Below are 72,089 nucleotides of genomic sequence, written 5' to 3'. Positions count from 1 at the left end.
ACCTACAGTTGTCCAAAATGTCTAATCACTGTTCCTGTGGAGTGATAAAAAATATCATATCGTGCTGTTGAACCTACAGTTGTCCAAAATGTCTAATCACTGTTCCTGTGGATAACAAAATATCATATCGTGCTGTTGATAAGTTGTCCAAAAAATTATATCGTGCTGTTGAACCTACAGTTGTCCAAAATGTCTAATCACTGTTCCTGTGGAGTGATAACAAAATATCATATCGTGCTGTTGAACCTACAGTTGTCCAAAATGTCTAATCACTGTTCCTGTGGAGTGATAACAAAATATCATATCGTGCTGTTGAACCTACAGTTGTCCAAAATGTCTAATCACTGTTCCTGTGGAGTGATAACAAAATATCATATCGTGCTGTTGAACCTACAGTTGTCCAAAATGTCTAATCACTGTTCCTGTGGAGTGATAACAAAATATCATATCGTGCTGTTGAACCTACAGTTGTTCAAAATGCCTAATCACTGTTCCCGTGGAGAGATAAAAAAATATCATATCGTGCTGTTGAACCTACAGTTGTCCAAAATCTTTAATCACCGTTCCTGTGGAGTGATAAAAAAATTATATCGTGCTGTTGAACCTACAGTTGTCCAAAATGTCTAATCACCGTTCCTGTGGAGTGATAAGAAAATTATATCGTGCTGTTGAACCTACAGTTGTCCAAAATGTCTAATCACCGTTCCTGTGGAGTGATAACAAAATATCATATCGTGCTGTTGAACCTACAGTTGTCCAAAATGTCTAATCACTGTTCCTGTGGAGTGATAACAAAATATCATATCGTGCTGTTGAACCTACAGTTGTCCAAAATGTCTAATCACTGTTCCTGTGGAGTGATAACAAAATATCATATCGTGCTGTTGAACCTACAGTTGTCCAAAATGTCTAATCACTGTTCCCGTGGAGAGATAAAAAAATATCATATCGTGCTGTTGAACCTACAGTTGTCCAAAATGTCTAATCACTGTTCCTGTGGAGTGATAACAAAATATCATATCGTGCTGTTGAACCTACAGTTGTCCAAAATGTCTAATCACTGTTCCTGTGGAGTGATAAGAAAATTATATCGTGCTGTTGAACCTACAGTTGTCCGAAATGTCTAATCACTGTTCCTGTGGAGTGATAACAAAATATCATATCGTGCTGTTGAACCTACAGTTGTCCAAAATGTCTAATCACCGTTCCTGTGGGATGATAAGAAAATTATATCGTGCTGTTGAACCTACAGTTGTCCAAAATGTCTAATCACTGTTCCTGTGGAGTGATAACAAAATATCATATCGTGCTGTTGAACCTACAGTTGTCCAAAATGTCTAATCACTGTTCCTGTGGAGTGATAACAAAATATCATATCGTGCTGTTGAACCTACAGTTGTCCAAAATGTCTAATCACTGTTCCTGTGGAGTGATAACAAAATATCATATCGTGCTGTTGAACCTACAGTTGTTCAAAATGCCTAATTACTGTTCCCGTGGAGAGATAAAAAAATATCATATCGTGCTGTTGAACCTACAGTTGTCCAAAATCTTTAATCACCGTTCCTGTGGAGTGATAAGAAAATTATATCGTGCTATTGAACCTACAGTTGTCCAAAATGTCTAATCACCGTTCCTGTGGAGTGATAAGAAAATTATATCGTGCTGTTTAACCTACAGTTGTCCAAAATGTCTAATCACCGTTCCTGTGGAGTGATAACAAAATATCATATCGTGCTGTTGAACCTACAGTTGTCCAAAATGTCTAATCCTGTTCCTGTGGAGTGATAACAAAATATCATATCGTGCTGTTGAACCTACAGTTGTCCAAAATGTCTAATCACTGTTCCTGTGGAGTGATAACAAAATATCATATCGTGCTGTTGAACCTACAGTTGTCCAAAATGTCTAATCACTGTTCCCGTGGAGAGATAAAAAAATATCATATCGTGCTGTTGAACCTACAGTTGTCCAAAATGTCTAATCACTGTTCCTGTGGAGTGATAACAAAATATCATATCGTGCTGTTGAACCTACAGTTGTCCAAAATGTCTAATCACTGTTCCTGTGGAGTGATAAGAAAATTATATCGTGCTGTTGAACCTACAGTTGTCCGAAATGTCTAATCACTGTTCCTGTGGAGTGATAACAAAATATCATATCGTGCTGTTGAACCTACAGTTGTCCAAAATGTCTAATCACCGTTCCTGTGGAGTGATAAGAAAATTATATCGTGCTGTTGAACCTACAGTTGTCCAAAATGTCTAATCACTGTTCCTGTGGAGTGATAACAAAATATCATATCGTGCTGTTGAACCTACAGTTGTCCAAAATGTCTAATCACCGTTTCTGTGGGATGATAAGAAAATTATATCGTGCTGTTGAACCTACAGTTGTCCAAAATGTCTAATCATATTTCCTGTGGAGTGATAAGAAAATATCATATCGTGCTGTTGAACCTATAGTTGTTCAAAATGTCTAATCACCGTTCCTGTGGAGTGATAACAAAATATCATATCTTGCTGTTGAACCTACAGTTGTCCAAAATGTCTAATCACCGTTCCTGTGGGATGATAAGAAAATTATATCGTGCTGTTGAACCTGCTGTTCCAGTGGAGTTGTTAGAAAAACCAACATATCTCATCTAACTGTATCACATGTGAGAAACTAGTGTAAACTCAAACATACTTAAATGAGGCAGGAAAACACGTATATTCCTGTGGTGTAGTTTTAAATACATGTATCCCCGTATGCATCTGTATATATATACATATCTGTTTCTATTATCACAGATCAAGTCTGTAATGAAATTTCGAGAAGTCGTAACTTGAAACGAACTCAAGTAGGTTTAACATTTTGTGAAATGAAATACACTTGGTGTTACGTCAATTTTTTATTCATATTACGTCAGTATGAAAAGAATTATTTCGAATAAATTATAATATTGGTGATATCTTGTGTGTGGCTGATGTGTTATAAGATACAGTATGAACAACAGTTATTGACTTACATGGCTGATGTGTTATAAGATACAGTATGAACAACAGTTATTGACTTACATGGCTGATGTGTTATAAAATACAGTACAAACAACAGTTATTGACTTACAAGCGATATGGTAGGTTTATAAATAATTGATAGAAATGAGTTTATTAAAGCTGGGTAGCTTTGATTGATCATTATTGAGATATGGATAAGTTTATGATTGATCATTATTGAGATATGGATAAGTTTATGATTGATCATTATTGAGATATGGATAAGTTTATGATTGATCATTATTGAGATATGGATAAGTTTATGATTGATCATTATTGAGATATGGATAAGTTTATGATTGATCATTATTGAGATATGGATAAGTTTATGCCTTTTTAATGTTTTATTGCTTCTGATATTTTTTTATCGGCGTTATTCATTTCTAATTTTAGCTGATAATATGAAGAAATCACCACCGATAACTTTCTGGCTACTGTAATGGAAGAACTGGACTTTTACTGCACGAGTGGGCAAGAAAGAGTCCGACTGAAAAATAGTTTCTTCCAGTTAGGCCTCCTTTGGTTTTGAAATAACTCACAGTTTCTGTTTTTATTATTGAAAGTTTTATGTGATTCTCTTCTGACTGAATAAACTAGCCTAATAAATGGTGACAAACATGTAAATATATATCAATTTGTTTTCTGTACAGAAGATTTGTTATTCAAATAATCCCCTCTCTAATGAGGTCTCACGTTTTAACTACGAATAACAGTAAAAAAAAATCTAACTTTTATTAATTAAATTTGTTTTCATTTGTCTAATTCAGTTAAGATGGCGGAAATCAATAAATAAAACCACCATTTATTAAGACTTGTTTGTAAGTTTTATTTTATTTTATACTGAACAATAAACCAGATATTTTATGAATGAAAAACGAAACCAAAACCTTTTTGTAAATCCCTCGTAAATTGCTCTGTTCTTTATTAGTATTGACCAATAACTGAGCAGAAACCTTCGAGTTAAATATCCTTCATCAAAAGTGATGTTAACTATCGACATACATTTCAAAATGAAACAATAAATATATTTTAAATTATCTCTCTTCCTATTATTGACAAGACTCTCTATTCTTTCATTTAGCTATCTATCTAATAGACAGAATCTGTGATAGAACCAAATGCAAGGTCTTGTTACATTCTGAGGCCTCATAGATCGGTTTCTAATTCATGAACTTATTGCCTTAGAGACTGAAGACACTTTGTTGAAGTTCGACATCACGGTTGCTATTAGAAATCACTCTCGAAGAAGTACATTTCCTTGGAAAAATTAGAGTATATTTATAATTCACTTTTTACTGCAATATATTCAAGTACTTCGAAACTTAATCCTCGTACATTGGAAAACAAAATATTCAATCCATAGTAATGGAAGAAACATTATTTAATAGTAATTTAAAGAGGCACGGCATGGATGGGCGCGTTAGGGCGTTCGACTCGTAATCCGAATCCCGGTCGCACCAACCATGCTCGCTCTTTCAGCTGTGGGGGCGTTATAATGTGACTGTCAATCCCACTATTCGTTGGTAAAAGAGTAGCCCAAGAATTGGCAGTGGGTGATGATAACTAGCTGTCATCCCTCTAGTCTTACACTGCTAAGTTAGGGACGGCCAGCGCAGATAGCCCTCGTGTAGCTTTGCACACAATTCAGAACAAATATTTAATTTTTGTGGATAAAACCATTTTGTCTTCAGGTTTTACTTCCTACCGTTGAATGAATTCTTTATCTAGTTCGTTATAACATTAATTATAACAATGCTTTACCAATGTGGAACAGACATGTGGGCACAACAATTGTTATTATATATGCTATTGAAAAAAATCTCCATAAACTACGAATTGTTAGATTCAGTGTGAAACCTCATAACAAAGTACTTCACATGGTCCGAAAGAGTTCAGATAGCAAGCGTATCTAACATCAGCCTTTTGGGCAAGCCATGGGGAGGTAATATTTTATTTGAATCAAAATATTCTATTTACATTGTTAAACTCTTCTGGTTTGGTTTGTTTTAAATTTCGCGCAAAGCTACACGAGGGCTATCTGCGCTACTGTCCCCAATTTAGCAGTGTAAGACTAGAGGGAAGGCAGCTAGTCATCACCACCCACCGCCAACTCTTGGGCTACTCTTTAACCAACGAATAATGGGATTGATCGCAACTTTATAACGTCACCACGGCTGAAAGAGTGAGCATGTTTGGTGTGACGTGGATTCGAATTCACGACCTTATTCACCTGACCATGACAAGCATAAACTGTTCTGTTAAGTGGCTTCTCTTCGGGTCGAATGTAACACAGTAAAAAATCGTACTGATTAATGTGTAAACCAGTTAAAGGTCATTTACTGAGGTTCTAGATCTCCGACACCCAGGGAGAATGACTAACATTCATGTTTTCATGGTTAGTAGCCTATATAAAATCTTACTTATATTAAATTATTTTGGCAATAAATTTGAAGAAGATAATAAGACTCTTATTAATAATTTTAAATAATAATTTGTTCTTGCGGACTCATCAGGGCTGCGTAATAAATAAATAAAACTTGTTATATTATTCAACGTTTCGCCACTGTAGCTTCATCAAGACTAGATAAGAAATAAAAAGACTTTCGTCGTTATCCAAAGAGTGAAAGTTGAGTTTACTTTCCTAGTTTCATTGTCACAATGTCTCATCCCTCCAGTATAAACAATAACATTTCGAGAAAGGAATAAGCTTAATTATTGTTTTTGTTCAGCTATTGTCTACATCTGTTGAATGATTTCTGTCTTCAGGGAACTCCTGGGGGTGACTCTACATGGTTAGAGGAACTGGTCTTCCGGAATTTCAGTTTATCAGTAAAGTACACTCACCAGGAACGTGCCCTCACCTAAAACTATTTTTAGATTAAAAGAAGAGAGAAATTATTTGACATTCTATTTTGACTCAGACGGCAATGTTGGGTGTATATTGATTCGTACTATTTGATAAGATGAATTTCCTTTAATTAAATTTCGAATCTTTTGGCTGATTTAATGAGATGAGATCAGTTCTTTTATTACGTTAGAAAATTCTCGGTTGATTCATCGTTGATTAAGTTTTAATTTAACTCAAAAAGCTTGAGGGCACGAGCGGCCAGGAAAGAGTCCGACTGAAACATAGTTTTTTCTAGTTTAGCCTCCTTTGATTTTGAAATAACTTACAATTTCTGTTTTTTTTCTTGTTGAAAGTTTTATGTGATTCTCTTCTGACTGAATAAACTAGCCTAATAAATGGTGACAAACATGTAAATATATATCAATTTGTTTTCTGTACAGAAGGTTTGTTATTCAAATAATCCCATCTCTGATAAGGTATCACGTTTGTTTGTTTGTTTTTTGAATTTCGCACAAAGCTACTCGAGAGCTATCTGTGCTAGCCGTCCCTAATTAGTAGTGTAAGACTAGAGGGAAGGCAGCTAGTCATCACCACCCACCGCCAACTCTAGGGCTACTCTTTTACCAACAAATAGTGGGATTGAACGTCACATTATAATGACCTCACAGCTGAAAGGGCGAGCATGTTTGGCGCGACGGGGATGCGAACCCGCGACCCTCAGATTACGAGTCGCACGCCTTAACACGCTTGGCCATGCCGGGCCTATCTCACGTTTTAACTACGTATAACAGTAAAAAAATAATTTCTAACTTTTATTAATTAAGTTTGTTTTTCATTTGTAAACCAAAACCTTTTGTAAATCCCTCGTAAACTGCCCTGTTCTTTATTAATATTGACTAATAACTAAGGAGAAACCTTCGGGTTAAATATCCTTCATCAAAAGTGATTTGTTTTTCTACGAAATTAATTTTTCATCTCTTAGAATTTTTTTGGTTATTTAGTGAGATCCCCCGTCTTCGAATGCATTGCGAGAAATGGCAGTACATGAATAAATTATAATCGATCTAAAAAATCGATATTACTCGTCTTGAAACGCTTGTGATACGTTGTTGTATTCGCTTTTCTTAGTGTTATAAACTATGTTAATACCAAAACTCGCCGTAAGGCGTGCGACTCGTAATCCGAGGGTCGCGAGTTCGCGCCCGCGTCGCGCTAAACATGCTCGCCCTCCCAGCCGTGGGGGCGTTATAATGTGACGGTCAATCCCACTATTCGTTGGTAAAAGAGTAGCCCAAGAGTTGGCGGTGGGTGGTGATGACTAGCTGCCTTCCCTCTAGTCTTACACTGCTAAATTAGGGACGGCTAGCACAGATAGCCCTCGAGTAGCTTTGTGCGAAATTCCAAAAACAAAACAAACCAAAACTCGCTCGTGCTCCGTAATCTCACTCTTGGCAGAACCAGATTATAGTTATTGTAATTTAATACAGTGTATGAAGAACGCACACATTGCACAGTGTATACTTCCGCGTGGCCAGTTTATAACACCCTTTCACACTATATTAAATAATCAGTTATTCTAGTCCCTAAAACTGAAGAGACACTTCAGCCATTTTGACAGAAACGTGTGACGTTTTACCTTGTTATGAGACAACTGTAGGTATAACCGAAAATATTTAATAACAAAAGAAAATAATCCAAAGTGTTCATTTAACATCCAATGGCCCATAAATATAAATCAACGGAGGTTCCGACAGGTCAAGATATTCAGCAATTGTAATTAACTCGTCTACACCTAATCAGATTTTATTAACCAATATTTTACTTGTCACGAAACAAAAGCTGGTTAAAATGACCAAACTCGGTTTTGTGAAAATAAATTGAACCGTTTGTGTTTCTTCTTATACGTTATGTATTTACTTTTATCGGACATCTTTTAAAGTTCTTGTCTTAGAATGAAACTTCATTTTTCGATGTTTTATATGAGTCTATATATTAAACACGATCTGAAAGGCCGGTCCCATATTGACAAACAGATCTCGCGAAATATCGTGAACACTTTCATTATCGTAAAACGTTATTCAATTTCTCTGATAACTAAACGCAGAAAGACTTTAACGCCACAACAAAAATTCTTCTCTGGATTTATAAGTGTCTATACTTTTAGTGTTAGCTAATTTCACCTCCTGTATACGACACTAGATATAAACTAATTTGACTCGACCTTTTAAGCATAGATCTGGTTTTAACCAATAGATAATGGAAGTGTTTGATTCTTTGTTGTTAAACGCTAAGTTAAAGAACAAGCTATCTGATTCTGCTCACGGCAGGTATCTAAACCCAATTTTTAGCTTCATATGTATGTCAATGTTTGACGACGATTAACCGTGATATCTCACAAATAGTACGAATATTGAACATTGTTGGGGGTCAGTTTGGATCTTCAGAAAGCAAAAATACGATCGCTAAAAAGTAAAACAGAACTATTTTGTCGCCATGTTTTAGGAAGTCATGTGGAAAACATGACTGAAACCTTAAGTTTGTTTCTTTACATTTTTACTATTACACTTTCACTTTAAGCTACCTATCTTTCTAATAATCAGGTTTTTAAATTAATAATTTTAATAATACTGTTTCTTTAGTTTTCATATCCGTCATAGAGATAAACGTGTGTGATAATGACATTTTCCTATTTGAAACAGTTTAATGAAGTACATAGGTGGTGTAAGATGCTATCTCTGGAAACAATAACAGCCTCTTAACTGGCTTCAAGTAGGTTCGATATTTACCATTCCTTGAGTCATTGACAGCGGTATTGTGTGTTATGTATATGTTATGTAGATATATGGACAGTCTGTAAACACTGGATTGCTTGGACTACTGACCTATACTGGAATGTTGCATTGGTTGGGTTTTGTAACCAAATGAGTGTTATACATTCATGTTGACTGTTATTTATATATATATATATATGTATATATACATGTAGGCTTTTTTTAAAGTTGTAAAGCCGAATATATATATAAATAGTCATATGCTTTTTCCAATTTCATTGATACATGGATATGCATATTTGTGCAAGTATAATAGCATATGCACAGTAATAAGTATCTTAAATATTCATTAAACTTCATGATGACAAAAAACCCACTTGAAGTGAAAACGTATCTCAAGAGACACTTTGACACTGACCGTTGCTCTCTTTGTTAACCTGAAGGTGACCTAAGAAGGTCGAAACGTTGTTTTCTGCTTTATTAGTAAAAGTGTTAAAGCTGTTATGTTTCTTTCTCTTCACTGACCATCATAAGGCTGGTCATGGTTTTGTTACAGCTCACCAGATGTCCTCTTGCAGTACCACTTTGTACACTGTGCTAACTAACAATTATGAATTGATTATATTAATAAACCCCCCTCTCCATTCTGATGGAGTTTGGGTCGTGACACTCGTGCTACTGTGACGACCCTAAAATACGCTAGGGTCGCTGCTGCATACTTTGTCTGGACTTTCCTTTTTTCTTTTCTTTGTTTGGAGTTCAGCACAAAGCTACACAATCAGATATCTGTGCTCTGCCAACTACGGGTATCGAAACCCGGTTTCTAGCGTTTTAAGTCCTCCGACATACCGCTGTGACACTGGGGGGGGGGGAAGGCTCCAACATACCGCTGTAATACGGGGGGAGGCTTATCTGAAACTAACTAAAATATATAGCGATATTTTCCCTCATTTTACCTAGAATCGCCATCTCCTTCCTGCCTTTTCTTACGGTCAGCTTTAAAGATGGCTAATGTAGCTGCAGTGTCTACACAGGTCACAATCACGCAGTGCTGCTCACAATTCAACACTTACCATCACCATCACCATGGCTACCGATCCCTTTGTACAAAGTTTTAGATATTTGTGTAATATAGTCGAAATCAATCATGCAGTGGTAAACAAAATCTAAAAACTGAGATCCGGTCAGCACCGTCACGTTCAAAACCTTATACATAAAAAAATGATACGTGACAACAATAAGTTAATAACAAATGTAGCACATGTATCATGCCTGTATAAACAGTAAATTACATCTACGACCTGCTATATACGTATTCATGTAGTAGATCAGCGGTACCCAACCTTTTTATGCCCCACACCCCTAAAAAAAATTTAATATGTTCTCGCACCCCTCACAGTCATTATTTATTTAAGAATATAGGTGAAGATGGCCAAAACAAATTTTTATAATTAGTTTTAATGATATATAAACAAAAAACGAAACATTTGGAAAAGAAAAAATATTACAACAAAAACTAAAGTTACATAAACCCTACATGGCCTACAAAAAAATAAATTTTCCTCCATGCATGAAATGACATTTCTTTGAATTTGAAATGTTCAAATGTTCATAATCCAATTTAAATTTAATGACTCTTTTGTTCCTGTTTATTTATTACAAATTTTTCAAAGCGTGGCACTTTGTTGTTGATAGCAATCTGCAAGTCTGCATGTGCACCCAAGAGATTTCTAGATTTTGTCTTGATTGACAAAAGGACACTAAACCCAAACTCACATACGTATGTCGTCGCGAATGGGATGAGCACATTTAATGGATTTTCACAAAGTCTTGGAAACAAGTCCATTGCCGAACACCAATATTGTTCCAAAGTTTTGCTTTCAAACTGCATTTCAAGAACTCGATATGTGCACAGTTCAATAAGATCTTCCTTCAGTTCATCATCATCCGACATACTATCCAAATTGAAGGAGTATGGATTCATAATCCATTCTTCAGAAGTTTTCAGTTCGCCTCCAAAATATCCATCAAAAATCCTGATTTATTTCCTGGTATAGCAGGGTCACCGTCGGTACACAAAGAACCAATAATTTGGATATCTAAATCATATTTAACAGAGATGTCCTTCACACACTGGAAGACATCTTTCCATTTTGTGGTTGTTTTCAGATCTTTACAGAACAGGAAATCTTCCATTATGGCACCATCATGGACATACCTTACTAGTGCAATGAATTGACTGCAAGTTGCAACATCAGTTGTTTCGTCCAATTGGGAGAGAGATTTTTCAAGGGACTAGCCCTGATATCTGCGATAACTTGGTCCAAAATGTCCGAACTCAAATCACCAATTCGGTTTTGAATGACGTTATTTGATAACGGCACTAATTTAAGCTTGTTTGAGGTTTCTTTTCCCAGAACAATTGGTGCCATTTCTAACGCACACGGTTTTATCACCTCTTCTGTAATTGTATGGGGCTTCTTTGATTTTGCCACTTTATACGCCATGTGGTATGAAGCCATCAGCAGTAGTTTGTCAGCAGATATAAAACCTAAATTTGGAAGGGTTGCTCGAGAATCAAAGCGGGCCCTTCTACCTTTAAACGATTCAACATTATGGCCTGCAACAGCTGCTCCACCATGCCAGTTGTTGAAATGTTCCTGCAGCTTAGATGGCTTCAAATTTGCGTTTGAAAGGACAGCAAAGGACAAAGCATGCACTGGGGTTTTTGCAGATCCTCAGTTGTTCCGATGCAAGTGAAACCAATCATCATTCCATTTCCTTTTCTTTGACATAATGAAGTTTTTTTTTAAAGGAACATAGAATCAACAATGCACTGACTACCATAGCATCACGCATGGGTTTATATACTCTGCAAAACTTTATAGAATATTCTGAAATATACGTCACATTACGTCATCGATTAATTCTGGATACTTCTGGAAGTTTCTCGAGTCACGATCAGGTGAATACATAACATAAATAAATAATAGACACTTTAAGATGGCGTTCACAAACGTAACCTAATTAGTTGTGCAGGGTATTTAGATCACGTTTACGTTTCGTGTGTTGTTTGTTTACAGTTGTACATTAAGATTTCGATCGGTGACGGTTGAAACGATAGTTTATCGTTTAACAAGGTAAAGAGCTACGTCTGTAGCAAGAAAAATAAGAAATAAAAATCGAACGTAATTTTTGAATATATATTGGACAGTATCCTTAATATATACTAATAATAAACTGAAATGTTATCTCGCACCCCAAGGGGTGCGAGTACCCCTGGTTGGGAACCATTGTAGTAGATTATGAGGCTCCATATAAACGACAGACTATATTAAAATTATTGGGTGTCATTGGTTATACAGCCGCTTTTATGAGCTAAGTAGTAAAATAAACTTGAAACTACTCTATACCATGCACAATGATGAGTTTAGTAATGTTGTCCAGATTTTATTAAAAACTCACAGCCACTTGTGCTGTGGGCTAACGGAACAAACTATAGTAATGAAATGCTGTGTCTATAGGTCTGTGTATCTTTGTGTAACCACCATAATTCGAATATGAAAGAAGTTAAACAACTGCAATTTTGCACACATACTAAGTGGACCTTGAGAGTGTACATCTAAGTATCATTACTTAGCCACTATGTGTGTGCATCTTTTCATGAGGTAAGCAAACGAAAATCTATGTAATCACCATAGTTCCAAGAGCAAAAATCCTAGAAGCCTGAAAAGTTCCATCCAAACTAAGTGGACACTGAGAGTGTGCACCCGCGTATTATTACTTATCTACGTGTGTGCGTATCTTTTTTATGCTAAAAACATATATAAATGAAGTGGTTTCTTACATAATTAAAAGTATAACCTGATATTGTTGTTCATATGCTATATGATGAAAGTATAAAATGAAATTATGAATTACAAAATTGAAATATATAGATATATTTTTCTTTCCAAAATAAAGGCTCCATTAATCAAAGAGGTTTGTTTTATTATTTGTTATTATTGACATTTAAAATTGTAGGACAAGTCAGACGGAGGGTTATCTTTATAAATAGGTCACATCCCTTAAGGAAGCAACAAAAATATATAGGTTATAATTTTATGCTAAAATGGGTTCAGAATACACACACTGACCTAGTCATGTAGAATAAATCAGCTTAATAACCCGAGTGAAGCCGGGTACTTTCGCTTGTATTAAATAATAATAAAGAACAACAAATAGGCGATCTCTATTATGAAACACTACTGCTGTTCATGATACTGTACCAAGGGTACAAAAAAGCAGCTACAAACTACTTGTTCTTGAAGTTAAAAACTTATTTTTAACAAAAATATTCATCCATATGGTAGATAATTAGATGATACCAAGTAAATTATAAACAACAAACTGCTAGTCCCTTAAACATGAAAACAAAAATCTATAACTTTGAATCGTAATGTTAATTAACTTATTATAAAACAACCCATAATATATGAAATCGCATTAAAAAACACTTGCAGGAAAAAAGACGAAAAACAAACTAAACTACTTATTAGTTACCTGAAGAAATATACAATGGAATAAAACATGTTTTTGAAGCACAATTTTAAATCGTATAGTCGTCATTATATTACTACTTTGTAAAGACGAAGAGCTACAGAGGTGGCGCCACTTTCTTTTCAGTGCGAGAGCTGAAATGGATTCTTACAGCTTTTAGTAGTTAGGAGGTAAACCGATTTAACATTGAGCACTTTGTGTTGGGCGTGGGGACTACAAGGAAGACTAAGGCACATTAGTGGTAACTATCTCTGAAAGGATGTCATTAAGGCTTAGCTATAAACAAAGAAACCAATAAAGTCTCTTTGGTTCGTAACGTTCTACTAAAAAAGAAAGAATTCTCAATTCTTTTTCACAAGGTGTTACGTTGCTGAAGTGCATCTGAATTGGCTGATTTGTAATTTGAAATGGTCGTTGTGCTTTCGGTTCGATTCGCTGTGCGAAATCAATATAAACTTGTTTACAGTAAGCACGTGTATATTTGTAAATAACGTACGACCGTCTTAGTGTTGAAATAAAACCCTTGAATTTAAAAGAATAAAGAAGTTCTAATTCGCAACTGCTTGTCTGTCTGTTTTTTGAAATTCGAGCAAAGCTACACGAGGGCTACCTGCGTACCTTACTGAATAAGGGCGTTCGACTTATAGTCTCAGAGTCGGGAGTTCTAATATCCGTCAAACCGAACATGCTCGCCCTTTCAGCCGTGGGGGCGTTATAAGTGATGGTCAATCCCACTATTTGTTGATTAAAGGGTAGCCCAAGAGTTGGCGGTGGGTGGTGATGACTAGCTGCCTTCCCTCTAGTCTTACACTGCTAAATTAGAAACGGCTAGCGCAGATGGCCCTCGAGTAATTTTGTGCGAAATTCAAAAACAAACAAAAACACTTATGTTTCAGGGCAGACTGCCACATTCCGAAGGCGTTTCTCTATTATGTTACAAATTATTTTTTTCACTTATTTTTGGTATACTTCTTGATGCTATCAAGTTCTAGTTTCGGACTTATTATTTTAAAAGTTCTACAAACTAACACAAAAATCAAATTCTTCAAATAGCAGGTGTGAAATTTCACTTATAAAATATAAACCTAAAAAAGTTTATTTATTATAATAAGACACAATTATCTTGTTTATAAATGGTAATATAGGTGAAAGTTCTTACATGTCTAATATTAAAATCTCCATTGTAAACCATTATTCAACATATTCAAATTCTAAACATTTCGAGTTTAAGAAACTTTTATTGAAAGAAAACCCCATTTATACCCCTTGGATTTTTCCAATATTCCTAGAATTGTAGGTATTATTTTAACATCGAAAAAACATGAACATCTGAGATTAATGTGAAAGTAATACACGCTGCTATTATTATTATTTTAAATTTGTTAACGCTTGTTTTGTTTTTGAATTTCGCGCAAAGCTACTCGAGGGCTATCTGCGCTAGCCGTCCCAAATTGTGCAGTGTAAGACTAGAGGGAAGGCAGCTAGTCATCACCACCCACTGCAAACTCTTAGGCGACTCTTTTACCAACGAGTAGTGGGATTGACCATCACAATATAACGTCCCAACGGCTGAAAAGGCGAAGATGTTTTGTGCGACGAAGATTCGAACCCACGACCCTCAGATTATGAGTCGCACGCCTTAATCCACCTGGTCATGCCGGGCCTTTGTAAATGCAAATAAATCATTGACGTGATGTTCGTGCCCTTTCGGACTAGCCCCATTTGTCGGTTAACTTTGCAAAACCCCTGCATTTCATATGCAAGAAATAATTTTGTATTTTCTGAAAAAGCCCCCGCTAGTACAGCGGTATGCCTCCGGATTTACAACGCTAAAATCAGCGGTTCGATTCCCCTCGGTGGGCTCAGCAGATAGCCCGATGTGGCTTTGCTCTAAGAAAACACACACATTTCCTGAAAAAAAAAAACAACAGCCATGCATGTTAAAATATCTCTTTGAAAACTTTAATACTTTAGCGAATTAAAAGAAAACAACATAAAATTCAAGTAACATAATGAAGTTATGGAGATTCCAGATGGTAAGAATAAAATCCTAAAAAAGAAAACAAAAGTGTAATATACTGAACAAAATAAGGACATGTATAAATTAGAGAAAACCTCCAATATCCTAGGAAGTTGGAATTAATCTGTAGAGTAAGTTCATCTACGAGATATTGTCTCCTTTTCATTAGCTCTATTTTTTACGTCAAAAATATCAAGCATAGAGTGAGCGTGTACCCAATTCAACTGTAGGATCTCTGCAAGCCTTCCATAAAATGGATATGTGTGTGTGTGTTTTTCTTATAAAAAAGCCACATCGGGCTATTTGCTGAGTCCACCGAGGATAATCAAACTCTTTATTTTAGCGTTGTAAATCCTCAAGTGAAATTTTTTTTAGATAGGATTAGAATAATTATTAATATATGAGATGTTGGACTCGATTAATTACATCAATCAAAGAGGTTTAACGTCCTGAATTTAAAACCATAATTATATCTCAAATTGGACAAAAGATAACAGAAGTATGAGTTAAATTTGTACTTGGGAAAAAACCCCAACAAAAACAAGTCGCAGCTAAAAAATATAATAGAAATCTTGACAAATTAATTTTCCAAGTCAGAGTTCCACAATACACAAAGTTATGTTTTTTCTTTTTGAATTTTGCACAAAGCTACGCGAGGGCTATCTGTGCTAGCGGTCCCTAGTTTAGCAGTGTAAGATTAGAAGGACGGCAGCTAGTCATCACCACTCACCGCCAACTCTTGGGCTACTCTTTTACCAAAAAATAGTGGGATTGACCGTCTCATTATCGACTCGTCTTGTAATTTCAGCGACATAGGGTTACCGCTTCAGCAAGCTCATTTCTCTTAGTATTCGGGTTATGCGCTTTTCATAACTCGTTCTTAGGTAAGTGTCATGGCAAACGTACGTTTCAATATATTTTTTTTGTGCGTTCTTGGACCAGTACAATACTTTCCTCACAGCATTCTGTGTTTTTCATTTTCAGATCCTGTTTTTTTCACCCATCGTTATGGCTGCTTTTAAAAGATGAAAAGTGGACTCTGAGTGTCGTGAAGAATGGGGAGAAAAGTACTTCTTTGTGGAAACCAGAAATCTACAGAAAGGCATCGAAAGTGTTGCCATTTTAAAAGAGTACAATCTTCGGCGTCACTATGAAACAAAACATCTATCAACATATTTGAAATTTTCAGGAAGGTTCCGTTCTGAGAAATTTGAATCCATGTAACGTGTTTTTGAATCTCAAAAGAATCTCTTCACGAGAAAGTTTGCTGAAAATGAATCTGTCACTCGTACAAGTTACAAAATAGTGCATAGGATGGCAGAGCGAGGAAAACCTTTTACTGATGGCAACTTCATCAAAGAGGGTATGATGGAAGCAGCAAATGAGCTGTGTCCTGCAAAAGCCAATTTCTTTGAAAGTATCGGCCTTTCAGCAACTTCAGTTGTACGGAGAGCAGAAGAACTTGGAGAGAACATCGCATTACAGATACGCCAAAAAGGTAAAAACTTCCTATGGTATTCTCTGGCACTGGATGAGTCTACTGATCTCTCGAGTACGTCACAACTTTTGGTGTTCATTCGTGGAGTTAATTTGGACTTTCAGATCACAGAAGAGTTGGCATTAGTTTGCGGCATGCACGGAAGAACAACTGGAAAAGACATTTTTATGGAAGCTGGAGGTTATCGATTTGTAAGGAAATGACTTGTTGAAAGCAAAACACAGAGAAGGGCAACTTATTGAATTTTACAGCTGCATACCTGAAGATGATTTTCCAAAGCTGAAGCAGTTCGCATCTGGTTGACATCAGTGTTCGGAACAACTTATGTCTGTGAACAAGCATTTTCAAAAATGAAGTATGTGAAGTCGGTACATCGATCAAGGTTGACTGATGAACAGTTGAAAGCAATTCTAATGATTGGATGCAGCAATTCAAAACTGAACATTGAAAATATTTTGAAAGCCAAACACCAATTTCATAAATCTCACTAACTTTTTTGCGGCTTAGTGAAATTCAGATACGAGTATGTACTCACTATGTGCGATGTGACAATTGTTTTTGCTAATGTCACCTTCCTTGATAACCTTTTGGTAAATAAAAATGTTAGTTGTATTTCTGTTTGTTTTTTATTATATGTGTGTATTGCATGCTACTTCCGCATGGCTAATGTGGCATCCTAAACTTAGTGTTAAGTTTTTACAGAGAGCTTACGTTCTAGTTTATGAGTATTGAACATAATGATCATGTGGCCCGCACTTCTCATTCCCAAGTAATCTGGCCCCCTGTGGAAACAGTTTGGTGACCCCTGATTTAAGTAAACACATTTTTAATAGACGAAATAGGTTTTAATTTTTTTAAAGAGTCCTCAAAGTAAATTTTAAAATCGTTTAAAATCTTTATGGGCAGGGTTAGGGGGCTCACCAATGTTGGTCAAGTTGTAAGTATGGTGGTCAGTGTTACTGGTCCTGTTGCCGTAAAAATAATGAAAAACGAATAAAATCAAAATGGTTGATTGTTTGTTTGGTTTGGTGTTTTATGGCGCAAAGCAACTAGGCTGTCTGCGCCAAAATCAAAATAAAATTTCGCACTGGGCTGTAGATGTATAGTTATAGTAATGATCAATTTCTGCTGTTCATTTGAGGTAACTGAAAAGTTGGCGATGAGTGTTGTTGACTAGCGGCTTTTCCCTTATCAGTTTAAAATTATAAAATTGCTATCCGTGACATTGCTTGTGTAGCTTTGAGTGATCACCTGAAGTAAGAAATATTAGAAAAAAAAGAAACATCATAATTTACTTTTCCTATATTTATTTGTGCAACATTTTATATCCCTTAGAAACCAATATAAAAGTTTGTCGAATTTGTAATTGCAAAGTTAACCACTAGTAACATAGTAATGATAATAGCTGTTTTTCAAGTTAAGATTTTTTGGTCGATCATATTATTTTGAGTTGGTAAATATTTAGTATTTTTATTTATTTGTTTTTATTTTTAGGTGTTAAGCTAATTATTCTGACGTTTTGCTAATTACATCCATTTTTTACGTAGTTTCTAAAACATTAAATGCCAAAAAAAGTCAATATATATGATATATCTTGCAACTACAGTAGCGAATCTCTGTTTGAGTAGTTTAAGTTTTAGGCTTAACCCGTAATAAGGTAGGCTAGGAGTAACTTTAATTATCACAATTCATAATACATGCGTAAGTTTTTTAAATGTTACATTCTGGTCCTACAAACTTAGAGTATGTGAACGATAATTAATTAAAGAACAAGTAATTTACTGTTAGTGTTACTTACGATATGTTGTCATATAACGTTAGGCCCAGTGAAACTAAAACTTAAAACGTCCGCCTTAATTTTTGGTTATAATGTACCTGCTTTTGTTTTAATTTTAAATTACATGTAATTTATGTACATATGTCATCACATAGCGATTTATTTGATCAAGTAGGCTAAATGAAAATAGATTTAGAACCTGAACTGTGGACTAAACTTACTGTATCATCAGTGTATAATGTTACATTACTACCATTACGAATACTTTGCACTTGGCTTCAAATTAAGAAGTTCAGTTTAAACCACAAACATTTTGTTTTTAGTTCTGTTAATGTTATTCTGTGATTCATTCTTTTGGTTAGCTCCAAAGGTAAATCCAGGCCTTATATCTGGTTTTAAAGGTTTATAAACATTTTTATACTGCTAAGTAATTTTGAAAATTGATAAAAATGAATAATTTTAGGTCATGGATTAATTCGTCATGTTTAAGTTTCTAAATATTTTAAAAACTAGAAATAAGTTTTGTATCTCAGTATTTGAAACAAGTATCAATTTGTAATGTCTGCACAATTTGGTTATATTACAGTCAGCTTTGATTTATGATTCTGAGTAAAAAGCAACAGAAACTGATAGGCCAAGAAAGATGTAATATTAGTCAATGTTGTAGGGAAATAGAAAATACTATATGTATTAATTTTATTAGAGATTCACTCTTATAGAATAACCCAGTCAATTCTTGTCTTTATATGTTATATACACACACGAGGAAAAATATATTTTAGTTATAATCAAAATGAAAAAAATATGCAAAGTACTTTAAAAATATTTTTAAAAACTTTATTTCTTACTGTTAATTTAAAAGAAATTAATAAAACCACAAATATGTAGAAACAAAAAGTACTGGTTTAATGTGTTTGTTAGCAGATAGTGGGCTTTATTTACATTTCTAACATGAGATTTATGTAAATGTATTCTCAGATGTAAATTTTGTTTCTCCAACAGATATTTGCTCACAACAAATATAAGATAATACATAAATAACGTGTGAATTATATCTACTTTATAATAAATATTGTCTTTCCATTATGGCCTGTAATGTATTTAGTGTATGTAATATATGTAATTTTTCCCACAAATATAACAGTTTATTGTATGATTAAAAATATCTTCTTTTTTTTCCCTTCAGTTTTGTAGTTTATGCATTTAATGTTATATTTTCAGCACATGGCCTCTTAAAAACAATGTTATACTTTATTTCCATGTTTTAATATATACATTTCTAGGTTATTTTTTGTGATAAAATTATTTGTTTATTCTTGTACTTAGCTTTGGAAATTTCATTTGAAATGTATTTAATTTTTTTCAGGTATGGTTAATTATGACACCATGGTACTGCATTATAACAAAACAAAGAATTTCTTTTATATTCTTATTAGTTTTCTTTTTAACCTCAGCTAACTTAAATCATCACTTTCTGAATAATGAAACAATATTCTGATTCTATCAGTCTGTTGTTGTTGAACTTTGAAGTTAGAAAAAATATAAAAAAATGTTGAGCTAAGCAAACTGGAATATTTAATTTAGTATATGGGATGATGTATGTAAACATTTAAATACTGGTGTGAATTAGTGGGTTTGTAATACGACTCTCTTTGAAACTAACTACCTTCCTTTTGTATAATCTATATATCTAAAAAGGATAACTTACTCATTTCATTTATGTATACCAGGTCTTGAAATACATTTTTATTTCATAAATTTTTAAAGTGACAAAAAGAATGACCCTTCTATCTCCTAACTATAACAACCCATTACTGCTGATGTATACACCCAGTATTTTCTTAAACTCAGTTAGATTTTCTGCCTTCACCACCCTTGAAGGTTGTGCATTACAAAAGTCAAACACCCTGTTTGAAAAGTAATACTGTCTAAACTGCAGATGACACCTATGCTGCCAAAATTTAAAATCTTGACCCCTTGTCATATTGTTGTCACTGCTAAACACAGAGTTTGATAGGTCTGTATTATTAATACTCTTTAAGCACTCAGATTTTCTCTGACCTTCTATCCAGAGAAGACAAGTTTAGAGATTTTATTCTCTCCTCAAGAGGACAATTCCATCATCCTAGTAGCTCTTCTATGAACCTTCTCTAACAAATCAATGTCCTTCTTGAAGAAGAGAGACCAAAACTGTACACAGCACTTTAAATGAGGCCTTACAAGTGAATTATACAATGAAACAATAATATCTGTTGTTGTGTATTCACTATTTCTATAGATGCTAGACATAATCCTATTGTTAGCTACAATACAATGTTTAGATGACATAAGTGACTTTTTTATCATAACACCAAGATGTTTTTCAACAACAGTATGTAGTGTATCCACTTGTGGAGAAAATTATATATGTAAAATGGCTGGTGTGTGTAGAGCAAGCACTATGAAGAGGAGCAAACAAGGTTTAAACGTTCTTCAGTCATTGTCAGGTTCACAAAGAGGTAGTGTCTCTACAATCCTACACTAAATTACACAACTTCCTTCAAACATGTGGTCAGCTATCCTCTATATTGTACTTTCTCTACCCATACCAGCTGTTTTATGTATATAATTAGTGTGTTCCTGTTTAAATTCTAACAATAATTTGAAATGTGAAAACCTACGTTACATCGTGGATAGTTAAACATCATCTGTCATATATTGACCCAATACAATCGAATAATCTAAATCTCGGTGTAAGTCTGTAGCATCTTTGATACAGTTGGTCACTCCAATAATCTGGAAACTTTAATATTTTGTTTGTTATACCAGAGTCAATATCATTAAACCACAAACACCAGAGGATCCAGTACACAGCCCTGAGACACATCACTTGTAACTGTGATCCAGTCAGATTTAACTCCATTCATTAGTACTCTCTAGCAAATTTAATAAACTTCCCTCCACACCCAGAGATTTAAGTTTTGTAACAAGTCTTTTGTAAGACACCTTATCAAATTATTTCTGAATACCCAAGTAAACTGAATCCACAATATTTCCTTCATCAGCTGTTTCAGTTACATCCTCAAATGTCAGGATATTTATTAAACAAGACTTTCAGTAAAATCACACTGGCTCTTTGACATGATATCAAACAGTTTGAGTGACTGAATAATACATTTTTAATCACACTCTCTAAAACCTTTCCAACTGTTGATATAAGACAAACTGGCCTATAATTACCAGGACAGTGTTTAAATATTGGACTAACGTTAACCAATCTTGTAATACTCTTCCACTGCTTAGTGATATATAAAAATATTAACTAAGTTCCTTTAAAACTCTGGGATGAAAGTTGACTGGTATGGGGAATTTATCAGTTTTTAAGTTTCCTGATGTTTCTCTTACAGTTCTTGTATTTAAAATTATATGTTTTACATCAAAATTTTCCCATACATTAAGTGCTGTGGTTGAGGTATAACACTTGTATCTTACTTCATAGTAACCAAAGAGAAAATGTATATATATTCATAAGCTTACCATCCCATAATCAGCTTCCCACTATAATTTTTCAGAGTCCAAATCCCCAACCTGATACTTTGTTTACCCATCATATACCTCAAGGATTCCTTGTTTGATTCCACTCTCTTAACCAGCCATCTTTCATATACAGTTTTGACCTTTTGACTTCCTCTTTAACCAGCTCTCTGAATTTTCTGCAGACCTTCAAGTCATTATTGCCAGTACATTTGAATGTTTTCAGTTTTTTTAATGTATCCCTAACATGATATCTTAAATGTTTACTAAACCATACCAACTTATCCTTCTTTTGTTTCCTGTATTTTTCTGTAACCAATCACGTATGTTCTATATTCACATATATATTCCCACATCTGTTCAGGATCATCTCCTACCTCTTTTGTCCAATATACAGAAGTGAGATGATCTTTCATTCCATCAAGTGTAGAACTCTTCTTCAGTTCTACATCTAGTAAAATTCTAATGGTCACTTGAACTTAAATACTCACAAACCACAACTGTGCCATTATTCACATTGTATTATGATATTGAATAGGAATTCCTCACTTGAAGATCCCTGTGTATAAAATTATCCTCTATATAACTTCCAAAAACATGTCCACCTCACTGCCAGTCTAGACAATTTTCCTATCAATACCACTGAAATTCAAATCTCCCATAACAACAACTTTTATCAACTATGCACTTTGGTCTTATTATATAGTTCCTCATGAACTTTCACATTATGACCTGGTGGTCCATAACAATTCCCAGTTATATTCATTAAATTAACCTCGACTGTTTCAGCCTTATTGCTGTTTTCTTTAATATACTCAATACAACACAATACACTCCAATACAACACAATATACTCCAATACAACACAATACACTTCTAAAGCTACTTCCATTTTAAATAATCTCTGGTCTGGTATTTAAAAAAAGATATCTATCATTAAAACTCATGATATCCAACAAAGTCTGTGATACTCATGATATGAAAACTTTTCCATAATGCCCTTGAACTCGTCTATTTGTACAAAGTAATGGTTAATTATAAATTTTAAGTACATTGAGGTTTTGTGCTTGTTGTCCATGTGCTCCTGTCAATTACATTTCTTGTATTACTAATACTGTAGCCCATACCTGTATCTAACCCTAGTGTAAATATTCCATTATGGTTTGTCCACACATGAATAAATAAAAATTATTTTGGGGATTTTAAGTTAGTCACTTTAGATAAAAATCTCAGTTAAAATAATTTTATATTACACATGAACTGGTATTTATATGTTAGTGTATAGTTAACATTAGTTTTAACTTGATCAAAAATGAACTGGTATTTATATGTTGGTGTACAGTTAATTTTGGATGTTTTAACTTGATCACAGATGAACTGGTATTTATACGTTGGTGTATAGTTAATATTGGGGGTTTTATCACTTTTGTTTCTCTTTATAGAATACAAAAGGTAACTTTAATAATGGCAGATAAAATCATTCATGAGGTTGGTTCACAAGAAACAACAGATGACACAGTAAATGAAAGAGACACTCCAAAAGATAAACCAGACAGTTGTGAAGGTAAAATTATGGTTAACATTCATTGTGAATACTTCTGTTAACAATGTATCTTATAAAATTAAGTATACATGCTATAATAAGTAAGTTAACTATGTCAGTGGATTTTACCCTGAAGATTCTTGTGTGGTATCTATCAGTCATTCTAATCTCTCCACTTCCAAAGGTCAGTAACTGTGGTCCTCCATCATTTTTCATTTCTGCTTGGACTAATATTACCAATTCTGGATTCTCACATCCAGTGTATTTTTAATACCAGCTGTTTGTTTTACTATTTTACCCATTACAATTGACAACTTTTCCTTGAAATCAGATTACAATCCTAAAGTACATTATAATCATTAGGCTTTCCTTCTTTGTAAGTGATCTTCAAAGTTTTTCTATATCATTACATTTCAAGTTTTCATTTTGTTCCAACAAACCAGGTTTCATCCTAAAAAGTAATACTGAACGTATCTAAGAGTTTCTAGTTTCAATCAGTTTTAGTGTAACATATTTCCTAAACAGGTTTTTGCAGTCAAATAGTTTTTTGTTGTTGTTTTGTTTTTTTTTGTAATTCTTATCTATTTCTGTGTTTTCCCACAATTCCCCTTGGGTGATTAGTGGAATGAAGCAGTTACATTCGACTAATTGTTTGTTTTCACATGACTTGAATATTTCTATTTTCAGCTTCCAATGGAGTTTTTAAAGACCTTTTTAAACTTTTGGTCATTAAACTGTCCACGTGTTTTTCAGACACAATAATATAGTGTCAAGTTAATTTTTAAACCTAAACTGTCCACATGTTTTCAGACAGTAATATAGTGTCAAGTTAATTTTTAAACCTAAACTGTCCATGTGTTTTCAGACACAATAATATAGTGTCAAGTTAATTTTTAAACCTAAACTGTCCACGTGTTTTCAGACACAATAATATAGTGTCAAGTGAATTTTTAAACCTAAACTGTTTCATGTTTTCAGACACAATAATATAGTGTCAAGTTAATTTTTAAACCTAAACTGTCCACATGTTTTCAGGCACAATAATATAGTGTCAAGTTAATTTTTAAACTTAAACTGTTTCATGTTTTCAGACACAATAATATAGTGTCAAGTTAATTTTTAAACCTAAACTGTTTCATGTTTTCAGACACAATAATATAGTGTCAAGTTAATTTTTAAACCTAAACTGTCCACATGTTTTCAGACACAATAATATAGTGTCAAGATAATTTTTAAACCTAAACTGTTTCATGTTTTCAGACACAATAATATAGTGTCAAGTTAATTTTTAAACCTAAACTGTCCACATGTTTTCAGACACAATAATATAGTGTCAAGTTAATTTTTAAACCTAAACTGTTTCATGTTTTCAGACACAATAATATAGTGTCAAGTTAATTTTTAAACCTAAACTGTCCACATGTTTTCAGACACAATAATATAGTGTCAAGTTAATTTTTAAACCTAAACTGTTTCATGTTTTCAGACACAATAATATAGTGTCAAGATAATTTTTAAACCTAAACTGTTTCATGTTTTCAGACACAATAATATAGTGTCAAGTTAATTTTTAAACCTAAACTGTCCACATGTTTTCAGACACAATAATATAGTGTCAAGTTAATTTTTAAACCTAAACTGTCCACATGTTTTCAGACACAATAATATAGTGTCAAGATAATTTTAAACCTAAACTGTTTCATGTTTTCAGACACAATAATATAGTGTCAAGTTAATTTTAACCTAAACTGTCCACATGTTTTCAGACACAATAATATAGTGTCAAGTTAATTTTTAAACCTAAACTGTCCACATGTTTTCAGACACAATAATATAGTGTCAAGTTAATTTTTAAACCTAAACTGTTTCATCTTTTCAGACACAATAATATAGTGTCAAGATAATTTTTAAACCTAAACTGTTTCATGTTTTCAGACACAATAATATAGTGTCAAGTTAATTTTTAAACCTAAACTGTTTCATGTTTTCAGACACAATAATATAGTGTCAAGTTAATTTTTAAACCTAAACTGTTTCATGTTTTCAGAGTTATGAAACCTGTGATATGTTTAATGCTCTTTGCTTGGCTTCTAACTACAGCTTTTCACTAAACAACTGTACTAAACCTAAATAAACTAATTCTCTGTTAGAAATAATTGTTTTTATATTTTGTATGATTAAACCGGTAAATATTTGCCACAATTTATAGTACATTATATATATAAGTAAAAACAATAATTCACTCTTATGCTAGAAACACAATGTAAATTTTATTATTTGTGATGTCACTAAATGACTACATATTAAAATTATGGAAGTATTATATTAAATATTAAAATCATTGTCGTATAAAACAGTCTTTAATTACAGACATATTGGAAGGTTGTTTTGTAATTTTATTATCAGTGTGAAATACGTACAAGTGCTGAAACCTTACAGAAAAATATTACAAGACTTTGAGTTTGAACCTGCTTATAATGATACGAGTTTAGAAATAGCACTTTTATTAATATCTTTATATTTGACAGTTCTGGTTGGAAGGAAGTGTAGAAACATGATATAAAAAAAAATTTGTAAATCAAATAACTTCAGTAAGGACTGTAATGTTTCTTTTTTGTAAGAAGTATAAAGTTACACTATTGTGGTGTCCAACAAACTGGAACAACAGTGTGACTAGTTATATGGTATTACTGTGATTAGATCGGTATTTTCACGAAATGGGACAACAAAGATTCTGTTGGTCCATCTTAGCTGTTCCATCCTGCAAATGAAACTAAAACTATTAATAAATAAATTTTAAATAAGAAAAAACATTTTAAAACCAGCCCTTATTATTTATATACTTTAAACAAGAAATACATTGACTTACGGAATATTGGAATGTGGATTTAAGTTTTTACTTTTCTCAAGAGTGAGTGCTCAGAGATGGCTGTGAACGACCAGATAGTACTTATGCATTGCCTTTTATATTTTACTTCCATTAATTTTAGTACTTTTGTATCAGTAACACCCACCACCACCATCCTGTGTACATTCTAAATAGAAGGTAATACACATCTCTGTCGTACATTTCTCTTAATCACTAAACAGTGTGAACGTAAACTTTTTACAATTGCCACTTGATCACTGTTAGTAGTATCACTAACAGCATATTTGATCTTTGTTTACGTAGATTCTTCTGTGGACCAGAAAGTGGAAATGTTTGAATGTGCCATCTGTCTACAGTCTTGCATACATCCTGTGAAACTTCCGTGTCAACATATTTTCTGTTTTCTTTGTGTTAAAGGTGTAGCAAATCAAAGCAAAAGATGCGCAATGTGTCGACAGGTGAGTTCAAAACTACGATGTCAATCACTGTGTAAATATTATCCTGTCTCTAACTCTCGTTGTGTGAATATTCTCCTGTCTCTAACTCTCACTGTGTGAATATTCTCCTGTCTCTTACTCTCACTGTGTGAATATTCTCCTGTCTCTAACTCTCACTGTGTGAATATTCTCCTGTCTCTAACTCTCACTGTGTAAATATTCTCCTGTCTCTAACTCTCACTGTGTAAATATTCTCCTGTCTCTAATTCTCACTGTGTAAATATTCTCCTGTCGCTAACTCTTAGTGTAAATATTCTCCTGTCGCTAACTCTTAGTGTAAATATTCTCCTGTCGCTAACTCTTAGTGTAAATATTCTCCTGTCGCTAACTCTTAGTGTAAATATTCTTCTGTCGCTAACTCTTAGTGTAAATATTCTCCTGTCGCTAACTCTTAGTGTAAATATTCTCCTGTCGCTAACTCTTAATGTAAATATTCTCCTGTTGCTAACTCTTAGTGTAAATATTCTCCTGTCACTAACTCTCACTGTGTGAATATTCTCCTGTCGCTAACTCTCACTGTGTGAATATTCTTTTGTCTCTAACTCTCACTGTGTAAATATTCTCCTGTCTCTAACTCTCACTGTGTAAATATTCTCCTGTCTCTAACTCTCACTGTGTAAATATTCTCCTGTCTCTAACTCTCACTGTGTAAATATTCTCCTGTCTCTAACTTTCGCTGTGTAAATATTCTCCTGTCTCTAACTTTCGCTGTGTAAATATTCTCCTGTCTCTACCTCTCACTGTGTAAATATTCTCCTGTCTAACTCTCACTGTGTAAATATTCTCCTGTCTCTAACTCTCACTGTGTAAATATTCTCCTGTCGCTAACTCGCACTGTGTAAATATTCTCCTGTCTCTCTTACTGTGTAAATATTCTCCTGTCGCTAACTCTCACTGTGTGAATATTATCCTGTCTCTAACCCTCACTGTGTAAATATTCTCCTGTCGCTAACTCTCACTGTGTAAATATTCTCCTGTCTCTAACTCTCACTGTGTAAATATTCTCCTGTCTCTAACTCTCACTGTGTAAATATTCTCCTGTCTCTTACTCTCCCTGTGTAAATATTCTCCTGTCTCTAACTTTCGCTGTGTAAATATTCTCCTGTCTCTAACTTTCGCTGTGTAAATATTCTCCTGTCTCTAACTCTCGCTGTGTAAATATTCTCCTGTCGCTAACTCTCAGTGTAAATATTCTCCTGTCGCTAACTCTCACTGTGTAAATATTCTTCCGTCTCTTACTCTCACTGTGTAAATATTATCCTGTCTCTAACTCTCACTGTGTAAATATTCTCCTGTCGCTAACTCTCGCTGTGTAAATATTCTCCTGTCTCTCTTACTGTGTAAATATTCTCCTGTCTCTCTTACTGTGTAAATATTCTCCTGTCGCTAACTCTCACTGTGTGAATATTCTTGTGTCTCTAACTCTCGCTGTGTAAATATTCTCCTGTCTCTAACTTTCGCTGTGTAAATATTCTCCTGTCTCTAACTCTCGCTGTGTAAATATTCTCCTGTCGCTAACTCTCAGTGTAAATATTCTCCTGTCGCTAACTCTCAGTGTAAATATTCTCCTGTTGCTAACTCTCACTGTGTGAATATTATCCTGTCTCTAACTTTTCACTGTGTAAATATTCTCCTGTCGCTAACTCTCACTGTGTAAATATTCTCCTGTCTCTCTTACTGTGTAAATATTCTCCTGTTGCTAACTCTCACTGTGTGAATATTCTTCTGTCTCTTACTCTCACTGTGTGAATATTCTCCTGTCTCTAACTCTCACTGTGTGAATATTCTCCTGTCTCTAACTCTCACTGTGTAAATATTCTCCTGTCGCTAACTCTTAGTGTAAATATTCTCCTGTCGCTAACTCTTAGTGTAAATATTATCTTGTCTCTAACTCTCACTGTAAATATTATCCTGTCTCTAACTCTCACTGTGTAAATATTCTCCTGTCTCTCTTACTGTGTAAATATTCTCGTGTCTCCAACTCTCACTGTGTCGATATATTCTCCTGTCTCTAACTCTCACTGTGTAAATATTCTCCTGTCTCTAACTTTCGCTGTGTAAATATTCTCCTGTCTCTAACTTTCGCTGTGTAAATATTCTCCTGTCTCTAACTTTCGCTGTGTAAATATTCTCATGTCGCTAACTCTCAGTGTAAATATTCTCCTGTCGCTAACTCTCAGTGTAAATATTCTCCTGTCGCTAACTCTCACTGTGTAAATATTCTTCTGTCTCTTACTCTCACTGTGTAAATATTCTCCTGTCTCTAACTCTCACTGTGTGAATATTCTCCTGTCTCTACCTCTCACTGTGTAAATATTCTCCTGTCTCTAACTCTCACTGTGTAAATATTCTCCTGTCTCTAACTCTCACTGTGTAAATATTCTCCTGTCGCTAACTCTTAGTGTAAATATTCTCCTGTCGCTAACTCGCACTGTGTAAATATTCTCCTGTCGCTAACTCTCACTGTGTGAATATTATCCTGTCTCTAACCCTCACTGTGTAAATATTCTCCTGTCGCTAACTCTCACTGTGTAAATATCCTCCTGTCTCTAACTCTCACTGTGTAAATATTCTCCTGTCTCTAACTCTCACTGTGTAAATATTCTCCTGTCTCTAACTCTCACTGTGTAAATATTCTCCTGTCTCTAACTTTCGCTGTGTAAATATTCTCCTGTCTCTAACTTTCGCTGTGTAAATATTCTCCTGTCTCTAACTTTCGCTGTGTTGTAAATATTCTCCTGTCTCTAACTCTCGCTGTGTAAATATTCTCCTGTCGCTAACTCTCAGTGTAAATATTCTCCTGTCGCTAACTCTCAGTGTAAATATTCTCCTGTCGCTAACTCTCACTGTGTAAATATTCTTCCGTCTCTTACTCTCACTGTGTAAATATTATCCTGTCTCTCTCACTGTGTAAATATTCTCCTGTCGCTAACTCGCTGTGTAAATATTCTCCTGTCTCTCTTACTGTGTAAATATTCTCCTGTCGCTAACTCTCACTGTGTGAATATTCTTGTGTCTCTAACTCTCACTGTGTAAATATTCTCCTGTCTCTAACTCTCACTGTGTAAATATTCTCCTGTCTCTAACTCTCACTGTGTAAATATTTTCCTGTCTCTTACTCTCACTGTGTAAATATTCTCCTGTCTCTAACTTTCGCTGTGTAAGTATTCTCCTGTCTCTAACTTTAAACTGTGTAAATATTCTCCTGTCGCTAACTCTCAGTGTAAATATTTTCCTGTCGCTAACTCTCACTGTGTAAATATTCTCCTGTCTCTAACTTTCACTGTGTGAATATTCTCCTGTCTCTAACTCTCACTGTGTAAATATTCTCCTGTCTCTAACTCTCACTGTGTAAATATTCTCCTGTCTCTAACTCTCACTGTGTAAATATTCTCCTGTCTCTAACTCTCACTGTGTAAATATTCTCCTGTCTCTAACTCTCACTGTGTAAATATTCTCCTGTCTCTAACTCTCACTGTGTAAATATTCTCCTGTCTCTAACTCTCACTGTGTAAATATTCTCCTGTCGCTAACTCTTAGTGTAAATATTCTCCTGTCGCTAACTCTTAGTGTAAATATTCTCCTGTCGCTAACTCTTAGTGTAAATATTCTCCGGTCGCTAACTCTTAGTGTAAATATTCTCCGGTCGCTAACTCTTAGTGTAAATATTCTCCTGTCGCTAACTCTTAGTGTAAATATTCTCCGGTCGCTAACTCTTAGTGTAAATATTCTCCGGTCGCTAACTCTTAGTGTAAATATTCTCCTGTCGCTAACTCTTAGTGTAAATATTCTCCTGTCGCTAACTCTTAGTGTAAATATTCTCCTGTCCCTAACTCTCACTGTGTGAATATTCTCCTGTCCCTAACTCGCACTGTATAAATATTCTCCTGTCTCTCTTACTGTGTAAATATTCTCCTGTCGCTAACTCTCACTGTGTGAATATTATCCTGTCTCTAACTTTTCACTGTGTAAATATTATCCTGTCTCTAACTCTCACTGTGTAAATATTATCCTGTCTCTAACTCTCACTGTGTAAATATTATCCTGTCTCTAACTCTCACTGTGTAAATATTCTCCTGTTGCTAACTCTCACTGTGTAAATATTCTCCTGTCTCTCTTACTGTGTAAATATTCTCGTGTCTCTAACTCTCACTGTGTGGATATATTCTCCTGTCTCTAACTCTCACTGTGTAAATATTCTCCTGTCTCTAACTCTCACTGTGTAAATATTCTCCTGTCTCTAACTTTCGCTGTGTAAATATTCTCCTGTCTCTAACTTTCGCTGTGTAAATATTCTCCTGTCTCTAACTTTCGCTGTGTAAATATTCTCCTGTCTCTAACTTTCGCTGTGTAAATATTCTCCTGTCTCTAACTTTGCTGTGTAAATATTCTCCTGTCTCTAACTTTCGCTTGTGTAAATATTCTCCTGTCTCTAACTTTCGCTGTGTAAATATTCTCCTGTCTCTAACTTTCGCTGTGTAAATATTCTCCTGTCTCTAACTTTCGCTGTGTAAATATTCTCCTGTCTCTAACTTTCGCTGTGTAAATATTCTCATGTCTCTAACTCTCGCTGTGTAAATATTCTTCTGTCTCTTACTCTAACTGTGTAAATATTCTTCTGTCTCTAACTCTCACTGTGTGAATATTCTCCTGTCTCTAACTCTCACTGTGTAAATATTCTCCTGTCTCTAACTCTCACTGTGTAAATATTCTCCTGTCTCTAACTCTCACTGTGTAAATATTCTCCTGTCGCTAACTCTTAGTGTAAATATTCTCCTGTCGCTAACTCGCACTATGTAAATATTCTTCTGTCTCTCTTACTGTGTAAATATTCTCCTGTCGCTAACTCTCACTGTGTGAATATTATCCTGTCTCTAACTCTCACTGTGTAAATATTCTTCTGTCTCTTACTCTCACTGTGTAAATATTCTTCTGTCTCTAACTCTCACTGTGTGAATATTCTTCTGTCTCTAGCTCTCACTGTGTAAATATTCTCCTGTCTCTAACTCTCACTGTGTAAATATTCTCCTGTCTCTAACTCTCACTGTGTAAATATTCTCCTGTCGCTAACTCTTAGTGTAAATATTCTCCTGTCGCTAACTCGCACTGTGTAAATATTCTCCTGTCTCTCTTACTGTGTAAATATTCTCCTGTCGCTAACTCTCACTGTGTGAATATTATCCTGTCTCTAACTCTCACTGTGTAAATATTCTCCTGTCGCTAACTCTTAGTGTAAATATTTTCCTGTCGCTAACTCTTAGTGTAAATATTCTTCTGTCTCTAACTCTCACTGTGTAAATATTCTCCTGTCTCTAACTCTCGCTGTGTAAATATTCTCCTGTCTCTAACTCTCGCTGTGTAAATATTCTCCTGTCGCTATCTCTCAGTGTAAATATTCTCCTGTCGCTAACTCTCACTGTGTAAATATTCTCCTGTCTCTAACTCTCACTGTGTGAATATTCTCCTGTCGCTAACTCTCACTGTGTGAATATTCTCCTGTCCCTAAATCGCACTGTATAAATATTCTCCTGTCTCTCTTACTGTGTAAATATTATCCTGTCTCTAACTTTTCACTGTGTAAATATTCTCCTGTCGCTAACTCTTAGTGTAAATATTCTCCTGTCGCTAACTCTTAGTGTAAATATTCTCCTGTCGCTAACTCTTAGTGTAAATATTCTCCTGTCGCTAACTCTTAGTGTAAATATTCTCCTGTCCCTAACTCTCACTGTGTGAATATTCTCCTGTCTCTAACTCTCACTGTGTAAATATTATCCTGTCTCTAACTCTCACTGTGTAAATATTCTCCTGTTGCTAACTCTCACTGTGTAAATATTCTCCTGTCTCTCTTACTGTGTAAATATTCTGGCTGTCTCTAACTCTCACTGTGTGGATATATTCTCCTGTCTCTAACTCTCACTGTGTAAATATTCTCCTGTCTCTAACTCTCACTGTGTAAATATTCTCCTGTCTCTAACTTTCGCTGTAAATATTCTCCTGTCTCTAACTTTCGCTGTGTAAATATTCTCCTGTCTCTAACTTTCGCTGTGTAAATATTCTCCTGTCTCTAACTTTCGCTGTGTAAATATTCTCCTGTCTCTAACTTTCGCTGTGTAAATATTCTCCTGTCTCTAACTTTCGCTGTGTAAATATTCTCCTGTCTCTAACTCTCGCTGTGTGAATATTCTCCTGTCTCTAACTTTCGCTGTAAATATTCTCCTGTCTCTAACTTTCGCTGTGTAAATATTCTCCTGTCTCTAACTTTGTTGTGTAAATATTCTCATGTCTCTAACTCTCGCATTGTAAATATTCTTCTGTCTCTAACTCTCACTGTGAATATTCTCCTGTCTCTAACTCTCACTGTGTAAATATTCTCCTGTCTCTAACTCTCACTGTAAATATTCTCCTGTCTCTAACTCTCACTGTGTAAATATTCTCCTGTCTCTAACTCTCACTGTGTAAATATTCTCCTGTCTCTAACTCTCACTGTGTAAATATTCTCCTGTCTCTAACTCTCACTGTGTAAATATTCTCCTGTCTCTAACTTTCGCTGTGTAAATATTCTCCTGTCTCTAACTTTCGCTGTGTAAATATTCTCATGTCGCTAACTCTCAGTGTAAATATTCTCCTGTCGCTAACTCTCAGTGTAAATATTCTCCTGTCGCTAACTCTCACTGTGTAAATATTCTTCTGTCTCTTACTCTCACTGTGTAAATATTCTCCTGTCTCTAACTCTCACTGTGTGAATATTCTCCTGTCTCTACCTCTCACTGTGTAAATATTCTCCTGTCTCTAACTCTCACTGTGTAAATATTCTCCTGTCTCTAACTCTCACTGTGTAAATATTCTCCTGTCGCTAACTCTTAGTGTAAATATTCTCCTGTCGCTAACTCGCACTGTGTAAATATTCTCCTGTCGCTAACTCTCACTGTGTGAATATTATCCTGTCTCTAACCCTCACTGTGTAAATATTCTCCTGTCGCTAACTCTCACTGTGTAAATATCCTCCTGTCTCTAACTCTCACTGTGTAAATATTCTCCTGTCTCTAACTCTCACTGTGTAAATATTCTCCTGTCTCTAACTTTCTGTGTAAATATTCTCCTGTCTCTAACTTTCGCTTGTGTAAATATTCTCCTGTCTCTAACTTTAGGCTGTGTAAATATTCTCCTGTCTCTAACTCTCAAACTGTGTAAATATTCTCCTGTCGCTAACTCTCAGTGTAAATATTCTCCTGTCGCTAACTCTCAGTGTAAATATTCTCCTGTCGCTAACTCTCACTGTGTAAATATTCTTCCGTCTCTTACTCTCACTGTGTAAATATTATCCTGTCTCTCTCACTGTGTAAATATTCTCCTGTCGCTAACTCTCGCTGTGTAAATATTCTCCTGTCTCTCTTACTGTGTAAATATTCTCCTGTCGCTAACTCTCACTGTGTGAATATTCTTGTGGCTCTAACTCTCACTGTGTAAATATTCTCCTGTCTCTAACTCTCACTGTGTAAATATTCTCCTGTCTCTAACTCTCACTGTGTAAATATTTTCCTGTCTCTTACTCTCACTGTGTAAATATTCTCCTGTCTCTAACTTTCACTTGTAAGTATTCTCCTGTCTCTAACTTTCGCTGTGTAAATATTCTCCTGTCGCTAACTCTCAGTGTAAATATTTTCCTGTCGCTAACTCTCACTGTGTAAATATTCTCCTGTCTCTAACTTTCACTGTGTGAATATTCTCCTGTCTCTAACTCTCACTGTGTAAATATTCTCCTGTCTCTAACTCTCACTGTGTAAATATTCTCCTGTCTCTAACTCTCACTGTGTAAATATTCTCCTGTCTCTAACTCTCACTGTGTAAATATTCTCCTGTCTCTAACTCTCACTGTGTAAATATTCTCCTGTCTCTAACTCTCACTGTGTAAATATTCTCCTGTCACTAACTCTTAGTGTAAATATTCTCCTGTCACTAACTCTTAGTGTAAATATTCTCCTGTCGCTAACTCTTAGTGTAAATATTCTCCTGTCGCTAACTCTTAGTGTAAATATTCTCCGGTCGCTAACTCTTAGTGTAAATATTCTCCGGTCGCTAACTCTTAGTGTAAATATTCTCCTGTCGCTAACTCTTAGTGTAAATATTCTCCGTCGCTAACTCTTAGTGTAAATATTCTCCGTCGCTAACTCTTAGTGTAAATATTCTCCTGTCGCTAACTTTAGTGTAAATATTCTCCTGTCGCTAACTCTTAGTGTAAATATTCTCCTGTCCCTAACTCTCACTGTGTGAATATTCTCCTGTCCCTAACTCGCACTGTGTAAATATTCTCCTGTCTCTCTTACTGTGTAAATATTCTCGTGTCTCTAACTCTCACTGTGTGGATATATTCTCCTGTCTCTAACTCTCACTGTGTAAATATTCTCCTGTCTCTAACTCTCACTGTGTAAATATTCTCCTGTCTCTAACTTTCGCTGTGTAAATATTCTCCTGTCTCTAACTTTCGCTGTGTAAATATTCTCCTGTCTCTAACTTTCGCTGTGTAAATATTCTCCTGTCTCTAACTTTCGCTGTGTAAATATTCTCCTGTCTCTAACTTTCGCTTGTGTAAATATTCTCCTGTCTCTAACTTTCGCTGTGTAAATATTCTCCTGTCTCTAACTTTCGCTGTGTAAATATTCTCCTGTCTCTAACTTTCACTGTGTAAATATTCTCCTGTCTCTAACTTTCTGTGTAAATATTCTCATGTCTCTAACTCGCTGTGTAAATATTCTTCTGTCTCTTACTCTAACTGTGTAAATATTCTTCTGTCTCTAACTCTCACTGTGTGAATATTCTCCTGTCTCTAACTCTCACTGTGTAAATATTCTCCTGTCTCTAACTCTCACTGTGTAAATATTCTCCTGTCGCTAACTCTTAGTGTAAATATTCTCCTGTCGCTAACTCAGACTATGTAAATATTCTCCTGTCTCTCTTACTGTGTAAATATTCTCCTGTCGCTAACTCTCACTGTGTGAATATTATCCTGTCTCTAACTCTCACTGTGTAAATATTCTTCTGTCTCTTACTCTCACTGTGTAAATATTCTTCTGTCTCTTACTCTCACTGTGTAAATATTCTTCTGTCTCTAACTCTCACTGTGTGAATATTCTTCTGTCTCTAGCTCTCACTGTGTAAATATTCTCCTGTCTCTAACTCTCACTGTGTAAATATTCTCCTGTCTCTAACTCTCACTGTGTAAATATTCTCCTGTCGCTAACTCTTAGTGTAAATATTCTCCTGTCGCTAACTCGCACTGTGTAAATATTCTCCTGTCTCTCTTACTGTGTAAATATTCTCCTGTCGCTAACTCTCACTGTGTGAATATTATCCTGTCTCTAACTCTCACTGTGTAAATATTCTCCTGTCGCTAACTCTTAGTGTAAATATTTTCCTGTCGCTAACTCTTAGTGTAAATATTCTTCTGTCTCTAACTCTCACTGTGTAAATATTCTCCTGTCTCTAACTCTCACTGTGTAAATATTCTCCTGTCTCTAACTCTCGCTGTGTAAATATTCTCCTGTCTCTAACTCTCGCTGTGTAAATATTCTCCTGTCGCTATCTCTCAGTGTAAATATTCTCCTGTCGCTAACTCTCACTGTGTAAATATTCTCCTGTCTCTAACTCTCACTGTGTGAATATTCTCCTGTCGCTAACTCTCACTGTGTGAATATTCTCCTGTCCCTAAATCGCACTGTATAAATATTCTCCTGTCTCTCTTACTGTGTAAATATTATCCTGTCTCTAACTTTTCACTGTGTAAATATTATCCTGTCGCTAACTCTTAGTGTAAATATTCTCCTGTCGCTAACTCTTAGTGTAAATATTCTCCTGTCGCTAACTCTTAGTGTAAATATTCTCCTGTCGCTAACTCTTAGTGTAAATATTCTCCTGTCCCTAACTCTCACTGTGTGAATATTCTCCTGTCTCTAACTCTCACTGTGTAAATATTATCCTGTCTCTAACTCTCACTGTGTAAATATTCTTTTGTTGCTAACTCTCACTGTGTAAATATTCTCCTGTCTCTCTTACTGTAAATATTCTCTGTCTCTAACTCTCACTGTGTGGATATATTCTCCTGTCTCTAACTCTCACTGTGTAAATATTCTCCTGTCTCTAACTCTCACTGTGTAAATATTCTCCTGTCTCTAACTCTCACTGTGTAAATATTCTCCTGTCTCTAACTTTCGCTGTGTAAATATTCTCCTGTCTCTATCTTTCGCTGTGTAAATATTCTCCTGTCTCTAACTTTCGCTGTGTAAATATTCTCCTGTCTCTAACTTTTGCTGTGTGAATATTCTCCTGTCTCTAACTCTCACTGTGTAAATATTCTCCTGTCTCTAACTCTCACTGTGTAAATATTCTCCTGTCTCTAACTCTCACTGTGTAAATATTCTCCTGTCTCTAACTCTCACTGTGTAAATATTCTCCTGTCGCTAACTCTTAGTGTAAATATTCTCCTGTCGCTAACTCGCACTGTGTAAATATTCTCCTGTCGCTAACTCGCACTGTGTAAATATTCTCCTGTCTCTCTTACTGTGTAAATATTCTCCTGTCGCTAACTCTCACTGTGTGAATATTATCCTGTCTCTAACTCTTAGTGTAAATATTCTCCTGTCGCTAACTCTTAGTGTAAATATTCTTCTGTCTCTAACTCTCACTGTGTAAATATTCTCCTGTCTCTAACTCGCTGTGTAAATATTCTCCTGTCTTTAACTCTCGTTTTGTAAATATTCTCCTGTCGCTAACTCTCACTGTGTGAATATTCTCCTGTCGCTAACTCTCACTGTGTGAATATTCTCCTGTCTCTAACTCTCACTGTGTGAATATTCTCCTGTCTCTAACTCTCACTGTGTGAATATTCTCCTGTCTCTAACTCTCACTGTGTGAATATTCTCCTGTCTCTAACTCTCACTGTGTGAATATTCTCCTGTCTCCAACTCTCACTGTGTGAATATTCTCCTGTCTCCAACTCTCACTGTGTGAATATTCTCCTGTCTCTAACTCTCACTGTGTGAATATTCTCCTGTCTCTAACTCTCACTGTGTGAATATTCTCCTGTCTCTAACTCTCACTGTGTGAATATTCTCCTGTCTCTAACTCTCACTGTGTGAATATTCTCCTGTCTCTAACTCTCACTGTGTGAATATTCTCCTGTCTCTAACTCTCACTGTGTGAATATTCTCCTGTCTCTAACTCTCACTGTGTGAATATTCTCCTGTCTCTAACTCTCACTGTGTAAATATTCTCCTGTCTCTAACTCTCACTGTGTAAATATTCTCCTGTCGCTAACTCTTAGTGTAAATATTCTCCTGTCGCTAACTCGCACTGTGTAAATATTCTCCTGTCTCTCTTACTGTGTAAATATTCTCCTGTCGCTAACTCTCACTGTGTGAATATTATCCTGTCTCTAACTCTCACTGTGTAAATATTCTCCTGTCGCTAACTCTTAGTGTAAATATTTTCCTGTCGCTAACTCTTAGTGTAAATATTCTTCTGTCTCTAACTCTCACTGTGTAAATATTCTCCTGTCTCTAACTCTCGCTGTGTAAATATTCTCCTGTCTCTAACTCTCGCTGTGTAAATATTCTCCTGTCGCTATCTCTCAGTGTAAATATTCTCCTGTCGCTAACTCTCACTGTGTAAATATTCTCCTGTCTCTAACTCTCACTGTGTGAATATTCTCCTGTCGCTAACTCTCACTGTGTGAATATTCTCCTGTCCCTAAATCGCACTGTATAAATATTCTCCTGTCTCTCTTACTGTGTAAATATTATCCTGTCTCTAACTTTTCACTGTGTAAATATTCTCCTGTCGCTAACTCTTAGTGTAAATATTCTCCTGTCGCTAACTCTTAGTGTAAATATTCTCCTGTCGCTAACTCTTAGTGTAAATATTCTCCTGTCGCTAACTCTTAGTGTAAATATTCTCCTGTCCCTAACTCTCACTGTGTGAATATTCTCCTGTCTCTAACTCTCACTGTGTAAATATTATCCTGTCTCTAACTCTCACTGTGTAAATATTCTCCTGTTGCTAACTCTCACTGTGTAAATATTCTCCTGTCTCTCTTACTGTGTAAATATTCTCGTGTCTCTAACTCTCACTGTGTGGATATATTCTCCTGTCTCTAACTCTCACTGTGTAAATATTCTCCTGTCTCTAACTCTCACTGTGTAAATATTCTCCTGTCTCTAACTTTCGCTGTGTAAATATTCTCCTGTCTCTAACTTTCGCTGTGTAAATATTCTCCTGTCTCTAACTTTCGCTGTGTAAATATTCTCCTGTCTCTAACTTTCGCTGTGTAAATATTCTCCTGTCTCTAACTTTCGCTGTGTAAATATTCTCCTGTCTCTAACTTTCGCTGTGTAAATATTCTCCTGTCTCTAACTCTCGCTGTGTAAATATTCTCCTGTCTCTAACTCTCGCTGTGTAAATATTCTCCTGTCTCTAACTTTTGCTGTGTAAATATTCTCATGTCTCTAACTCTCGCTGTGTAAATATTCTTCTGTCTCTAACTCTCGCTGTGTGAATATTCTCCTGTCTCTAACTCTCACTGTGTAAATATTCTCCTGTCTCTAACTCTCACTGTGTAAATATTCTCCTGTCTCTAACTCTCACTGTGTAAATATTCTCCTGTCTCTAACTCTCACTGTGTAAATATTCTCCTGTCTCTAACTCTCACTGTGTAAATATTCTCCTGTCTCTAACTCTCACTGTGTAAATATTCTCCTGTCTCTAACTCTCACACTGTAAATATTCTCCTGTCTCTAACTTTCTGTGTAAATATTCTCCTGTCTCTAACTTTCGCTGTGTAAATATTCTCATGTCGCTAACTCTCAGTGTAAATATTCTCCTGTCGCTAACTCTCAGTGTAAATATTCTCCTGTCGCTAACTCTCACTGTGTAAATATTCTTCTGTCTCTTACTCTCACTGTGTAAATATTCTCCTGTCTCTAACTCTCACTGTGTGAATATTCTCCTGTCTCTACCTCTCACTGTGTAAATATTCTCCTGTCTCTAACTCTCACTGTGTAAATATTCTCCTGTCTCTAACTCTCACTGTGTAAATATTCTCCTGTCGCTAACTCTTAGTGTAAATATTCTCCTGTCGCTAACTCGCACTGTGTAAATATTCTCCTGTCGCTAACTCTCACTGTGTGAATATTATCCTGTCTCTAACCCTCACTGTGTAAATATTCTCCTGTCGCTAACTCTCACTGTGTAAATATCCTCCTGTCTCTAACTCTCACTGTGTAAATATTCTCCTGTCTCTAACTCTCACTGTGTAAATATTCTCCTGTCTCTAACTTTCGCTGTGTAAATATTCTCCTGTCTCTAACTTTCGCTGTGTAAATATTCTCCTGTCTCTAACTTTCGCTGTGTAAATATTCTCCTGTCTCTAACTCTCGCTGTGTAAATATTCTCCTGTCGCTAACTCTCAGTGTAAATATTCTCCTGTCGCTAACTCTCAGTGTAAATATTCTCCTGTCGCTAACTCTCACTGTGTAAATATTCTTCCGTCTCTTACTCTCACTGTGTAAATATTATCCTGTCTCTCTCACTGTGTAAATATTCTCCTGTCGCTAACTCTCGCTGTGTAAATATTCTCCTGTCTCTCTTACTGTGTAAATATTCTCCTGTCGCTAACTCTCACTGTGTGAATATTCTTGTGGCTCTAACTCTCACTGTGTAAATATTCTCCTGTCTCTAACTCTCACTGTGTAAATATTCTCCTGTCTCTAACTCTCACTGTGTAAATATTTTCCTGTCTCTTACTCTCACTGTGTAAATATTCTCCTGTCTCTAACTTTCGCTGTGTAAGTATTCTCCTGTCTCTAACTTTCGCTGTGTAAATATTCTCCTGTCGCTAACTCTCAGTGTAAATATTTTCCTGTCGCTAACTCTCACTGTGTAAATATTCTCCTGTCTCTAACTTTCACTGTGTGAATATTCTCCTGTCTCTAACTCTCACTGTGTAAATATTCTCCTGTCTCTAACTCTCACTGTGTAAATATTCTCCTGTCTCTAACTCTCACTGTGTAAATATTCTCCTGTCTCTAACTCTCACTGTGTAAATATTCTCCTGTCTCTAACTCTCACTGTGTAAATATTCTCCTGTCTCTAACTCTCACTGTGTAAATATTCTCCTGTCACTAACTCTTAGTGTAAATATTCTCCTGTCACTAACTCTTAGTGTAAATATTCTCCTGTCGCTAACTCTTAGTGTAAATATTCTCCTGTCGCTAACTCTTAGTGTAAATATTCTCCGGTCGCTAACTCTTAGTGTAAATATTCTCCGGTCGCTAACTCTTAGTGTAAATATTCTCCTGTCGCTAACTCTTAGTGTAAATATTCTCCGTCGCTAACTCTTAGTGTAAATATTCTCCGTCGCTAACTCTTAGTGTAAATATTCTCCTGTCGCTAACTTTTAGTGTAAATATTCTCCTGTCGCTAACTCTTAGTGTAAATATTCTCCTGTCCCTAACTCTCACTGTGTGAATATTCTCCTGTCCCTAACTCGCACTGTGTAAATATTCTCCTGTCTCTCTTACTGTGTAAATATTCTCGTGTCTCTAACTCTCACTGTGTGGATATATTCTCCTGTCTCTAACTCTCACTGTGTAAATATTCTCCTGTCTCTAACTCTCACTGTGTAAATATTCTCCTGTCTCTAACTTTCGCTGTGTAAATATTCTCCTGTCTCTAACTTTCGCTGTGTAAATATTCTCCTGTCTCTAACTTTCGCTGTGTAAATATTCTCCTGTCTCTAACTTTCGCTGTGTAAATATTCTCCTGTCTCTAACTTTCGTTGTGTAAATATTCTCCTGTCTCTAACTTTCGCTGTGTAAATATTCTCCTGTCTCTAACTTTCGCTGTGTAAATATTCTCCTGTCTCTAACTTTCGCTGTGTAAATATTCTCCTGTCTCTAACTCTCGCTGTGTAAATATTCTCATGTCTCTAACTCTCGCTGTGTAAATATTCTTCTGTCTCTTACTCTAACTGTGTAAATATTCTTCTGTCTCTAACTCTCACTGTGTGAATATTCTCCTGTCTCTAACTCTCACTGTGTAAATATTCTCCTGTCTCTAACTCTCACTGTGTAAATATTCTCCTGTCGCTAACTCTTAGTGTAAATATTCTCCTGTCGCTAACTCGCACTATGTAAATATTCTCCTGTCTCTCTTACTGTGTAAATATTCTCCTGTCGCTAACTCTCACTGTGTGAATATTATCCTGTCTCTAACTCTCACTGTGTAAATATTCTTCTGTCTCTTACTCTCACTGTGTAAATATTCTTCTGTCTCTTACTCTCACTGTGTAAATATTCTTCTGTCTCTAACTCTCACTGTGTGAATATTCTTCTGTCTCTAGCTCTCACTGTGTAAATATTCTCCTGTCTCTAACTCTCACTGTGTAAATATTCTCCTGTCTCTAACTCTCACTGTGTAAATATTCTCCTGTCGCTAACTCTTAGTGTAAATATTCTCCTGTCGCTAACTCGCACTGTGTAAATATTCTCCTGTCGCTAACTCTCACTGTGTGAATATTATCCTGTCTCTAACTCTCACTGTGTAAATATTCTCCTGTCGCTAACTCTTAGTGTAAATATTTTCCTGTCGCTAACTCTTAGTGTAAATATTCTTCTGTCTCTAACTCTCACTGTAAATATTCTCCTGTCTCTAACTCTCACTGTGTAAATATTCTCCTGTCTCTAACTCTCGCTGTGTAAATATTCTCCTGTCTCTAACTCTCTGTGTAAATATTCTCCTGTCGCTATCTCTCAGTGTAAATATTCTCCTGTCGCTAACTCTCACTGTGTAAATATTCTCCTGTCTCTAACTCTCACTGTGTGAATATTCTCCTGTCGCTAACTCTCACTGTGTGAATATTCTCCTGTCCCTAAATCGCACTGTATAAATATTCTCCTGTCTCTCTTACTGTGTAAATATTATCCTGTCTCTAACTTTTCACTGTGTAAATATTATCCTGTCGCTAACTCTTAGTGTAAATATTCTCCTGTCGCTAACTCTTAGTGTAAATATTCTCCTGTCGCTAACTCTTAGTGTAAATATTCTCCTGTCGCTAACTCTTAGTGTAAATATTCTCCTGTCCCTAACTCTCACTGTGTGAATATTCTCCTGTCTCTAACTCTCACTGTGTAAATATTATCCTGTCTCTAACTCTCACTGTGTAAATATTCTTTTGTTGCTAACTCTCACTGTGTAAATATTCTCCTGTCTCTCTTACTGTGTAAATATTCTCGTGTCTCTAACTCTCACTGTGTGGATATATTCTCCTGTCTCTAACTCTCACTGTGTAAATATTCTCCTGTCTCTAACTCTCACTGTGTAAATATTCTCCTGTCTCTAACTCTCACTGTGTAAATATTCTCCTGTCTCTAACTTTCGCTGTGTAAATATTCTCCTGTCTCTATCTTTCGCTGTGTAAATATTCTCCTGTCTCTAACTTTCGCTGTGTAAATATTCTCCTGTCTCTAACTTTGCTGTGTGAATATTCTCCTGTCTCTAACTCTCACTGTGTAAATATTCTCCTGTCTCTAACTCTCACTGTGTAAATATTCTCCTGTCTCTAACTCTCACTGTGTAAATATTCTCCTGTCTCTAACTCTCACTGTGTAAATATTCTCCTGTCGCTAACTCTTAGTGTAAATATTCTCCTGTCGCTAACTCGCACTGTGTAAATATTCTCCTGTCGCTAACTCGCACTGTGTAAATATTCTCCTGTCTCTTACTGTGTAAATATTCTCCTGTCGCTAACTCTCACTGTGTGAATATTATCCTGTCTCTAACTCTTAGTGTAAATATTCTCCTGTCGCTAACTCTTAGTGTAAATATTCTTCTGTCTCTAACTCTCACTGTGTAAATATTCTCCTGTCTCTAACTCTCGCTGTGTAAATATTCTCCTGTCTTTAACTCTCGATGTGTAAATATTCTCCTGTCGCTAACTCTCACTGTGTGAATATTCTCCTGTCGCTAACTCTCACTGTGTGAATATTCTCCTGTCTCTAACTCTCACTGTGTGAATATTCTCCTGTTCTAACTCTCACTGTGTGAATATTCTCCTGTCTCTAACTCTCACTGTGTGAATATTCTCCTGTCTCTAACTCCTCACTGTGTGAATATTCTCCTGTCTCTAACTCTCACTGTGTGAATATTCTCCTGTCTCCAACTCACTGTGTGAATATTCTCCTGTCTCTAACTCTCACTGTGTGAATATTCTCCTGTCTCTAACTCTCACTGTGTGAATATTCTCCTGTCTCTAACTCTCACTGTGTGAATATTCTCCTGTCTCTAACTCTCACTGTGTGAATATTCTCCTGTCTCTAACTCTCACTGTGTGAATATTCTCCTGTCTCTAACTCTCACTGTGTGAATATTCTCCTGTCTCTAACTCTCACTGTGTGAATATTCTCCTGTCTCTAACTCTCACTGTGTGAATATTCTCCTGTCTCTAACTCTCACTGTGTGAATATTCTCCTGTCTCTAACTCTCACTGTGTGAATATTCTCCTGTCTCTAACTCTCACTGTGTGAATATTCTCCTGTCTCTAACTCTCACTGTGTAAATATTCTCCTGTCGCTAACTCTCACTGTAAATATTCTCCTGTCGCTAACTCTCAGTGTAAATATTCTCCTGTCGCTAACTCTCACTGTAAATATTCTCCTGTCGCTAACTCTCACTGTAAATATTCTCCTGTCGCTAACTCTCAGTGTAAATATTCTCCTGTCGCTAACTCTCAGTGTAAATATTCTCCTGTCGCTAACTCTCAGTGTAAATATTCTCCTGTCGCTAACTCTTAGTGTAAATATTCTCCTGTCGCTAACTCTTAGTGTAAATATTCTCCTGTCGCTAACTCTTCGTGTAAATATTCTCCTGTCGCTAACTCTCACTGTGTGAATATTCTCCTGTCCCTAAATCGCACTGTATAAATATTCTCCTGTCTCTCTTACTGTGTAAATATTATCCTGTCTCTAACTTTTCACTGTGTAAATATTATCCTGTCTCTAACTTTTCACTGTGTAAATATTATCCTGTCTCTAACTTTTCACTGTGTAAATATTCTCTTGTCTCTAACTTTTCACTGTGCTCTTCAGGAGATTCCACCAAGTTTTTTGGAAACTCCTACGTTGCTTTCGGTTCAAGACCTGGAAAATGAACTTGTTTTCGAAGATGGTTACCAGTGGTTCTATGAAGGACGTAACGGCTGGTGGCAGTTCGATTCGAGGACCAGCGTAGACCTAGAAACTGCTTTTAAGGGAGGAGAAACCAGGTAATTTGGCTTCTATTTAAACACTGAAGTACTGTTGTTTCAATGAAGTATGTTCTAGTGTAACTAATCACTTGTAATGTTTTTCATTGCTTTGTGGTGTTAAAAAGTGTTAAATTTACTATTCTTATCACTTGTATATTTCCATTTGAATAGCTACATTTAAAACTTGTGTTGTTAGAGTTTCTATTCCATGCCCTTGTTGTTTGTTCTAGTATCATACAAAAATGGAGCACTTGCTTATATGATACGGGAAAAACTTTATTACACAATGTGCAACCCCCAACTTCGTAAAATTTTTTTTTGTGTACACGTAGATTTGCAATATAAGGGTCGCGATCTTCCTGTAATGAGCACTTTATTTATCTCCATTATCATAGTTCAGATATAACATCCTGAATATGTCACATGTGCATCTAATGCACTGGTGCCATCTATATAAATATAATTGTACTGTCTGGTGTATGCCTATGTAAATACTTCACAGAGTGTGGATGGATCTTCACCAAATTTGGCATGAAGGTTTGTTGGGTCCATAAGAAGATATGTTCAAATATGCAGTTTCACATTTTGTGTTTTGCTATGTGTGTTTTGGTTTTTTTATAAGTTATATATAAAGGAAACAACTTTTCATGTTTAGTAATAAAGTAAACTAGCGATAATGAATATTAGCTAATATGTTGCATGTGTCTTCCCAAAGAGACAAAATAGGATATAAAGTTATTTTACCTAGTAGGAGAGCTACTGATTAATTAACATACCAGAGGATTTTACACACAAATAACAAAGTCTTCTGTCTCTTTATTACCTTGGAAACATAAGTGTTTGCATCCAGTGTGCGATACTAAGTACTCCATACTTGTGTTACATCTGAAACCCTCGACTTCACTTCTCCTCTTATCTTATGCAGGTGTGAAGTTCTGATCGCTGGTTTCTTGTACATTGTGGACTTTGAACACATGATTCAGATGAGACACAGCGATCCCTCTCGTCGAAGACGGATTAAACGAGACTTTTCTACGATCCCTAAGAAAGGAATAGCAGGGATCCGTCTTCCTGTCGAACGTACAGATGAGGAGGTTGCCGAAACCTCTGTCACGGTCGAAAATGCATCAGACTTTCATATCAGTTGGGCAGAAGTGGCAGCAGAAGTTTCGGCCGTAGCTCTTGTTCGTAGCCAACAGAGGCAAGCGGACAGACGACCTAAGAACACTTCTATACCAACGACGCCAACAAACACTCCACAGACGCCAGGACTCAGTCCTGGTAATCAGAGCAGTGAAAATAGCGTCCCTTCTTCACCTGGTCGATCTGACCAAGATGGTAACCTTGAGCACTCCTTGGCTGAAGCCATACATAACCTTAGGGTCAACACCACAACCAGTGCCGGTCAAAATCAGCCAACGGTGATAGTGACTTCCCAGAGAAATCCAAGACCGGCTGTTGTCAGACCTCACAGAACACTTAGTGAGGGAACTTTAACAGAAAACTTGACTGAAGGAGAAACACTTTGACATTATTTATATCATGAATAAATAATTAACCCTAAATCTCATTACGTATAGCCTTGTATCAGATATGAAATAGTATTTCTTTCTGTCGTTTTTGGTTTTAAAGGGAGATAAACTGCTTGATAAACAACATGTAGATTTCCAGTATGTATATTTAAAGGGTACAAGTGATAGGATTCTTATCTTCACAATTATCTGTTCTGTTCATTACAGCTTTATGTAAATCAAAAGTTCTTTGTTTGAGGTTTTTGTAGACAGCTGAAAAGAATATAAACATTCGGTTTCACATGATGACCAACCAACCAACCAGTGAAACCCAGTGAAGTAAGTGAAACCCCTTATTTTATCACTTACAAGTGAAGAGATGAGCACGCTTCATTGTTTTGGTTACATTTTTTCTGTTCTGGTGAACATGTCTTGATACTTACTTGTAAGAATTTCATAATTCCGTCTGTGATAACACATTATATTCTGGTGTTTGAATGTTTCTGTTTTTGTAGGATTGTTTACTTCCTCCTTTCTTAGCTTCTTTCTGTCTAGTATTTTTCTTGTGTGGTACTGTTGATTTGTAGACAACAGTTGAGATGTACCGTAGCTGATCTCTGGTGACATCTTATACATATGAACTGGTGTTTGATTTCTGTAATACTGTAGGGATTTTGACTTCTATTAAATATCACAGACCTTGACCTGTACAATAATTTCTGAACCTTGACTGAATATTCCCTTTGTGATTTTGATTTTAATATTCTGTGGACTTTTAGTTGTATAATATCATAATGGTCCATGACCTGTTACAATACTTTACAGACCTTGACCTGATATGATACCTTACAAAACCTTGACTTGATACAATGCTGTTCAAGTTTAAGCCTGTACAGTGTTTTACAAATATTCAATATTTACAAGAACTTGGGTGTCAGTTAGTAACTTCTATGAATAAGGGTGTTGACCACCATCACCCGTTATGCTGGATTTAGTTTTATCTTGATATCATATAACGATGGTTACTGATCCTGATGTCAACTTCTGTACCTTTTTAAACTCTCACTAATGTAAGCTAAACATTGATAAAAGGTCTTATAATTCTAGTATTGACTTTGTATAGGTTTTTAATCTTATCAGAAATGAAAAGGATGTTTCACCCTTTAGCCCCCACCTACGAAGGCTTACAATGTTAAGAACTGGGCTTCAATACTTGTGGTGGGCACAGCACAGATATCCCCTTGTGTAGGTTTGTGTTTATAATATACAAGATTGTTGGTTCCACACCATTTTGTAGAGTACCAAACACTGTTTTGGACTTCCAGTAAACAGTCTGGTATACAGCTATATTACACTTCAGTTGTTCTACCATCCAGTAAATGGTCTGGTAAACAGCTATATTACACTTCAGTTGTTCTACCATCCAGTAAACGGTCTGGTAAACAGCTATATTACACTTCAGTTGTTCTACCATCCAGTAAACAGTCTGGTAAACAGCTGTATTACACTTCAGTTGTTCTACCATGGTAAGTTTTGTAGTGCATAAAATGTTTATATGCTGTAAACTCAGAAAATACGTCATTATTAAAACTTGTTACCAACCTGTGATGTCACAGCAAGACTGTGGAAACACGAGTTATAGATGGGTGTGAAGTTAAAATTATCTTCACTAGAATTCTTATTAAACACTGAGGTGTCTCTATGAAATTTAAGATAAGTATCTATAGCATAACGTTTGGAGACAACATGGGACATGGTGCACACACACCCAACTAAATTAACTCAAACCCAGGTTTAATCGTTCGTATATTTATCAAGGTTTTTATTAACCCTAATTAAATTTATCTGTCTCTACAACATCTGAAGATAAAGGAAGTTCGATAGATGGTGAAGTTAGAACTGACTTGTACTGCTATTCAACACGTTTAAGAAAACATGTATAACACACGAATTCATGTTAGTGTCTTAAAATTTGAGAAGTCTGGTGATATAGTGATACGAGTATCAACTTTGGCCTTAGGAACATCAGAAGTTTTAACAGGTTACACAGTTTGTAGTTCGTTCAGATTTCTTACGTGTCTTGTTTGATATATTCGTGACTCGTAAGAATCAGCCGTTACATACGAATGGTGTTATAATTTTCACATCTGGTTTAAATATATTGACGATAAAATATGATTCGTGGGAAAGTTGAATTAGTTAAAACGTATTTTGATATGTTTATGATGAACAAACATGTAAATGTTATACATGAAAAGTTTGTCTGTCTGTTGCACCTTTTGTATCGTGTTGTTTTTGAGTAATGTATCTATCAATATTACTTCATCAGTGAAATAAAAATTGTAATAAAGTTGATGTGTAAACGTGTGTAACTAATGGAATATTCACATTGAGTTTTTTTGTTTTTTTATAATCATCGTATCTTAAGGACATTACAGTCCACTTACCTCCGTCCGTGTGTTTCCGCAGGTATTTTTCGGAGGCACTGACCGACGTGACACAGTGTCAAACCTTATCTTTGTGGCACGTAATGTAACAAGGGCGTGCCCATCTGTGTGTGTCTCTATCTATGTGACCGAAATAATAAGTACAATGGTGCCATCTGTTGTGCTGAAATACAAGATCTAAATTCCTGAAGGAATGATTGAGATTTCTAATGTGTGGCGACATCTACCGAATATTACCACAAATACAGTTACACAAAACAATTTTACACTTTGGATGTCTAAGATTCAGACAATAAAAAAATAAGTATGATATACACAACAATCATGATTCTATATTATAACACCAGAATTGTACGTATATCTTCATTGGTGATTCTGTTAGTAAATATAATGATGACAATTTGCTGTAACAACCACAGGGAAACGAACCCCGAATTGTAGTGTTGTAAGTCTGCAGACGCAACCACTGTCTCAGCGTGGTACAACGTAACATTCTGACAGACGAATCGGGTGGCTCGCGTGTTGTCATTTTGGAAACTGATAACGGACCTTGCCGTAGCTGAACATTGTCAACATAGATGCAGTCTTTATTGTTGGCATACCACAGCTATCCCATTGTACAGTTTTGTGATTAAACAACTGGTTTGTCATAGATGTAATAATGTTTTTACTTTCATCGGTCGCCACAGGCTGCTGGTCAAGTTAATTATTTTGTCATGAAATTGTCTTTGATAATAACATTGACAACTGTAATTAAATAATTTGCCATAAAACTTTAGCGTTAGGTCCATTATGTTTTTTTAAATATTACATTTTTATATACGATATTTGTTAATTACAAAAATCTGTAATAATAATAACAGGATTATGTTTTGGGACACGGCATGGCCGGGTGGCAAAAGCACTCAACTAGTAATCCAAGGGGCGTGGGTTCAAGTCCCCGTCCTACCAAACATGCTCGCCCTTTCTGCCGTAGGGACGTTATAAATGGCGGTCAATCCCACCATTCGTTGGTAAAAGACTAGCCCTAGTTGAAAGATGAAATGGGGCTAAGACAAGTTTACTATAATAGTACTACAATTAGTTATAACTGTCAGTTGTAGAAAACTCTCACACAATATTGAAAATCGTGTTTTGATTACAAAATGGGATTTTCTAGCTTTTCAAAACTTTGTTTCTCACAAGTTGTTTGAGACGTTAACCAACAAAACTACCCCTCAGCTATAATTATGGGTCTTTTACTAAAGATATGTCTATAATATACTTATTGTGGTTTTTTTACTGAAGATATGTCTATAATATTCTTATTGTGTTTTTTCTACTAAAGATATTTATATTTGGTTATTGTGGTTTTTGTCTACAAATGATATCTATACTTATTGTGGTCTTTCTACTAAAGATATCTCTATATGTTAATTGCGTTTTTCGCTACAAAACCTGTCTGTAATTCTTTATTGTGGTTTTTCAAATAAAGATATATATTCTTATTGTGTGTTTCTTTTAAACCTATCTGTAATTCTTTATTGTGGTTTTTCAAATAAAGATATATATTCTTATTGTGTGTTTCTTTTAAACCTATCTGTAATTCTTTATTGTGGTTTTTCAAATAAAGATGTATATTCTTATTGTGTGTTTCTTTTAAACCTATCTGTAATTCTTTATTGTGGTTTTTCAAATAAAGATATATATTCTTATTGTGTGTTTCTTCTAAACCTATCTCTATATGCTTATTATGGTTTTTTCTACTAAAAATATCTATATGGTTAATGTGGTTTTTCTACTAAAGATATCTATATGGTTAATGTGGTTTTTCTACTAAAGATAACTCTATATGGGTATTGTAGTTTTTTCTACTAAAGATATCTATATGGGTATTGCAGTTTTTTTCTACTAAAGATATCTCTATATGGGTATTGTAGTTTTTTTCTACTAAAGATATCTCTATATGGGTATTGTAGTTTTTTCTACTAAATATATCTCTATATGGGTATTGTAGTTTTCTCTAGTAAAGATATCTCTATATGGGTATTGTAGTTTTTTTCTACTAAAGATATCTCTATATGGGAATTGTAGTTTTTTCTACTAAAGATATCTCTATATGGGTATTGTAGTTTTTTCTACTAAATATATCTCTATATGGGTATTGTAGTTTTCTCTAGTAAAGATATCTCTATATGGGTATTGTAGTTTTTTCTACTAAATATATCTCTATATGGGTATTGTAGTTTTCTCTAGTAAAGATATCTCTATATGGGTATTGTAGTTTTTTCTACTAAATATATCTCTATATGGGTATTGTAGTTTTCTCTAGTAAAGATATCTCTATATGGGTATTGTAGTTTTTTCTACTAAATATATCTCTATATGGGTATTGTAGTTTTTTCTACTAAATATATCTCTATATGGGTATTGTAGTTTTCTCTAGTAAAGATATCTCTTTAATATGTTTTCTATGACAAGCTGAAAAATCAAATAGTTTTTCATTTAATATTGTTTTTAATATTAGTTCTGTAGGTGTTTGTGCAGACGAACTTAATTCTGAAGAACTGGATTTATGACATAAACATATGTTTGTTTGTTTGTTTTATGGAATTTCGCACAAAGCTACTCGAGGGCTATCCGTGCTAGCCGCCCCTAATTTAGCAGTGTAAGACTAGAGGGAAGGCAGCTAGTCATCACCACCCACCGCCAACTCTTGGGCTACTCTTTTACCAACGAATAGTGGGATTGACCATCGCATTATAACACCCCCACGGCTGGGAGGGCAAGCATGTTTGGCGCGACCGGGATGCGAACCCGCGATTCTCAGATTACGAGTCGCACGCCTTAACACGCTTGGCCATGCCGGGCCATAAAAACATACGTTAGTTTGTAGTTGTATCAATAAAAGTTGGTTTGTATCTATATAAACAGAAGGTAGTTTGTAGTTTTATAAACTGAAAACTTTGAAGTTGTATAAACAGGGGTTGGTTTGTAGCTATATAAGCAAAATGTAATTTGCAGCTATATATATATATATAAAACTTGATTTACAGTACTATAGACCTAAGTTTTTCTGGTATATAATAACCATCAGCACACAGATGAAAGTTTTTGGTTGAAGTACATCAGCAATAGTGATTGGATAGTTTCGACCACCAATGAGGATGAGCGTATAGTTTAGTCTCCCTCTGGCGTCAGTATCTTTATACTAGCACGTGAAATTCTAAGTTGCAATATAAAAATATTCAGTGTGACAGTTCCGGAAACGAGTTACCATACATCGTGTTATTAATAAATTTAAAGTGGTATATATGGAACGCAATGTGTGGCAGTACAGTATCAAACGTAACCAAGTTACCATACATCGTGTTATTAATAAATTTAAAGCTGTATATATGGAACGCAATGTGTGGCAGTACAGTATCAAACGTAACCAAGTTACCATACATCGTGTTATTAATAAATTTAAAGTGGTATATATGGAACGCAATGTGTGGCAGTACAGTATCAAACGTAACCAAGTTACCATACATCGTGTTATTAATAAATTTAAAGTGGTATATATGGAACGCAATTTTTGGCAGTACATTAAACGTAACCAAGTTACCACACATCGTGTTATTAATAAATTTAAAGTGGTATATATGGAACGCAATGTGTGGCAGTACAGTATCAAACGTAACCAAGTTACCATACATCGTGTTATTAATAAATTTAAAGTGGTATATATGGAACGCAATGTGTGGCAGTACAGTATCAAACGTAACCAAGTTACCATACATCGTGTTATTAATAAATTTAAAGTTGTATATATGGAACGCAATGTGTGGCAGTACAGTATCAAACGTAACCAAGTTACCATACATCGTGTTATTAATAAATTTAAAGTGGTATATATGGAACGCAATGTGTGGCAGTACAGTATCAAACGTAACCAAGTTACCATACATCGTGTTATTAATAAATTTAAAGTGGTATATATGGAACGCAATTTTTGGCAGTACATTAAACGTAACCAAGTTACCACACATCGTGTTATTAATAAATTTAAAGTGGTATATATGGAACGCAATGTGTGGCAGTACAGTATCAAACGTAACCAAGTTACCATACATCGTGTTATTAATAAATTTAAAGTTGTATATATGGAACGCAATGTGTGGCAGTACAGTATCAAACGTAACCAAGTTACCATACATCGTGTTATTAATAAATTTAAAGTGGTATATATGGAACGCAATGTTTGGCAGTACATTAAACGTAACCAAGTTACCATACATCGTGTTATTAATAAATTTAAAGTGGTATATATGGAACGCAATGTGTGGCAGTACAGTATCAAACGTAACCAAGTTACCATACATCGTGTTATTAATAAATTTAAAGTGGTATATATGGAACGCAATGTGTGGCAGTACAGTATCAAACGTAACCAAGTTACCATACATCGTGTTATTAATAAATTTAAAGTTGTATATATGGAACGCAATGTGTGGCAGTACAGTATCAAACGTAACCAAGTTACCATACATCGTGTTATTAATAAATTTAAAGTGGTATATATGGAACGCAATGTTTGGCAGTACATTAAACGTAACCAAGTTACCATACATCGTGTTATTAATAAATTTAAAGTGGTATATATGGAACGCAATGTTTGACAGTACAGTATCAAACGTAACCAAGTTACCACACATCGTGTTATTAATAAATTTAAAGTGGTATATATGGAACGCAATGTTTGGCAGTACATTAAACGTAACCAAGTTACCATACATCGTGTTATTAATAAATTTAAAGTGGTATATATGGAACGCAATGTTTGACAGTACAGTATCAAACGTAACCAAGTTACCATACATCGTGTTATTAATAAATTTAAAGTGGTATATATGGAACGCAATGTTTGACAGTACAGTATCAAACGTAACCAAGTTACCATACATCGTGTTATTAATAAATTTAAAGTGGTATATATGGAACGCAATGTTTGGCAGTACATTAAACGTAACCAAGTTACCATACATCGTGTTATTAATAAATTTAAAGTGGTATATATGGAACGCAATGTTTGGCAGTACATTAAACGTAACCAAGTTACCATACATCGTGTTATTAATAAATTTAAAGTTGTATATATGGAACGCAATGTTTGGCAGTACATTAAACGTAACCAAGTTACCATACATCGTGTTATTAATAAATTTAAAGTGGTATATATGGAACGCAATGTTTGACAGTACAGTATCAAACGTAACCAAGTTACCACACATCGTGTTATTAATACATTTAAAGTGGTATATATGGAACGCAATGTGTGGCAGTACAGTATCAAACGTAACCAAGTTACCATACATCGTGTTATTAATAAATTTAAAGTGGTATATATGGAACGCAATGTTTGGCAGTACATTAAACGTAACCAAGTTACCATACATCGTGTTATTAATAAATTTAAAGTGGTATATATGGAACGCAATGTTTGGCAGTACATTAAACGTAACCAAGTTACCATACATCGTGTTATTAATAAATTTAAAGTGGTATATATGGAACGCAATGTGTGGCAGTACAGTATCAAACGTAACCAAGTTACCATACATCGTGTTATTAATAAATTTAAAGTGGTATATATGGAACGCAATGTTTGGCAGTACATTAAACGTAACCAAGTTACCATACATCGTGTTATTAATAAATTTAAAGTGGTATATATGGAACGCAATGTGTGGCAGTACAGTATCAAACGTAACAAAGTTACCATACATCGTGTTATTAATAAATTTAAAGTGGTATATATGGAACGCAATGTTTGGCAGTACATTAAACGTAACCAAGTTACCATACATCGTGTTATTAATAAATTTAAAGTGGTATATATGGAACGCAATGTGTGGCAGTACAGTATCAAACGTAACCAAGTTACCATACATCGTGTTATTAATAAATTTAAAGTGGTATATATGGAACGCAATGTGTGGCAGTACAGTATCAAACGTAACCAAGTTACCATACATCGTGTTATTAATAAATTTAAAGTGGTATATATGGAACGCAATGTTTGGCAGTACATTAAACGTAACCAAGTTACCATACATCGTGTTATTAATAAATTTAAAGTTGTATATATGGAACGCAATGTTTGGCAGTACAGTATCAAACGTAACCAAGTTACCATACATCGTGTTATTAATAAATTTAAAGTGGTATATATGGAACGCAATGTTTGGCAGTACATTAAACGTAACCAAGTTACCATACATCGTGTTATTAATAAATTTAAAGTGGTATATATGGAACGCAATGTTTGGCAGTACATTAAACGTAACCAAGTTACCATACATCGTGTTATTAATAAATTTAAAGTTGTATATATGGAACGCAATTTTTGGCAGTACATTAAACGTAACCAAGTTACCATACATCGTGTTATTAATAAATTTAAAGTTGTATATATGGAACGCAATGTTTGGCAGTACAGTATCAAACGTAACCAAGTTACCATACATCGTGTTATTAATAAATTTAAAGTGGTATATATGGAACGCAATGTTTGGCAGTACATTAAACGTAACCAAGTTACCATACATCGTGTTATTAATAAATTTAAAGTGGTATATATGGAACGCAATGTGTGGCAGTACAGTATCAAACGTAACCAAGTTACCATACATCGTGTTATTAATAAATTTAAAGTGGTATATATGGAACGCAATGTTTGGCAGTACATTAAACGTAACCAAGTTACCATACATCGTGTTATTAATAAATTTAAAGTTGAATATATGGAACGCAATTTCTGGCAGTACATTAAACGTAACCAAGTTACCATACATCGTGTTATTAATAAATTTAAAGTTGTATATATGGAACGCAATGTTTGGCAGTACAGTATCAAACGTAACCAAGTTACCATACATCGTGTTATTAATAAATTTAAAGTGGTATATATGGAACGCAATGTTTGGCAGTACATTAAACGTAACCAAGTTACCATACATCGTGTTATTAATAAATTTAAAGTGGTATATATGGAACGCAATGTTTGGCAGTACATTAAACGTAACCAAGTTACCATACATCGTGTTATTAATAAATTTAAAGTGGTATATATGGAACGCAATGTTTGGCAGTACATTAAACGTAACCAAGTTACCATACATCGTGTTATTAATAAATTTAAAGTGGTATATATGGAACGCAATGTTTGGCAGTACATTAAACGTAACCAAGTTACCATACATCGTGTTATTAATAAATTTAAAGTGGTATATATGGAACGCAATGTTTGGCAGTACATTAAACGTAACCAAGTTACCATACATCGTGTTATTAATAAATTTAAAGTTGTATATATGGAACGCAATTTTTGGCAGTACATTAAACGTAACCAAGTTACCATACATCGTGTTATTAATAAATTTAAAGTTGTATATATTGAACGCAATGTTTGGCAGTACAGTATCAAACGTGACCAAGTTACCATACATCGTGTTATTAATAAATTTAAAGTGGTATATATGGAACGCAATGTTTGGCAGTACATTAAACGTAACCAAGTTACCATACATCGTGTTATTAATAAATTTAAAGTTGTATATATGGAACGCAATTTTTGGCAGTACATTAAACGTAACCAAGTTACCATACATCGTGTTATTAATAAATTTAAAGTTGTATATATGGAACGCAATGTTTGGCAGTACAGTATCAAACGTAACCAAGTTACCATACATCGTGTTATTAATAAATTTAAAGTGGTATATATGGAACGCAATGTGTGGCAGTACAGTATCAAACGTAACCAAGTTACCATACATCGTGTTATTAATAAATTTAAAGTGGTATATATGGAACGCAATGTGTGGCAGTACAGTATCAAACGTAACCAAGTTACCATACATCGTGTTATTAATAAATTTAAAGTGGTATATATGGAACGCAATGTGTGGCAGTACAGTATCAAACGTAACCAAGTTACCATACATCGTGTTATTAATAAATTTAAAGTGGTATATATGGAACGCAATGTTTGGCAGTACATTAAACGTAACCAAGTTACCATACATCGTGTTATTAATAAATTTAAAGTGGTATATATGGAACGCAATGTGTGGCAGTACAGTATCAAACGTAACCAAGTTACCATACATCGTGTTATTAATAAATTTAAAGTGGTATATATGGAACGCAATGTTTGGCAGTACATTAAACGTAACCAAGTTACCATACATCGTGTTATTAATAAATTTAAAGTGGTATATATGGAACGCAATGTGTGGCAGTACAGTATCAAACGTAACCAAGTTACCATACATCGTGTTATTAATAAATTTAAAGTGGTATATATGGAACGCAATGTGTGGCAGTACAGTATCAAACGTAACCAAGTTACCATACATCGTGTTATTAATAAATTTAAAGTGGTATATATGGAACGCAATGTGTGGCAGTACAGTATCAAACGTAACCAAGTTACCATACATCGTGTTATTAATAAATTTAAAGTGGTATATATGGAACGCAATGTGTGGCAGTACAGTATCAAACGTAACCAAGTTACCATACATCGTGTTATTAATAAATTTAAAGTGGTATATATGAAACGCAATGTGTGGCAGTACAGTATCAAACCTAACCAAGTTACCATACATCGTGTTATTAATAAATTTAAAGTTGTATATATGGAACGCAATGTGTGGCAGTACATTAAACGTAACCAAGTTACCACACATCGTGTTATTAATAAATTTAAAGTGGTATATATGGAACGCAATGTGTGGCAGTACATTAAACGTAACCAAGTTACCATACATCGTGTTATTAATTTTGTCATTAGACCTGTCGGTGAAACAAAGAAACACTCACGTAAGTAGAACAGTTCTGTTTGTTTCTCCGTTACTTGGATGCCCTGAAGGAAAAATAGTGGTTGACTTCTATCTAACTTAGGACAAATGATCAGAGAGGGTCGTTCCCAGAAACTGATTCTAATCACCTAGTCCTAAGGAATGTTGAACTGAAGGGGACAATAAAAGCCTTCGAACGAGTCTACATAGTAAAAGAAATGGCCACGTAAGCAACTTGTGTGTTACTCAAAATAGGAGAAAGAAATAAAAAAGCTAAAGAGAGTTAATTTGAGGACTTAAGTTCAAAGAACTGCCTTTTTAAACCGACTCTGTGTTAGGGGGCGAAGTGGTAATTCTCCAAATTACGACACTAGATGTCACTATGTTGAAATGTCTTAAAATACACAGCATAGATTTGAAATAGTTAAGACAATAATTAAAGTCAACGATAGTGTTTATAAACGTCAAAGAAAAGCAAGTTGAAACATAACTGTTTGTTGACGTGTTTTAAAATAAATTGTTTTCAAATACAGTTTTCAACATATTTAAAAGGTAGGAAACAATATTTTAAAGACTGTTTAGAACGTTTTATGAACAATTTCTCGAAACAGAAGTCGTTTTTTTGAAAGGTTTTCGTGAAAAGTTTCGTTACTAAAGTATATTTTAAGAAGTACCACCTTAGACATCATGTCTTTATTTTAATTTGAAAGAAGACATGTATGGCTGGTGTTAGAGTATCTCGAAACTAATCTTTAACTACAGTATATTCAAAGGAAAATTCTTCTAAAATAAAATTTGGAAAAATAGTACATTCAAATAGGTACAGTGCATTATTATTATTAGGCCTACTATATTTTAAACACTGTATTCTTTATGTAGTATTTTAGGGATTTTCAACAATGGGAAGTTGGTATAAAGTATTCGTATTTCATCGATACTATATTTGTCATGTCTATTTGCCGACCAAACCTATCGCTCGGTCCGAAACTGGGACACAGCTACCACGGTAATAGTTTGAACACAAGTGATGTAAACCGTTTGACATGACGAATTGTTGTATTTTCAAATGCTAAAGAAAGAAGCTTTAGTTTGCGGAAACTCAAAATATCCTATGTAAGCTATTTTGAAATGATATTTTACCAAAATAATACCTAAAAATAACAAACCTGAAGATGGGTTTCTTGAAACTAGAAATTTGAATGATGCTTAGTCGGAAGAACTGAAATCTAGCTTTGTAAATGCCAGCATGACAAAGTACGAAACGTTTCTGGTAATAATATATTTAACATCTTTTGAGTTTCTTACAACTAGTAAAGACGAAACTTACTTAATGTCTTTCATTTCCAAGCAGTTACTCATGACGAACTGGCTCATTGTGTCTGTTCAGATGTTGCTACTAGGCTTACAATAAGAATAAACCAAGCTTAAGGTTACTAAATATTGGAATATTTACGCTGAGTTTATGTGGTATTTTAAACTTGAAGCACGACCTGTGAAGCTAGTTAGTTTTATGTGATCTGGAAATTCGTAGACTTTCTGTTACCTTTTTCCTTTACTATATGATTTAATGTCTGTTTATGTAAATAGTGGACCCTTTTGTGTCAGTTGATGTAGTGTTTATGTAAATAGTAGACGATTTTGTGTCAGTTGATGTAGGGTTTATGTAAATAGTAGACGATTTTGTGTCAGTTGATGTAGGGTTTATGTAAATAGTAGACCCTTTTGTATCAGTTGATGTAGGGTTTATGTAAATAGTAGACGATTTTGTATCAGTTGATGTAGTGTTTATGTAAATAGTAGACGATTTTGTATCAGTTGATGTAGTATTTGTGTAAATAGTAGATCCTTTTGTGTCAGTTGATGTAGTGTTTGTGTAATTAGTAATTAAATACTTCGAAGAACCTACAGTAAGTTAGCAACATATCGAATCAGGTGGGAATGAATAAAAGTTATTTTTACTGGCGAGATTAAAACATACGGGATGTTTTCTAGAACGGTTCTTAAGATAAGTGTAATAGTAAACTATAGTCCATACTGGGACATTTCTACGCGAACTGGAAGACTCGAAACACTGGCAAACCCTATGTTATCTGTAACAATATTTATTTTGATATTTAAATATGGCGACGTTTGTCGATAACCAACTACGTCTTGAGAACAAGTAATGATAGTTATTTACCCGAGTATAAACTTAACATTGCGTTAAGACAGAGCGAGCGTGGTGAGCTAGATCATAGAATAATTTTATATCGGGACTACCGAGTTCCACTAAGTTACTGCCAGACGATAAATTTAAATGTTACTTCCGTTCGTTCACCTGGTGGCGACGTAGAGAAAGCGGATTTCTATGTGTGGATAAAGGTCATGTAAAGGCAGCGCGGACGTGAAAGACGGCGTTAAACGTTCAGGATCTTTTTTTATGAAAAAATGTCCACAAGATATTGTTATTTTTAATTGTAAAAAGGTTTTTCTTCGTATGTTGTAATGATTTAATATTACAAAACACTTGAAACACACCAAGATACGTCACGTGAAATTATCACTTGAAATGAATTAAACAAAATACGAGTTGGTTAATGTCAAATCAAGTTGTGTAACGTATTAAGTCAGCAGAGCTGTCTTCCTCAATGTCTGTGTTATGAATGAATTAAAACTGCAGATGGGTTCTGTGTTTGGTTCTACTTAGACTCCTTACCTTAGAAAGATATTAACTGTTGGAAAGGGTTACTAAAATGGTCTGTTTGGACACAAAGGGTTATCTGTGCTCTGCCCACCACGGGTATCGAAGCCAGGTTTCTAGCGGTGCGAGTTCGCAGACATACAGCTGTGCCATTGTTGTGGGGTTACTAGAATGGTGCCTGGGATGGAGTGGTTACTGTATGGGGAGAGATTAAAACTGTTTTGTTTTGAATAAAGAGTTAGAGGAGATCTGATTGAAGTGTTTAAGATTGTAAAAGGAACTGATACTGTTGATGTGTCAATATTTGTTGTACTGAACTGTGAGAATTATAGAACTAGAGGACACACATATAGATATAGACAAAGTAGAAACTGTCTTCAGATAAGACAATTTTATTTTTAAACATGGTGGTTTGACAATGGAATGAGTTGCCTGTGGATGTTGAAAAGACAGTAAATTTGAGTGAATTTAAAATAAATATTGATAATTAAACGAATGATAAAGGCTGGCTCTGATTTTCTTTAAATTAATTAATTGATTCACTAGTTTTAGTTTATCTTCGAGGATTAGATCATTCAACAGGTCCCTTGTTGTCACTAAGCGCAGGTCCCTTGCTGTCCCTAAGCGCAGGTTTCTTGTCACTGATCCCTTGCTGTCCCTAAGCGCAGGTATCTTGTTGTCACTGATCCCTTGCTGTCCCTAAGCATCATGTTGTTATGTCCAAGTCTTATTTCGCTCCCCTCCCCCCCCCCATCGCTCAGACGTATCTGAACGTACAGATTACAAATAATTCGTTATATAGTTTTGCTCTTAACAACAAACAAAGATAATCGTCTAATTGGTGAACTGGTGTTCTGTTTGTATTTAAAACACACGGGAGAGTCCACGTGTTTCGTTTAAATAGAAAACAATACTATGATGATTGAAGGCTACTCCATATATCTTGTATAACTTACTGTCTGTCGGTGCTAAGTTTAACGATATATTTCAACTGTTTCTGTGTCTCCATCTTGTTAATCCTAAAGTTTAATATTACGTTTCATTTTTACACGTGTATGACCTGTGAGTGAACTCTGCTCCACACACCCTAGCCACCGCCTTACCCTGGAATCTTACCCTAGGGGCATTATAAAAAAGCTTGTATTGTCCTTATACAATATTTACTATCTTTATTCCTGTTGTCATAGCAACAGTTAACGACTCTAAACTCTTCGCTTATACTTCACTGTTTTATTACCAGAAAAGAAACGTTGCTAAGAAACCAACGGAGACAAGACAGAGATAGCTAATTCTCTGAAGCTCGTTACTTTATGTTCAAGACCACACACTTTTGTGGCGAGTCATTTTAACATGGAATGTGGCTAGTCGTTCTGTATGTTTTGGGGTGAGTCATTATAATGTGTTGTGGTGAGCTGTTTTATAAAAAGATGTGGTAGTCGTTTATAAATGTTGTGATAAGTCACTGTAACGTGTTGTGGTGAGTAACTATAATGTCTTGTGATGAATATTTTGTAGTTTGTTGTAAGGAGTCATGTTATAAACATTAGTGTTATAGCGAATTATTTCTTTACGAGTGTATCGTCAACTATTAGGCCAAAGTTTTTTCTTCTGTATATTTCAGATGTGATGCCGTGAATACGGAAAAGAATACGGATAAAAACTGATGAAGATTTTAACTTTCGAAAGTTTTCTAAATAACTTTGGTCATCAATTAATTTCGCTCCGGATGGTGTTTTAATGTTTGTTATGAATTTCTCGCAAAGCTCCACAAGGGCTATCTGCGCTAGCAGTTCCTAATTTAGCGGTGTAAGACAAGAGAGAAGGCAGCTAGTCATCACTACCGATCACTAACTCTTGGGGTACTCTTTCTACAAATGAATAGTGGGATTGGCCGTTATGTTATGACGATCCCACTGCTGAAAGGGCGAGCATGTTCGGTGTGACAAGGATTCGAACCCGCGACCCTAAGATTGCGAGTCTACTGTCCTAATCGCTCTGTACAATGAAGACTGTTTGAAGTAAGGTGTTCTATTTATGTAACACATAGCACCTAAATAAATACATATTTAAAAATGATTGTATGTTCCGTAATCAAATTTGTTGTTGAAAGTGGATTTATGGACACTTTAATAAATCCCATGAATTCGGATTCATTACATCTTTAATAATGGCTGACAAACCGGTTTATCTACATTTTAACAGTCACTAAAATTGGACTGAATTAAAATATTCAGTTAAACAACAGTTAACACATTTAGCAATTTGTTTATTTTTAACAAGTTAACACACGTTCCATTTGTTGAGGTTTAACTGCATTATAAATTCCATACTTTAGTTGTTATTGCGAGCGTTAACTGATACAGAGAACAAGTCGGTGACGAACCGGAAACGTTTCAAAACAGTATGTTAGCATCCGTTGTTATCAGAATAGGAGAGAGGTGAATTACAGCGTTGGATAAATGGAACACAAGTTATAAAAACCTTAACGTTTCTATTTAAAATGTAGTTCAAGACTTTCTGGGTAACCAGGAGATGAATCAAAAGACGAACAGAGCTAACATTAAGAACTGTACATTATTACAGGAACAACACATAACACTAAATTATGTACATTATTACAGGAACAACACATAACACTAAATTATGTACATTATTACAGGAACAACACATAACACTAAATTATGTACATTATTACAGGAACAACACATAACACTAAATTATGTACATTATTACAGGAACAACACATAACACTAAATTATGTACATTATTACAGGAACAACACATAACACTAAATTATGTACATTATTACAGGAACAACACATAACACTAAATTATGTACATTATTACAGGAACAACACAACACTAAATTATGTACATTATTACAGGAACAACACAACACTAAATTATGTATATTATTACAGGAACAACACATAACACTAAATTATGTATATTATTACAGGAACAACACATAACACTAAATTATGTATATTATTACATGAATAAGACAAGCTATATTTTGAAACTCAACACATAACACTAAATTATGTATATTATTACAGGAATAACACAAGCCATATTTTGAAACTCAACACATAACACTAAGTTATGTATATTATTACAGGAATAATTGTTTGTTTTGAATTTCGCGCAAAGCTACTTGAGGACTATCTGCGCTACAGGAGTAATATAAACTATATACATGTAAAAACGGCTCGTTTGGCTGTAGAATTTTTTTACGTAGAGGAGCGAACAACGTTTCGACTTCCTTCGGTCAGCGTCAGGTTCACAAACGAACCGTTATTACATGTATATTTTTCTCGACAAGTGGGTTTTCTCAACATCACTGAATATAAACTATATTTTGAAACTCAACACATAACACTAAATTATGTATATTATTAAATGAATAACACAAGCTATATTTTAGAGGAATGGGTTCAAATGATACACGTTTTATAAAACTTCACCCAAGTAATGACGACTTCTTCAGACGAACATACAGAATAATTGACGATGTTTATCGCTCTGTTTCTTCCACAGAACATTTTCGTCTGCGGCTCCAGTGAATTTTTTTCATACCGAGAAAGGATACTAGTATGTATATATATAAAAAACGAACGATGTCCTACTTTAGGCACATAATTAGATATGAGGGTAGGTTGGTTGTGATTGTGATGAATATAAATAAATTAAATAACTCAGTCTTTGTAACTTTGACATCCTTCCTAGTCCATACTTTAATATTAAAACGTTCTATATTACTATAGCTACCAGGATTACGTATCCACAATTCCAACGTGTCTTTGTAAAATTAGTTTTTTTTATTATATTTGTAAATCTAAGCACAAACGTAATAGTTAACGTGTCGAACTGGATATCAAAAGGCCCAAGGTTTGAGAAGGCAGCTCTGTACGTTTATTTCAAATATTGACGCTTTATGAAAGCGGCAGTTGCTTCCGCTAAGCGCAGATAGCCCTCCAGTAGATTTGCGCGAAATTCAAAACAAACAAACAATACTTCCGTGAAACAGTGAAGAGACAGGGCTGCCGACTTGTGGTTCTACCTCTGGTGAGTAGTTTTAAATTCGGGGTGCCCAAATTTAACCTTGACCCGGCTATTTAACCCATAAAGTACCACTGTTCTGGTCAGAAATACAAAGTCAAGGAGCCCGCGTCAAATTGATGTATAATTTGTTAGACTGATCTCTCCTAATCTGGAAAAAATATATGCACAATATAAACTAACAAATATTTTTTTTTACTAAGCGCTTTTCTTACCGCGGGTACCGAAACTCAGTTTTGAGCTCCCGACTTACCGATGAGTCACCAGGGAGTGTTACTGACCGAGTTAGGTTTAATAAGTTCTGACAGCTGCACTGAAAAAAACAAAAAACATACAGAAATAAAGAAAGTGAACAATCTCCATAGATTTAGTAAACCCCGAGTAGAAACTGATAGCTTATTTTAGTCACGAACAGTCGTCTGTGACACAAAGGTTGTACAAATTCTGACTCCGAAGTAGCTCATCCACGTGCGGTAATAAGTATTACCTTTATAATTATTTACCAACAGGCGGCGCTAGAAACAAGCTTCTCATATTAGGCGTAGAGTTGCATTTATTTTGAAACTGTTTTAAGTTACAGATGTGTACTTATCAAATAAAGACACCTAAACGCTAGTTAGTGGTGGTAATAAATACAATGTATTGAACAATCAAAGAACTTAAAAAAACTACGAACCAAAACTATTCACGAATTTTCAAAGTTTGTGTCTGTAACTAGAGACACGTTTCAGAGTTAATTCTATAGTATAGGTTGGCACCTGCGGAAGTTTAACACTAAACGTATCTGAATTAATTTCGACTCTAAACTCAGTGTCTTCCGTCTTTCGTTAGATGGCGGTACCATACGTCCAACACTTATTTAAATATTATGTCGTATTCAAATTACTGGTGTACAAAATTAGATTATTTTAACATTTCTGTCAGATGGTTGATAACCAATAACATTTCTCAACCAAATCTAGTCCTAAATGGTTGGATATTATTCAGACTAAAATCTTCCAAGGTTTGTGGTAACATATTTTTTTAAATAAAGTACTTATGTTTACCACAAGAAGTGGTAATTTAACAATATTAACCTACTAGCAGGTATCTAATTGGACCATGCCAAAACCTAAAATATTTTGTTTTTTTAATTTGAAAACATGAATACATCTCAGTTTATGCGTTTCATTTTGCTTCGAGTAAAACCATATTAGACTATCTACTGTGTCAAGCACGGAGAATAGGACCTTGAATTTTCAGAGTTTTAAGTCCATCTGGGGTGGTGTTTTGCTTTGGGGTAATTTCTAAAACCGAATCACCGACGAGGAATGAATCATATACCAAAAAAATACAACACTGGTGGCCACGTAGCTGAGAAGTCTGAGGTGTAACCTAACTTCTACAGTGGTGTATGATAAAGTAATAACGTATTAGTACGTGTGTACGTGAAAAGAACACAAGCAGCGAAGAGTGAATGATAAAATACGCTTTATTTTCACTCAAACATGTTAGAAATGTGTATTTATAAGTTAATTTTACACAACTATCGTGTAGGAACAGTACCATGAATATTATATTTCAATAACGTCATCGTTTGTTGTTGTTTTTCAACAAATCAATAATAAACATTTATAATTCTCGCAGGAAGACAAGGCACGTGTCTGGGACCTTTGTCAGAACAGCCACTTAAAGAACTCGCTTCATCTCGTTTAATTTTAAAACCTATAAAGCAATACCTTTGAAATAATTCCCTTCCAAGGAAAGAACAATCACGATTTTCAATACATTATTCGATCTAGCGACATTTCTGTAAATACGATTTATTAATTAGAAACACTCGGAAAAAAATTAGTTTATTTGAAGTTCAGATATTACTTACCTACATCAGTAAGCAGCAGGTCTTACTGAAAGTTCCATCAAACTGATTCATTTAAATTTTAAACGAAACTGTAGCAGAAGTCACGTGATCACTAAAACTTACAAATACTAGGGTTAATTTTGAATCTCGGATATCCTCACTCGAGACTTCGTTATGGTACAACCTACAAATCTGTGTACAGGGTTAGGCCACACACACACACACAAACAGCGAAGACTCGAAGTTAATGTCAATGTAATATTTCCCAAACAAGATAATTAAGGTAGTTTTTCCTAAGTTAATTTTTGGAAAAAAAAAAATTACTCATGATTTCACCCATACGATATACTAACAAACTCGTTTGCTATTTTATAGTAAATGAAAAATTATTAAATCAAATTTCTCTTAAAAAGAGCTGGTTAAGTGGCACAGCGCTCTCTGCTGGGAATATCTGAAAGTTTTAATCGAAAATAAGTTAGTACGGTACGAATAGTTTTCTTTATTAGACACTAATTTTTCGAAATACCTACCGAGAAAGAATTAAATATTTTACTTATTCATGTTTAATTAGATTTTTTGTTTTCATCCACTTTATAAACTTAGTGTAATGTACAAATGCAGCTCTCGGCTAATAAAACAAATCGTTACTTTATGACATCGTCCATGAACATTTATTGTATATTTAACATAACTACCAAACAGACTGCACTATGTTCACCACGGGAATCGAACCCCGGATGGTGGCGTTCTTTTTTGTCGTTGTTAAGCACAAGGCTACAAACTAGGTTATCTATACTCCGCCCATCCCAGCTACAGAAACTCGGTTTTTTACAGTTATAAACTCTGACTTACAGCTAAGCCACCAGGGGCGCCACGACCCACAACTATATCTAATTCACGGCCAGGGACTCGCTTCAAAGACCGAGTTGTCCAATTCATTTCATAAGACAACAAATAGAACTCGTTTCAGCTAACATCTGCCTAATACCATATCGTACACAAACTATGACACGTGCATAGGTTTCCATACATTTTATATTTTACACTGAGAAAATTAAAATGAACCATCTAAATAAAGCAAATAAATATTTCTTATGCCCGAAATATCTGACAGACAAAACAGTACACTTAACGAAAAAAAAAATTAAAATAATTATATTATCTTTGCGAATAAATGTACGAATAAGTACAATGAACTCGTTCTCATGAGACTGACAAAAACAAAACTGCGATTTTTGAAGGTTGAATATACAAAGATGCAAAATTCGCCAACTATAATGTGATAATTTTGGGCTTTACTGGTTTTTTTTTGTTTTTTTTTTTACATTTCTTGCGATGATTAGTTGGGATGTCAGCCCTCCAAGAGCGCGTCATATTCTGCACGATCTCACGTGGGGATCACAAGCTTCTGAGTGGTTGTTTCACATCCTTAAAGATTCGAAGCTGGGAACCGTAAAAAATAACCGAACATATCGAATGTCAGCATGTCTCGTGAAGCCTACGGTGGACGTTTCGTAAGACAGGGTGTAGAAACGGCAAATAGAAACGGAGGGGGAATTTTATATTACTCCAAAGAAAGGCATTTCTGAACATTGAAGTCGCGTTAAATAGACATAAAACTTTCCTCAACACAAAATGTTTAACTTCGAAGAAAAGAAAATATTGTCCATGACATAAATCATTGGTTCAATGTGTTAACTCATTGCGTAAGCCTAACGAGACATACTCGTGATACCTCAACCTGTCACACACAAACCATCGTTTCTGTAAACTAGAAACAAGAATCTAATTTAAGGAATATAATTTCTATAAACCTAAACATAAGGAAATAAAAGTTGGTCAATAGAAAATGCTGACTATATTAAAAAAAAAAACCCATCAAAGAATAATTAAATTTTATTTCAACTTCGACGGAAATTTCTAGAACTATTCTGCAATTGTTGTAACTTCCGTTGGAGTTCTGATTTTTTTCGTGATTCAGCTTTCAACGAACGTTCTAGCAATAATCCAGTATTAGTTAACTGTTGGAGATATGTCGTCGCTTTCTTTAAAATCATAACTTTCGGGGCCTTAGAATTATCCATTATATCCGGAACGTTTTCCCTCAAAGTCTGAAAAGCAAAACGTAAGTCGTCTCTTCTCTTTCGTTCCATATTATTGTGTTCTTTTCGTATTCTTATTGGATCATCCGACTCTGAACTCGAACGACTGCTCCACGACCTGCTGGACCGCGACTTGCAGTAAGTACCGTCAAATTTTTTGTTTTCCGTCCTACGGATTTTCCTTTTTCCGATATCACTGTTACTATCAGAAGATAGAAGTCGTTTCAGAGTTTTCCGAGCTACTAGTTTTCCATTCTGAACAGAATACGACAATACTTTCGGCTTGAAGCACCTACTTACGTCGCACTCTTTCGTTCGGTTATGTTTCTTTCCACACGACGATAAAGAATTGTCGACTGTCACGACGTCTATTTCTGAAATAATGGGGAAAAACAAAATCAAACCACAACCTTTAAAATCATTATTCTAACGTATCATTTTTATTTAAAAAATGACGACCGAGAAAAACCTACGTACTATCACTCAGCGAATTTTTCTTTTGTAAACATTAGTACTCGAAATTGTTTATCTTGAAAATCTGATAAGCAAAAACAACAAAAACAAAGTTTTATTTTTATTTTACCCGGTTTAAACATTTAGGTCTCAGCAGAAACATTAGAAAAGGTAAGTGAAGAAGTGCAGCTCACGTACTTAGATTACCAACATAGATGATCCCCTAATTTTTTATTTTACTCCAATGTGGGGGAGTTCAACTGTTTGTGCTGAGCTTCCATGACCCAGACACATGCGCACTCGGGACTCGACTGAAAAAAAAATTCTCATATTGTCTTCGTAACACTCAAAAAAAAAATTATATTTCATCAGATTGTGCACTGTAAATAACAAATTTTGTTAGCTGTTTCGTGGGGACTTTTTTAAAAACGGTATGGGTTTCCCAAACACAGGTAGCAGAGAATACAGTTAAGAGATGGGGTGTCATTCTATTCCACGTGGGGATAAAGTTCGTTCACCCCTTTATGTTTGTGTTCTTTTTTTTTTTATTTGTCAGATGTGATAACAAAGAGGACATCTCGCACGGGTCTCTAAATACCTTACCTCAGTCTTCAAAAATAGACATGGTACTTAAAACCCTAGCAAGCAAAACAAATCTAACCAATGGTAGACAATGTCTCCCTATGCACGTGCGTTTTTTTCTTCTAAGAAAGTTGCGAATGTAGGCTAGCTTAGGTTACGGTGGTTCACAGAATACTTTTGTAATTAAGCACTAGGCTACACAATGGCTTATCTGTGCTGTGCTCACCGCGAGTATCGAAACCCGGATTTTAAAGTCGTAAATTCGCAGATGGATCACTGCCATTGGGAGGGCGTTTCACAGAACAACTCTCATATCAAAACAGTCGGGTATTTATATAACATTTCCCTGCCAGTGTGTCGTGCTGTTATTAATATTTTGTTGTTGTTCCAACATGATGAATGCTAGCAATCGCATACAATAAATGTTTCTCTAAATATACGTCAACTATTTACACAATTATACTTGTAGATACAATACGCAGATATTACCTATACTATTAGGGAAAAGAAAAAAAAAAAATTTAATGCATTAAACATTTATAATAAGTTTATAGCTCGCACACTAGATGGCGCCGTAATGGCATAATGCATATCAATTTGTTATTATCACTAACTTCTCCCAAAAATAACTCAAATGAATACACTGGGTGAAAGTAATGCGACAGAAGTGAAAATTTAGATAAAAGATAATTGTTTTGGAAAGATAAAACACTCAAGACCTGAAGTACCTAGGCCTAATCAGCTATAACATTCACAAAACAAGGACACTGTTGTAAAGATAACACTGACGGATAACAGTTTGCATATCAAAAACGTGCAAGAAAAACTCTACACGTTACGAGTATCAATCGAAACTGAAAGTAAGAATTATCTCATTCACAAAACTTTGCTCAAAAGCAAGTACGAGGACATCACGCTACCCTGTGACTCTTTACAAATATAATAAAATTCTTACACAAACTACAACATTTTAGGCAATCCACTGTTAGCGAACGTGTTAGGACTAACCTTACGAGGACAAACATCAGGTTGTAACCTTCCCGACGTATAACGTTGCTTTATTCGTTATTTAAAAGCGCTTTCGATTTCTTCAGTTCGATTGTCCGTTATGAACAAATTACTAACTATGTACCGATAAATGTTTCTAGTAACCTATGATTTTGTGAATGAATGTAATGATAACGTTATCAAATTCTTACCACTTACCAGAGTCCGACGGTGAATCGCTCTCAAGGTGATCCAGACCTGAAGGCGGGGTTGTGTGATGAATCTTTGCTCTCTTGATATCTTTATCGTGATTTTGACAATAGCGTTGATAATAGCAGTGGTCGTTGCGCAACGGTTCCGAGTCACTAGGTGGGACGTCTGTACAATCAACCGAATTTTCTTCAATTGTAGAGTCGTAATAAGGTGTCACTGTGTGATTTAGCGGTTGACAAAAAAAGTCTTCAATTGCCCGGTCTTTCTGCTTGCAGTCTTCAGTGCATCGACCAGACCACATACAATCATGTATTAATTCAACTTTCAGTCCATCCTTCACCTTTGAGTCCACCAGACCTGACCAACTACTAAATCCACTAAAATAACTATCAAAGTTTTGAGAGGGTAAAAAATCTATATCCAAAGATCCGAAACCCTCTGAAGACGTTCACAGGGACTGGACGGATAATGACAGAACAAGTCCCCAGAAAGAACGTGCTCTGGTGATCTGGGGGTGTTGGAAGGTCAAATTTCTTCCATATGTTCTCGCTTGGGGCTGGAGTATTGTAGAATTCGCTGTCTGACGATACATAGTCCAAAACTTCGTTAGTAAAGGACGGGATGACACAGGAATCTACGCATCCTGCAGAAAAGACGTCTTGAGTCCACATTTTTTTCTAACCACACACACACACCGTTTACTTTCTCCCGATAAAAACCTTTAAAATCAGATAAAAACCCATAAGTAGAAAGCAAGATTTCACAGGGTTACTCAACAGATAAGTTTAACGTTACGAAAATTGCCTGTAATGTCTCGTATAGTATTTAGTTAACCTAATTTTCCAAATTTATAGATAACGCTTTTAACATCGAAGAATATAACCAACCACCTGTTAACGCAGGATAACGTTCCGCAGTGGTCTTAAATTATATGGCTGTACTTAGAAAACACATCGGCTGCCGAAATAAATATCTCGAAACACATTTTTAATACGAGCTATTGAAAACTGTTTAAAACAAAAGTTGTAGTAAATTAAGTTACACATTTTGGAATTAGCGCAAAATTATAAAGGACGTAGTTAGAGTTACATGTAACACTTTCAATGTTGTGCACGTACGTCAAATTTTCGTAGCTTCTCGACAGTGTATGTGTTAATATAAATTTTTTTAAATAAACTA

The 72,089-nt window shown here is 35.0% G+C and overlaps 2 protein-coding genes across 7 annotated transcripts in view; one reads left to right on the top strand and one right to left on the bottom strand.

The window, feature by feature from the left end:
- Positions 1–18,059: 18,059 nt before the first annotated feature.
- On the top strand, positions 18,060–49,066 carry LOC143241654 (E3 ubiquitin-protein ligase rnf146-like). Of its 5 annotated transcripts, none has more exons than XM_076484860.1 (5): positions 18,060–18,167; positions 23,447–23,568; positions 26,720–26,874; positions 45,048–45,223; positions 46,131–49,066. In XM_076484860.1, the coding sequence occupies exons 2-5, from the start codon at positions 23,469–23,471 to the stop codon at positions 46,732–46,734; spliced, it is 1,035 nt and encodes a 344-aa protein (XP_076340975.1). In that variant the 5' UTR covers positions 18,060–18,167; positions 23,447–23,468; the 3' UTR covers positions 46,735–49,066. The 5 variants fall into 5 exon arrangements, with proteins under 5 accessions (XP_076340975.1, XP_076340980.1, XP_076340979.1 ...); XM_076484864.1 differs by having other exon boundaries at positions 18,103–18,163; XM_076484863.1 differs by lacking the exon at positions 18,060–18,167 and adding an exon at positions 18,267–18,371.
- Positions 49,067–66,186: 17,120 nt separating this feature from the next.
- The window catches only part of LOC143241770 (transcriptional regulator Myc-like), a 6,927-nt gene continuing 1,024 nt past the window's right edge, over positions 66,187–72,089 (bottom strand). The window contains exons 2-3 of one of the 2 annotated variants that reach the window (XM_076484996.1): positions 70,917–71,629; positions 66,187–69,049 (exon numbers count right to left, since the gene is read on the bottom strand). In XM_076484996.1, the coding sequence (XP_076341111.1) occupies positions 68,475–69,049; positions 70,917–71,211 (870 nt within the window). In that variant the 5' untranslated portion in view covers positions 71,212–71,629 and the 3' untranslated portion in view covers positions 66,187–68,474. The remainder of the gene's footprint in view (positions 69,050–70,916; positions 71,630–72,089) is intronic. The other variant, XM_076484997.1, reaches the window with a different exon arrangement.

This window comes from Tachypleus tridentatus, unplaced genomic scaffold (assembly GCF_004210375.1).
Source record: "Tachypleus tridentatus isolate NWPU-2018 unplaced genomic scaffold, ASM421037v1 Hic_cluster_1, whole genome shotgun sequence".
Lineage (NCBI taxonomy): Eukaryota > Metazoa > Arthropoda > Merostomata > Xiphosura > Limulidae > Tachypleus > Tachypleus tridentatus.
The sequence above is the reverse complement of the archived record's forward strand: the minus strand, read 5'-3'. Positions and strand labels throughout refer to the sequence as shown.

Coding starts and splice junctions, on each gene's coding strand:
- LOC143241654 (XM_076484860.1), top strand. CDS start 23,469: ATGGCAGATAAAATCATTCATGAGGTTGGTTCACAAGAAACAACAGAT. Junction 23,569..26,719: donor TAAACCAGACAGTTGTGAAG/GTAAAATTATGG, acceptor TTGTTTACGTAG/ATTCTTCTGTGGACCAGAAA. Junction 45,224..46,130: donor TTTAAGGGAGGAGAAACCAG/GTAATTTGGCTT, acceptor TATCTTATGCAG/GTGTGAAGTTCTGATCGCTG.